Here is a 72,089-nt window from a genome sequence, read left to right as displayed (position 1 = left end):
AGTAAAGGAATTTGTTGAGAGATCACTATGATCATGAACACTTGTTATATCGCATAGTTAGTACAGAAGGTGGCCAGCCTTTAGTACTTGACAAGCAATTAAACAATAGCTGGTATCCTACTAGGCTTCTATCACACAGATAGATAGTCATTCGGCAATACCTCCCCTTCTGGAAGGGTTGTTCTTCTCAGCTTACACAAAATGAAAAGAAGAGCAAATAACGAATTGAAGAGAATTGTATATATGAAAAAAAAATATACTGCCACAAAATATCTGGCTTGGAACCTACCTCTGAATTATAGAGGTTTGTCATAGGAGAACAAATCATATACATATATATATCAACATCAAGTATTATCGCATCGCATTTAACATGCTTAAATATTCTTGCTATTCCGTCCATCATTCTATAGACCCATGCTCTTCCTCGAGCTTATACACAATCACCTTTGAAACTCCCTCGACATTGAAAATCGAATCTGGGATCTCATTCTAGACATCATCGTTACTAGAATTCTATGCTTGCATCGCAACCTTCCTCGTATAGTCATACGACCCTCAATTGATAAGGAGGAATAAATATTCAATAGGTAAATAATCTACTTAATTAGTCTATTCAATGATAACTTATACATCACCACGACCCGATTAGTGGTACTTAATCTCAACATCCATTCCAATACAACTCTCATGGTTGTAATCGACTCATTACTCACAGAATCATTGCTGCACTACTATGGTCCACCACTGACTTACTGTCGTCATTCATTTTCCATGAAATCTTAATATCTAACCATATGGAGTTCATATATGTCGTATAAAATTCTTCTAAGGAGGTAACCTAATCACCATTCATGATTCATGAAGAACACTCCTGATCCTGACATACATACATGACATGAAGTAGATAAAATTGTAGAAGAGTTTCAGTCAAAGCAACGATAGCAGGTGAATACCATTCTTAATCGTATGCCTTAAATAGAAGACTTAACTCAAGGTTCGTTTAGTCCTTTTTGAAATATGGTCCTGGATTATTCTCAAGATAGTACCTTCTGAGATAGATAGCCCGCTCATGGCGATTACACGAATTAAACCTTTACCAACCACTATTACGGTTGGGTATTGCACAGTCATCAGAAGGAATGTCAATCTTCCAAACCATAATACAACCTGCATAGCTTTAACCATCATCACTGTATTCCTTTGGCACAAGCGCCTATAATTATCCTCTTACCTTTAAAGTGTCGGCCACCTCTTTGGCCTTTCCTGATATTAAAATTTCCTTACAGTCAATGTCATTTTAACCACCTCCAAATAAATTTTCTACCTTATTTCAATCACAGCTTATGTGAAGGTGTTTTCCTTAAAATCTGATGAGTAAAAAAAAAATTACCATTTTTCCATAAGTTATTGCCTCAGTCTTTAGAGGTTAATCACTGTCACGACTGACTCTCAATCATACTTAAAATATCTTTAATCTTAGGTCCTAATTGCCTGGAACAAATTCGACCTTTACTGGTTCGATCCATACTTTCTCGTGGTTTAACACGTGCCCACCTGGCATTATTATAATTACGCCATATTTCCTTCATCAAAATTTCTATTCTTGAGAACTTTGAATATTACCTTTCTCCTTGTAAAACCTCTAAGGTTATCCTTCAATCGTTCCTCCTGTATTCCCTAGATACAGGGCATATCACAATACCATTTACTAATAGTAGAACCATTGTCTATATACTTCTGCAAAATTTCTCCACTGATTCTTAAAGGTTGTTGTTACCTTAACCCTTTCCCAATCATACTGTCAAAACTCATACTGTCCCTATTAAGGGTGAAATGCCAACCTTTATGCATTCCCCTAGGATTCATTTTAAGTTACCGATGTTCTATTCTTAATTCCACCTTTAAAAGGTACCTGCATCCTTCCATGGATAAATCAAGTCATATATCCCTGATAAGGGTGTCTTATTCAATCATTCCCACCTCGATAGTCTATACCTAACTTCATAATAGCATCCTTATTCAAATTGAGGTCAATCAATATGGCTTCCAAAAGATAACAATGGTCATCCGCTTTTCTTTCCTGATCTGGTAATGATAACATGGATGTTCTGGAAGATATTGGTCGTGTTCAACGTGAACTTCTTCTTAATAATTCCTTATTTACTTTTGTTGTTTATCTCAACAGTCACCTCAATGTTGGGATATCTTTCATACCTGGCGTCTCCCTTCCGGGGTATCAAGCCACCGGTCTTACACTTCACCTACTTGAAGGTCACTTCCTTCATCCAATTTTCTTAATTTCTTACTTCCTTGTCTCCTCAGTCTATTCGCGTCTCATTATTTATCCTTCGAATTATCTCAAGGTTTCCTCAAATCCTCCCAACTTACAGGGGATAAAATGTACATAACTCGTATGCCTTCAACCATCAACTTTAACTCATGGTGAATCGCCCTCATCCTGACGATCATATAATTTTCTATTTCTATTAATATGAGTCTTTTGGGTTTCCCCATACCCAACTCCCTTATCATTCCTCAAACTCTGTTGCCTTTATATTCCTTTCCACTTCAATTTCTTTTTATTTTCCTTTCTCTTATCATTATTTCATGAACCAACACAACATAAGCATTGATTTCAAACATCCCGTCATTCTGGATTCGTGTCCTCAGAACGAATCTTGACAACTTTTACATCTTAGATTCATAATTCATCATACTCTTCTGCCTTTGGTCTGGCTCTAAAACTTTTACACCATCTCCTTATCTTTGGGAATTACTTTCCCGAAAACAATTGACTGAACTTAAATCAGTTTATTATAATCTCTTACTCCGTGCCTTCCTTGGTCTTTCACCAGCGGGTGGTCTCTCTCTTAGGAGGGTAAGTGACAAAAATAGTCTTTTATAGTTCGTCAATCATTCAGAATCTCAAATGATTCCTCTATTTCCTTTAGCCAGGCTCTTGCCTCGACTAGGTCAACCTGTTCCTTGGAACTCTGAGAGCTTAGCGATTTAAAGGTTATGAAAGAATTTCACACCACATTGTTTCCTCAGGGTGGTGGTTGGGGATAATAGTCTAAGTTCTGTCTAGACTGGTCCATAAATTGTCGTATAGGAGTACCATCTCGGGTCTCCTTTCCTTACTCGACTTTCTGTTTCCTTAGTATGAAATGTTTCAACCTTCTCCCATAATCGGGGTTATCTTATACATTAAAAACCTTGTTTTCCACTCTGTTATGTTATGGGTTCTTTCTTTCTTGATGGCAACCTCCCTGACTATCACATTCAGGGTTTGCCCTAAATCCTATTCCTCAAACTATGGCTGTCATCTAAGTTCTCATCCTTACGCTCTTGAACTTTTGGAACCCAATTTCTGTAGGAATACCTCATTATTCCCTTATCATCTTTCTCTGGCACCGTATGCTCTTTTCCAAAAATTCGGTCTGTATTGCAATCTCAAACAGCTTTTCGGTACCGGCTCCGGTTACCTTCACTTCTATTTCCATTTTCTCAAAATCTCTTATAAACTATCCCAAAGACATTATCATCTTGGGTCTCTCCTTTTTACTAAGGGCATCAGCCACCACATTGGCTTTCCCCGAATGATAAAGAATCTCCCAATCATTATTCTTGATTAGCTCTAACTGCCTCCTCCGGCATATGTTGAGCTCTTTCTACGTGAAAATGTACTAGAGCACTTATGGCTTAGGTAATTCTCGCACTTCTCTCCATACAAGTAGTGCCTCCAATCTTTAGGGTAAAACTATTGCCACGAGTCTAAGCTCATGGGCGGGGATATCGAATTTCATATTACCTTAATTGTCTTGACATGTACGCGATTACCTTACCGTGCTGCATAAGCACGCACCCTAAGCCCTTGTGTGAAGCGTCACTACACTTCACAAAATCTCCTTTTCCATCCGGCAATGCCAGCATAGGGGCCATCACCAACCTCTGCTTCAGTTCTTGAAAGCTGTTCTCGCATTTCTCTGTCCATTCGAACTTCTCAGTCTTACGAGTAAGCCGCGTTAAAGGGGTTACTATCTTTACAAACTTGAACGAACCTCCGGTAGTGACCGGCCAATCCTACCTCTGGTAGTCGACCAAACCATGGTCATCAATTCATCAGTGGTCCTTTATCCAATCCTGTCAGGATCCTCCATGGGGTCCTCCTCAACAACTATCCCTACTAGGACAACATCCTCAATATCAACATCATCCGGTCCTGCATTAGGACACTCTATCGGATCCACAATCTGATCTCCAATTAGTAATAAACATCATCGCGCTGTTGCTCCTCAACCTCAGGGTTCGGAGTCCCGCTACCATATACGATAACGAACTACGCTCCTATCACGATATTTATAAGGGTTCCCATAAGGGTTTTAACTGTCAGTACTACGTTAGGTAGCCCGACTATGAACTTGGCAAGAGTTCTTATTATCTTTGTGAACTTATTATCTTAACGTCACATCATCTCTGAGGTTTATAACGCTTAGCTCTGATACCATTTCTGTAACACCCCCAGATCCGGGGTCGGGGATCCGGGTCGTCACGGTCTTTCTTTCCACAATATCACTTCACTTAATTAATAACAACTAACCTTATGCTGTGACCCCACACTAACACACACCACAACCCGTTATAGTCTCAGAGATGAAATTTAAATAAGTACAAGTCTTTGAATCCATAATTTAAAAGTTATTACAACCCAAAATGATTACTTGATAAATTTACAGTTAATTGCCATTATCTGCCACAAGTTATAATTATACATAATTGATTCTCAAAAGTAGATGGTCTGATCTACAATAGATCTACCTCTGCAGCTATAGCAGCTACAACATCAACGGGAAGACGCGGGATGCTTCCCACGCGCTTGCGCTGGGTCTGCTGGAGTCTGGCCATCTTTCCCAACTGTTGTTGTGTGATGAAGAAATAAAGCAAGGGTGAGCAGCAAGCCCACCAAAATAATATGTATAATGATTTACAATATATGAGCCTACTCATAATACTCATGAAAGTCTTGGTCAAAAGAAATGAACCAAGTTTGATATCTTAATGCGATGAAGTCGCAAAATATTCAGTATATATACATATATACTTTTCAAAATATTGGAAGTCCTCTTCCATGCATAATATACACAAAGTCCCAGTGTATAACTGTATATAAAAAAAATATCGTTGCAAGGTGATCTCATATATCTAACCTTGTCTCAACGTTTTTCTGAAAATCTTTGTCATTCATAAGACAATTATTAATTAAATATAAGTTTAAAAGATGAGGTTACCAAATACCCCAATATACTTATATCTTTCCCAATACTACTTGAACTACCACCTTTCAAGTTATAACCAGTTTCAAAAGTTCATCACATAGATGAGACTACAAGACAAGATTTGAATAGATTCAATCTTTGAAATATTATTGAATGAAATAAAGTTACGAGATACTTTATTTAGTCCCGATATGTATATATCCACATATATATATCTCTTAAACATTTCCCGGAACCTCTGTTATGTAAAGTATGAACAGAGTTTGAAACATCCAATGAATTTTGGAAAGGAAAAGAATTTTGGCATAAACCAGATATCTTGCTGATCAGGCAAAGATACCAATAAGTAACCTTTTCTACTAGTAGATGGATGAATCCCCCACCGGTCATCACCCTGGCCTCATAAGGACCTTGTGCTGGACCGCCACCCGGCCTCTTACGCGTTGATGGACTGCCACCCAGCCACTTACACATTAATAGACCGTACCCCGGCCTGTCGCTTATGCCGACTCAATTAGATGGGCTTACTTCCCGAACATTGGGCAAGTAATCAATTCATTTACCAAAACTGCAACCTTGTTGCGAATATAAAATACACCACAGAGCCGGATCCCTCAGGTTTTGAGCGAGTATTTAAATCCCCTTAAAAAGGAAGATCTTAAATATAAAAATGAGTTTTGGGATCCGCTCTAACTTTTAAAAATCATTTTGAAGACTCAAAAACACTTTAAAGAGTGTTTGGAGTAAAACTGATTTAATGAAGTAAATCAGTCCCCAGTATATTTAGAAAATGTCTGAATATTATTATTTAAATAATATTCCCACAAAGAATAATTTTTATAAAAATAATTGAAGTAGAAGTATTAAAACTTATACTTGAAACGAGTATTAAATAATCAAAGATATACTTATATGAAAGTATTATCTTTATTTGAATAATCGAAAATAAGTTTGATTATTGACACCTTATTCTTTAATAAAATAAAGAATATACCTCAGCAAATAATCGGAGTCATAGATCCTCAAATGAATATTCAAATAATATTCATTAAATAATATAAACTGAGTCATAAGCCCTCGAATGAATATTCAAATAATATTCAATAAATAATATAAAAGAGTCATAAGCCCTCGAATGAATATTCAAATAATATTCAGATAAATAAATAAAAGGAGTCATAAGTCCCCGAATGAATATTCAAAATAATATTCATTAATAAAGTAAAAGGAGTCATAAGTCCTCGAATGAATATTCAAAATAATATTCATTTAATATAAAGGAGTCATACGCCTTCGAATAATATTCAAAATAATATTCAATAATAAAATAAAGTTAAAGTTATCGAATAAACCTTATTCGATTAATAGTTTTGAAAACTATGACCATATATATATATAAGTATATATATATATATATATATATATTTATATCCATATATACAAAATCTACTCGGGATCCTCGACTCCCGGTTTTAGAAAATATTTTCACCTTTGGGTCCCTATACTAAGGGTATATGCAAATTACCGCTATCCTCTAGCATAGGTATTATCAACTGAATCAACAGATATATATGGAAAGAATACGAAACAGGCATGCATATATATATACCATAGCAGCATGCTTCAATATATTGCAATATTTGCTAATTAACCAACATGCATCTATCGCAAGATAATGCAAATACATATATACATCACAACAACAGTTATAACTGGTAGAAAACTTGCCTGAGCGACTTGGGGTGATAAAAGGCTTGGGACGAGTCTGGTAACCTATAAACAACAAGTAAGTTGGAATTAAACCAAAATCACTTGTAAATCTATACTTTAACTAACTTAGACTCTAACGCTTGTTTTGCGCTCACTGATTCGCTTAAGTCACTCGGGTACCCTCGGCTCCACCATTTTTAATAATTTAACCTTTACGAGTTTTAAAGCGATTCCTTCGCGAGTGTCTTACCAACTGCCTAACACACTTACCATACATGTTTCATACATTAATTAACCCTTTTTGGTCTTTAACCTATGTTTCAAAGTAAGGCGAGGGGAAAAGTTTTGTTCGCGAAACGCCGTTACTTGAAACGGTCGTTTCTCCTAAACCGTGCATCGGAATCGAACGAACTACATATCAAAACGAAGCTCGTAACATGAGCTATCTAAACATGGAAGTGGTCATAATCTAGCAGGGGGTTCTCGGGTCCTAATGCTATGCACAAAAACAGTCCAAAGAAAATCGGACGTTACGACGGCTATGTTTACGCGATTTCCAATATTTTAAACCATTCAAACCCATTCCAAATCAACCTCAAATCCAACCTCAAATCCATCATACAACAAACATCCATCCTTATCACATCATAACAACCCCAACCAATTCAATTTAATCATTCATACTTATGCCTAAACTTAACTTTAATCATACTTAAGTTCTTTTAATCAAAACCACAACATTTACCATTCCATTTCGCTACCATTTCAAATCCCAAACTCTAATCACAATAACAAGCTACCATAGCACCCTACTAATCAAAATCATCTTATATTATATAGGAATCTAGGGTTTGGAGATGGTATACCTTCCTTGAAGTGGTGGGAGGAGCTAGGAAGCCTTAAGAAGCTTTGAGAAGTCTTAAGAATGCTTGGATCTTCAAGATAAACAAGAAAAACTTCAAGTTAAAAACTTGAAAACACTATTCATAGTCTTCTTCTTTGATTAAATGAAGAAGATTGAGAAGGAATTAATGGCTTAAACTCATGATATAGTCCTAACTAAGCATGAAGATGATTATGGAATTATCTTACCAATTTAGGAGGCTTGGATCTTGAGTTTTGAAATTCTTGCCCATTTGCAATAGTAAAAGCCGAGAGCATGATGAACCATGCCTTGGTTTCTTTTTGATTTTGATGAAAATGATTTTGCTTGGCTTGGTTGGCTTGATTTTTGTGTTTGATTTAGTAAATTACCTAGTTGCCCTTGATTTTGTGTGGTTAAAAAGTCACCACATCTCCTTCCTTTTTTGTCATGCCTATGTCACCTTGCACATGTCATAATGCTCCCACTTGTCCACACCTTGTGGTTTGATGATGTCACAGTCCCTGGCTTCTTGTACAAGCTTGTCTCTTGGTCACTTATTTGTTTTACGGTTCGCTTATCTTTCGTTCTCGTTTATCGTTTGGGGGATCATACCCGGGATCTTATTACTTAGGTTCCCTTAACCTTTCTCAATATATTGTATTCCTTTTATGATCCTCTCTTATAACCCTTTAATTTAAATCCTTTTTATCCTGTTACCTTATACTCAATTCTCTCCGTATCTTGTGGATTTCCGGGAAAATCAAAGTGTTCGGAATTGGATTCTGACGATCTTTACATACACTTATATACCACATAGAGTACTAATAATATCCCATAAGATCAATAACAGAACCCCTACATAGCGTGGCATGAAAAGTTTTCTCGTTCAGCAAAAACACTATTCATAAGGGTTTCAAAATTTCTCAAAAATTGGGGTTATTACACCTTTGAGCTTATCATTGGTGATGTTTCTTCTAGAGTTCAAACAAGAAGAGCAACTCAGGAAGAATGTCTACACAGCGGCTTTCTGTCAAAGGAAGAACCAAATAAGGTAGAAGAAGCTTTGTTGGATCCTGATTGGATTTTAGCTATGCAGGAGGAGCTAAACCAATTTGAAAGGAATAATGTATGGAAGCTGGTACCAAAGCCTAAAGGAAAGAATCCAATAGACACCAAGTGGGTATTTAGAAACAAGATGGATGAAAATGGCATAGTAATCAGAAATAAAGCTAGATTGGTTGCTGAGGGTTATTATCAGCAATAATGAATAGATTTTGATGAAACTTTTGCTCCTGTTGCAAGACTTGAAGCCATCAGAATCTTCTTAGCCTATGCAGCCCATGTCAATTTCAAGGTCTATCAAATGGATGTCAAAAGTGCCTTTCTAAATGGAGATTTGGAGGAAGAAGTGTATGTTAGTCAACCTCCTGGTTTTGAAGATCCAAATTTTCCAGAATATGTCTATTATCTTCTGAAAGCACTTTATGGACTGAAGCAAGCACCTAGAGCCTGGTATGACACTTTATCAAAGTTCCTTTTGGAAAATCATTTCACAAGAGGTACTGTAGATAAAACTTTATTTTTCAGAAATGTTAATGGCTCTAGTATACTTGTTCAAATTTATGTAGATGATATTATTTTTGGCTCTACAGATGAGAAACTTTGCAAAAAGTTTGCCAAATTGATGCAAACTAAGTATGAAATGAGTATGATGGGGGAACTAACTTACTTTCTTGGTTTGCAAGTTAAGCAAGTTAGTGATGGAATATTCATTAGTCAAACTAAATATATTTTTGATCTTTTAAAGAAGTTTGATCTAATGGATTGCACATTTGCAAAAACTCCCATGGCCACTGCAACTAAGCTTGAACTAAATACTACTGAAAAGTCTGTGGATATTTTAAGTTATAGAGGCATGGTTGGCTCATTTCTGTACTTAACAGCTAGTAGACCAGATATAATGTTTGCTACATGTTTATGTGCTAGATTTCAGGCTGATCCTAGAGAATCTCACTTGATAGCTATTAAGAGAATTTTCAGATATCTCAAGGGAACGCCAAAACTTGGCATTTGGTACCCTAGAGATTCTGGTTTTGATCTAACTGGTTATTCAGATGCAGATTATGCAGGTTGTAGAATTGATAGAAAGAGCACAACAAGAACTTGTCAATTTCTAGGAAACAAGCTTGTGTCCTGGTTCTGTAAAAAGCAAATTTCAGTTTCTACTTCTACAGCTGAAGCTGAATATATTGCTGCTGGCAGTTGCTGTGCACAGATTTTATGGATGAAAAATCAATTGCTAGACTATGGTTTGCAAGTTGAGAGGATTCCTATTTTCTGTGATAACACAAGTGCAATTGCCATCACTGAAAATCCAGTGCAACATTCAAGGACAAAGCACATAGACATCAAGTACCATTTCATAAGGGAACATGTGATGAATGGTACTGTGGAATTACATTTTGTTCCAAGTGAAAAGCAACTTGCAGATATCTTTACCAAGCCACTGGATGAATCCACCTTTTCAAGGTTGGTAATTGAGTTAGGTATGCTTAATTACCCTTAAATTTATCTGAGTTATTTTGCAAGTTGTAATGTAGCCAGAAATTTAGTTGATTTTTAAGTCTTGGATGAAATTTTGGCTAAGTCAAAATTTGCATCTCGACGGATGACCCTTATCCATCGAGTTTAGTCATCCGTCGATATACTACTTGCTAATAAAAGTCAATTATTTTTCTGGAATACTTTATTTCTCGACGGATATCAGTTTATCCTCATCCATCGAATTGTCTAAATCTCAGCCGTTAATTCCCTGAACATTATCCATCGAGTATACTTACAGTTTGTAAGCATTACACGACGGATAATGGGTGGAATTTTTACAGTTTACTTTTAAACGGCTATTTTAGGCAATTTCTATTGGTTAATTTACTTTACTTTATTATTTTTATCAGTTATTTTTTAGATAGTATAAAAGCTTATTTCATAGCAATTGTTTTCTTTTATCATTCTCAAATTCAACTGCTTTTATTTCATTCTCTCTCAAGCAAATATTCTCTTTCTCTTCAAGCTTTCACTCTCTAACAATGGCACCTGTAGTAAAGATTATGTCTCAAACTGGGTTCATTTATGAGAAGAACAACTTCACTGCTTTGGTCAATAAGGGTATTCAGCAATCAGAGGACTATCACAAGATGATGGACTTTGTGAAGAATTGCAAGCTAAATTACACCATGCTGGAGTCACCCACAATCTCCTGTGAAGTTGTTCAAGAGATGTGGACCACTGCTATCTACAACTCTGCTGACAAGACCATCACTCTAACCATCAAAGGTAATGAGTTCTGTATCAATAGTGATGTAATAAAAGCATGTTTCAAAATTCCTGATAATAATATGACTTCACCACACAATGACACTGATATTATCAATATGCTTAATTCCATGCATTATGCACTTCCTACCACTAAATTAAGTGATATTAGGAGATTGGGTCTTAGGAAGGAGTGGAGTTTCTTGTGTGATGTAGTTACTAAAGTTTTCTCTGGAAAAGTCAGTAATTTTGATTCAGTGAATATTTCCATGCTTAACATGCTAGTTACAGATAAATTTTATAATTTTAGTGACCTTGTCTTGTTTGAGTTAGGTTTTAAACTAGGTGAGTTAGCTAAAAGAGGTAAGAATGTGTATTATGCTAGATTTTTCATGTTATTGGCTAACCACCTATGTCAAGAAATTGTGCTTGAGAATCCAAACAACAAACAGGCTTGTTGGGTTCAAGAGAGAAGACTCATTGCAGATTTGAACAGAGCCAACCATCACAGGGATGTGCCAATATTCTATTTTCCTGTAATGCAGGCACCTTAGGTAAGTGAGGTAAGTTCATCTATCCCTACAACTATTCTAACCTCCACTATTTCTTTGACTTCAGGAGTAGCTATGGCAACTGTGCCCATGACCAAACAGTTGCCTACCAAAGCCTCCAAACCCTCTACAATTTCCAAATCTAAATCAAAGAAAACCCCCTCTGGCATCTCTCAAAAGATGCCAGTTGAAAAATCCACAAAAGCAAAAGAGGGGAGTGTGAAGGAGGGAAAGTCAGGTGAGGGAAGGGGTGAACATCAAAGAAACCCCAAGAATAAGGTTGGAGAGTTGAGTGAATCCCAGCTTAGCCACACTGCAGTTTCCAAACAAACCGCAGTGCTTAAAAAGGATAAAAGCTCACTTCTAGCTGCATCCTCCCAAAAGGATGCAATTATTGAACAAAGCTCTCAGCCAAGAGCACAGGCCAAAAGGGTTAGGAACACAAGCTCACCCCAAACTTACACAAGAAAGAAGAAATCTAAAACCTCTGGGGATACACAGGGCACACACACAGTGCAAACTGGTGCTAAAGACACAGTCCCTGCACTCTCTCAAATTCAGTTTGATGTGGCTCCAATAAATGTGGAGTCACAACCAAAATCTCTATTTATAGAAGCATCTGATACACCATACTCACCAACAAACTCTCTGGAAGTGGATATGATAAACACTTCAATTCCTGATTCCCCTTCTTTAACTCTGTTGGGGAAGCCAAAATCTAGTGCAAGTGAGCATCATCTTTTAGATGATTTGTTGGCTCACTTGCCAATTCTTTCAGATACTATTGTGACATATGTGCCTCAAATATCTTCAATCAACACAGAGTCAACAATAGTTTCTCTTCCCACCTCATTCATTTCTACTCTCTCGATGGATATTGCTCATCCGTCGAATAATGATTGTATCCCGACGGATAAGCTTAACAGCAGTTATCCGTCGGATAGCATTACCACTCACTCGATGGATATCACTTATCCGTCGAGTATCTCTGCACAACTTCAAACTTCAATTATTTCAAGTGCAGAAGATTTAGTGGTTGTATAGTCACTCTTAGGACTGAGAGAGGAGAGTGTATTGAGTGAGAGGCTGGGTTGCTTCCAGGCAAAAGGAGAGGAAAAGAGTGAAAATCAGCAATCCATTTATTCAGGATTGGAAAAAGTGAGTGAGAGGAGTCTCACCTTAGTAGGTGAAGGTGAGGGTGTGAGGGTGGGGAGCCAGGGTGAGACCCTGATGCAACAAAAGAGAGATTATGAGAGAAAAGTAGGTACAGAAGTAATAAGGGTGGATACAACCATTGCTCATGAGTCAATGATTGTGGATGATGCTGAAAAGGAAAGACAATTTCAGCAACATTACAAGGTTGTAATTGATAACATTTCCTTGGATGCTGACACTTTTACTCATCATGTGTCAGACTATCAATTGTTGGCTGCTCAGGGCAATGAGGAGGCAGAAAAGACATTAAATTTGGTGCATACTTCAGAATCTCTAAAAAGGGATAAAGCTGTTGTTAATTTAATGCCTCCTACATCTGATGAGCCATCTGAAGAATTTGGAGTAAATTCTAATGATGATGACTCTATTTCATTTGATGGAAGCATGAACTTAGGGGGAGATGAAGGCCCAAATTCTATTCCTGATCTACCTGAATGGGCCTTGACTACGGAATCCACACCTGGACAATTCAATGTATCCTTGGTCAAACAAATCATGTCTATCCAAAAGGCCATTCAGAAGAGCTCAAATGCTGGTACCAAGGTTGTTCTTCAAGCTCACCTAGATTCTTTACATCTAATGAAGCTACAGCAAGTCAAACAGAATCTGAGTGTAGATGAAATCAAAAAGGATATAGCTGACTTGAAGACCTACAATTCTGAGAAGCTGGATTCAGTCATGCCATATGGTACCATGCAGGATCTATTACTGAGACTGAGGAGAGAATCAGATTCTGAAAAGAAGCTGGCCAAGCTGGAAGATAGAGTTCAAGTTATTGAGAATTATGTGGCCATCCTTCTTCAAAATCAACAGTCTCAGACAAATCTTCTCATGCAACTGGCTAAAGCACAAGGCCTAACTCCTCAACTTGATGATAACAAAAAAGGGGAGAGAGAACCAAGTAAGGGGGAGAAAGGACCAAGTGAGGGGGAGAAACTTCAAGTTCAAATCAACAAAGTAATTATACCTTCAATTACTGTCTCCAAGCCACCAGTTGCAGATGGGATAGATCTAATTAAAGCAGCAGCAGCAAACTTGAAAGTTTCTGAGAAAGGAAAGTTGAGTTTGATCAACTGGGATAAGATTGATGAGGAGATACAGAAAAAGTTTGAACTTGTCAAGGAGCCAGTTAAGTCAGCCATCCATCACTCTCAAGTCAAGCAACTCAGTGTGAATGAGATGAGCATGAATTATCTGGAAAGAGGACAATCTTCCTGCATCAAATCTCCAAAGGCTGGAATGATTCTTAAACCAAGGGTAAATTATTCAAAATCATCCTTAAAGAACCCCTTGGATACTGTGTTTGAAACACCCAAGCCTGATGAAAAGAAGCTTCTGTCAAGATCAATTGCTTTCTATATAGATCCAGTTGATTCAGCTTTAAAAAGAAGAATTGCTAATATTCAGAAATGGAAAGGAAATTTGTGTGATAGCTGGACATCCTCAATTTGCTCAAGCAAAGAGAGAAGAAAAGGCAAGATTAAAGCAGGAAAAGAAGCAAGCTGCTCTAGATGCAAAGAAGGCTAAACAAAAGAAAGAGCAGATTGCTATCTTAGCCAAGCTACAGGCTGTAAGTTCATCTCAACAAATTCCCTCTCAACCTTCTGAAGCCACTGAATCAAGGAAGCAAATTGAAGAACAGAAGAAATCCCCAAGGAAGAAAGAATTGGCCAGAAGAACAAAAAAGAAACTGGATATTGTTGACAAGGAATTGGAAGATCAATTTCCTAAGGTACCCACACCAGCTACAACTCAAGCATCAAAGCCCTCTGTGGTATTTGAAGATATAAAGGTGGTGGATCCCTACAGGAATATTCATGGTCAACCTATTGTGCCCAAGGATGAGCCAATAGAGTGGGATAACATACCAATTCCTGACTTCAGTTTACCAATCCTTAGCAAGCCAAAAAGGACAAAGTCAAGGGCAATCAAGAAAGTGAAGCTGTCACCTCTCAAATCCAAATCAGTAGTTAAAGCTCAACCCAAAGTCAACAAGGGAGACTACTTATACTTATGTGACATCAAAGAATTTTCAGATCTAAATCTCTATTTGGATGAACTGGATGAAGTGAGGGGAATTGATGCATACAGGAACCTACCTGAAAGGTTAGTGTTCAAGTACAAAGGAGGAAGAGAGGTTCAGTGGCCACTTCACAGGATTCTTCAAGAAAGCCAATCTGTACTGATTAAAGTTTATTCATCCTTCAAGAAGAACTTTGGGTTCAATGTAACTGCAAGAAGACTAGTATTGAAGAAGATTGAAGAACTAAGGAGTATTAGAGCTAAAGATGCACTCCCAAAGACTCTAATCATCCCATACACAGGGAGAAGAGTGCATCTAAGGCCCTACTGGCTGATGGAGTTCATGGATGACAAAGGTGTGAGAAGATTCTTCAGGTTAGAAGACCAATTGAGTATCTCTAGCAATGAGACTCTCTTGGAAATACAAGAAAAGCTAGATCTCTCAGAATCTGATGAACTGGAATTCCACAGGCAGCTTCAAAATCAGATTGATGTAAACAACAGAAAGCTTGGAAGAAGATCCAGACCTTCAAGAAACTAGAAAAATCTGCTCAGGCTAGAGGAGCATTATGAAATGATTGTGAGCCAAACTTTGTACATTTTGATTAATTGAAGCACTTTCAGTATTATCTACTTATCTTTAAAGCTGTATGTTTAGGATGTTTTGTTATCATCAAGTATCTCTTAATTTATGGCTACAATTCCAGTAGACATAAATTGGGGGAGATTGTTGTGCATATGTTGTGTACTTGATGATTTCATAAACAAAACATCTAAGTAGATTTTACTTAGTGAAATAATGTAGCACTCGACGAATAAGAATTATAGTCCCGACGGATAACTCATTATAGTCCTGACGGATGATGACTTATTATCCATCGAGTGAGTAGCTTATGTAATAATGAGTCTGTAGCACAGTTCTATATACATCTTTGTATAGATTCTGTAGTAACCTATAAGTCATGTTAACTTTAACTAGATATGCAGAATAGGTTGATTAATTGTATATAAATGATGTCTTGTAATTCTGCATAAATGAAATGAAGTCAAGTGCCAAAATAGCTACCGACGGATGATTAACAAAGCCATCGACGGATAATCAAATGACTATCAATGGATGTTTAATATAGCAGTCGACGGATGATCAATGAACGGATGTTCATAAAGTCGATGGATGATCATATATCCAACGGATGTTCATAAAGTCCAATGGATGATCATATAAAGAATTCAAACAGCAGTTGAACAGTGACAACAGGGCACATGCGTCGAGATGTATACAAATCTACCGTGGAAGCCCATTAACTGGGTAATAGAGGATGAAAAGTAGCAAAGCTTAAGACTGATAGTTTTTATATTTATTCAGTCTTTTTGACTTTGTAATCTTGGTAATATATAAACCAAGAACGTAGCAAATAGAAATAAGTGAGCTGAGATACACAAATAGAGAAATCTTTGTAAGCAGAATCATTAGCATTTCCCTGTATTCTCAGTAGTTCAATTTGTAAGCAGTTGTGAGCATTCTTGCACACAGAGTTCTCTCGATATATATAATATATATCTCTGGTGGAATTGTTTAAATCCACCAGAAAGTTTTTAAAGACTCTTGTTTTTAATTACTTATGTTTTGATTCAATTAAGTTTCTATTCCGCATTGTGCTAATCAAAACACTTATATCTATATTCAAGTTTGAACATTTTTATTTCGAGAAAAAGGTTCAAGAATTCCATTCAACCCCCCTTCTGTAATTCTTGCTATATTGTCAAGGGACTAACAAACTTAGACTCTTCAAGCATTGTCCTTGCAGCTTCAATAAGTGATATGTTCTTCCTTTCTACTACTCCATTTTGTTGTGGAGTTCTTGCTGCTGAAAATTCATGCAAAATCCCATTTTCTTCACAAAATGCTCTCATGACAGAATTCTTGAACTCAATTCCATTATCACTCCTGATTCTTCTAAGTTTGAAATCAGGATGATTATTGACTTGCCTCATCTTTAGACTTTAGTAAATATGATTGATGATGATTTCACTAACCTCATCTTTAGACTTTAGGAAATATGTCCAAGAGAACTTTGAGAAATAATCTACAATTACTAGGCAAAATCTTTCCCTTGAAATGGACAACACATTGACTGGTCCAAACAAATCCATGTGTAGCAGTTGCAAAGGTTCTTCAATTGTTGAATCAAGCTTCTTCCTGAATGATGCTTTGATCTGATTTCCTTTTTGGCAGGAATTACACAATCCATCCTTAGAAAACTCCACTTGAGGAATGCCTCTTACCAGTTCTTTCTTTACTAGTTCATTCATGGTCTTGAAGTTTAGATGGGATAGCTTCTTGTGCCATAACCAACTTTCATCCTGACTTGCTTTGCTAAGAAGACAAGTAACAAATTCTGTATTTGATGAGTTGAAGTCAGCTAGGTACACATTTCCTTTTTTCACTCCAGTGAGAATTACTTTGTTGCTTCTTTTGTTTGTCACAACACGGGCTTCTGAGTTGAAGGTTACTGAATTTCCTTTATCACAAAGATGGCTGATACTCAACAAATTGTGCTTGAGACCATCCACTAAGGCAACCTCTTCAATGATGACATTGTCTTTTGAAATCAAGCCATATCCCACAGTATAACCCTTGTTGTCATCTCCAAAAGTAATACTTGGGCCAGCTCTCTCCTTGAACTCTATGAGCAGGGTAGAATCACCAGTCATGTGTCTTGAATAACCACTATCCAAGTACCATAGATTCTTTTTGTTTCCCTGATTTCTTGAAGAAAGTGTCTTTGTTTTATCAGACTTGGCCATTAGGGCTAGATTGACATAGCTGACATCCTCATCCAGACCATCAGCTGCCCAGTCATTCTCTTGTGTAATGAAAGCCCTTTCCTTTTGTTTAAGCAACTCAAAGTATTTCTGTTTATAAACAACAGGCTCAAACTTCTTTTTGCTGGAATCTGACTTTCTACACTCACTGGCAAAGTGCCCTGCTAAGCCACATTTGAAATATTTGAATTTTGATTTATCCACCATGTTTCCATTTGGCTTAGCTGCTCCAAAGTTCTTCTTGAACTTGAGCTTGTCAAATCTTCTGGAAAGAAATGCTAGATGTTCATCAATATCTTCCATGTCATCTTTGCTCAAAGAATCTTCATTTTCTGCTACCAGCCCCTTGCCCTTATTTTCACAGACCTTTGAAGTTGATTCAATAACTTCCATCTTCATCTCCTTCTCTTTCTCTAACTCAGCAACTAGTGCAATGGATCCTCCTTTCTTCTTTCCTCTCTCCATCCTCTCATCTTGCTATATTTCAAGCTCATAAGTTTTTAGGATGCCATACAGTCTCTCCAAAGTAAATTCCTTATAATCTTGAGAGTTTCTCAATGAGACTGTCATAGGTTTCCATTCCTTTGGAAGAGATCTAAAGAATTTAAGATTGGAGTCTTTTGTCTGATAGACCCTTCCATGCAACTTCAGAGCATTTAGTAGTTTTTGAAACCTACTAAAGATGTCAGTAAGAGACTCACTTTCTTCACTATGAAAATGCTCATATTGCTGAATAAGTAGCTACATCTTGTTTTCCCTTACTTGCTCAGTGCGATTACAGATAATCTGTATAGTATCCCAAACTTCCTTGGCAGTTTTGCAATTGATGATGTTGTCAAACCATCAACTCCATTGAACAGAATATTCATGGCCTTCTTATCCTTCCTGACTTGTTCAATATCAGGATCAGACCATTCATGCCTTGGCTTGGGGACAGATGGCTCATTTCCAGTTGCAGCTCTCATTGGTACATGAGGGCCTCTTTCTATGCAATCTACATAGGCCTCATCTTGAGAAAGTAAATGAAGATGCATTTTTACCTTCCAGTGATGGTAATTATCTTTATCCAGAAAAGGAATCTTGACTCCAACATCCTTCTTGTTCATCTTGCTGTTTTGTTGTGATCTTTAAACTCTTTGTTTATCAAGAGCTTGCTCTGATACCAATTGTTAGTCCCTTAACAATGCAACAAGAATTACAGAAGGGGTTTGAATGAAATTCTTGAAACTTTTTCAAAAATAAAAAGTGTTTTAACTTAAATATATATATTAGTGTGAATTGATTTGCAGAGTGCGGAATAATAACTTGAAATGAATCAAAACACAAGTAATTAAAAACACAAGTCTTTAAAAACTTTGTGGTGGATTTGAATGTATCCACCATAGATATATAATATATCAAGAGAACTCTGTGTAGCAATTAGCTCACAGCTGCTTACAAACTTTTAACAACTAAGATTATAGAGAAATGCTAAGAATACAGCTTACAAATGTTTCTCTCTTGGTTGCTTAGTTAGTTGTTCTATTAGCTACTTCTTGGTTTATATAACACCAAGATTACAAAGTAATAAGACAGGATAATAAAACAAAAACTATCAAGTCTAATACTATGCTACTTCATTACTCTTTTCCAGCACTTTCGAATATCTTCATAATAGCATGGAAATGGTAATGCTTCTTTGTTCTCTAAAACCCAGTTAAATAGGCTTCCACATTCCATTTGCATACATTCGATGCATGTGACTGTGTTGTCACTGTCAACAGATATTTGAATTCTTTATCCATCGGGTTCATGATCATCCGTCGGGTTGTCTTGTTGATCATCCGTCGAATGGCATTGTTGTTTATCCGTCGGGTAGCTATCTGGTACTTGACTTTATTTCATTTATACAGAATTACAAGACATCATCTATGTACAATTAATCAACCTATTCTGCATATCTAGTTAAAGTCAACATGACTTGAGTACTACTACATAATTTAAACAATGTGTATGCAGAAATGTGCTACAGACTTATTGTTACACAAGCTACTCACTCGATGGATAATAAATCATCATCCGTCGGGACAATATTGAGTCATCCGTCGGGACTACAATCCTTATCCGTCGAGTGTTACATTTTTCACTTAGTAAAATCTACTAAGGTGTTTTGTTAATGAAATCATCAAGTTCACAACATATTTACAACAATATTTCAGTGTTCCGTGGGGTTATTATTCGATATATATAAACTACTCATAATTATTCGTCTAAACTTCAAAAGTATGATCTTACGCCAATTACTTGCACTTATATTATTTGGATCTTGGCTAAGAATCATAAAACTTATACAAGTGCTTGAAGTTAAAAGTATACTTTGACCACATAAGTATCAAAACATAAGTATACTAAAATCCTTAAGCCTACGAGCGTAGAGGATAAGATACAATTCCGAGATTGTAACTAAAGTATTCTTTGATTTATAAATACGTAATCGAAAGAAGAAGAATACTAAAGAAGTCATAAGCCATAAGTGCTTAACATAAATAGGGACTTCTCATATTACTCCATAACTTTAAAGGAGTAATTATAAATATACTTGACCATCTTGTATTATTCTTAAGTCAAGTATTGTTATCTAGTTTTAATATTCTTATTGGAATATTATACTACTTGTGGGCTATTACAGTAACATACTAGTTCAAACCATCTTTTCTATACTTGGTTTGTTTCGTGGATTGTCTTATTAGTTTTGTAGTGAGGTGAAGTGACGTGAGGTGATTCTCGTTCTAAGACCCAAGTCCTAGACGTACTAACGGGGAGTTAGTAGTCTTCGTACCGTGAAGAAGAGGAAAGACCCAAGACTGGATCACTAAGATTCAAGACCGTCAAAAGCTAAGAAAGCCAAGTCCACACAAAGGCTCTACAACAACTTTGAAGAAATAGCGGGGAGTTATTGTCTAAGATAAGTTGTGTAGGTAATACATTTATTTTGAGGTGGTGACCCTTATGTTATGCACCAAGACAAATACTTGTAAAGGGTGTAAAGGCTTCTCCGCCTACTAAAGGAGCGAGTTTATTATAAGAGAAAATCCCGAGTCCGGGAGAGGAGCTCGGGGACTGGAGTAGGGGTGAGCGAATCTATTAGAGGTTGCGCCATCGCGAACCAGGATAAAATCACCTTGTGGTATTTTCTTTCCTTGCACTTTATCTTCCGCACATATAAACTGCATAACCACTCGGTAAAGTTTTAAAAAGGGATAAAATATTTTTAAAATGCCACAACAAATTTTAAATTGGTAATTAAGCTATTTAACCCCCCTTCTAGCTTAAAATAGCCCTCTTACGGGACCATACAGAATTAGAGGGGATTTGGCTGGTTTACCGTCATGTGCACCAGCCTCAAACCCTTGTGCTTCTTGCAGAGCACTGTCACATAAATGTGATGTTCTTGCCTCTCCCATAACAATGTCATTGGAAATTTTACTCTTAGCTTCAATTGTGAGTGCAATTTCAGCTAGAGTTGTGAGGGGAGTTGTTCCTGTAACAGGAACCTCCAATTGAATTAGAGAGGATTTAGATAGCTCCCCCTCAGGAGTACTACCCTCAAACCTTACAGCCTGTGAAGGATGATTTGCACATAAAGGTGCATCTGTAACTACCATGAGGTCTTCAGTAAAAAGTGATGAATCCCCCATGTTTGTGATGGTGTCATCAAGGTCTACCCCGGCTAGTATCCTCTCACCAAGTCACTTGAGTAGGATTGCACTTGAGAATTACATTCAAGTGCTGTGTAGTAAGAAGAAATTTTAGAGATAAGAGTTTGTTGATCAGAAGTGAGTGTTAGCAGCCCCCCCTGAGTAGAAGAGTGAGCTTCCAGTGATGTTCTCTCCTTGTGTGTGCCATCCTTATATCTCCTTCCATACACCTGAATTATTTCAAGTGTTTGTGCAGACTCATTACAGGGTGCACTAGGGAGAGTGCTATTTTCAATAGAGACACCTTGTTGAGAGGATGCCCCTAGAGTCTGTTCTTGTCCATGTTTTACAACTACATCCTTTTGGGAGGACGCAGAGGTGTCTTGAGTGGTTAACTCTAAGTTTTTAGCCTTCTTTGGTTTATTCTTGACCAAGGGTGACTCAGTTTCTGTTTGTTCCTCACCACTCTCATTAATAATTGTCAGGTTTGCCTGCATTCTCTTCTTTTTACTCACTTCATCCTTTTGTGAGGATGAAGAGGTTTACTTTCTAGAAGCTATTGGTATAGAAGAAGGGGTCTCAGTATTGGAAGGTCCCTGTTGGTGTTCCTGTGTTTGAACTTCCACAGGTTCAGGGACCATTACTGCCCTAGGTTGACTTACATTAGAACTCATGTCAGGCATAGGATAGGGATAAGTCCTAAATTTCTCCAACATGAATGGAGTTAGTTTAAGACCCACATGCACCTTATTCTTTGTAATAAGTGATCCAAATAGAATTTTGGACACTTATTTATAGTTGTCTATTAATGATCTATCTACACCATCTAACATATATATGTCATTTACTTTATAATTTAAAGCAAACATAATGAATCTAGGAAGAAAAATCTCCTTATCTCTTGATGCTACATGCATTGTTAGCCTGGTGCTCAATTCCTCCAATATGTAATGTCCTACATTGATCTGTTTGTTGTGAGCCATTGAGTAAAGCAGCTTCTGGACAACACTTGAAATGTTGTCAAATCCTGACTTTTTGCAGGTGAAGGCCCTTATTACTGAATCAAAAAGAAAAGACCATTCTCTCCTCAGGTTCTTCTTGTTCATGCTTGTTGGATTAATCGTTTCAGAATAATTGATGAAGTCCATGAATTCATGAAGCTTCTCCTGAGTTGGAACCTCCACCAGTTTGTCAATAGGTATGCCTAATTCCATGTTGACATCACTCTCAGAAATCTCTACATGTTGGCTCTTGATTGTACAATTTATCACAATTGATGCAGCCTGATTCTCATGCACCACTGTTCTTGTTACTGCTATAGTCCAAAAATCCCTTAACACATCTAAATAGAGTACATGATTAGCAGTAAGAGCCCCTACAAAGTAAGTTTCAGAGAGAAACTTCACAAAGCTTTTGAAAGCTCAGGAGCTTGATTTGCATCTAGAAATGCAAGAAAGTTGGTTTCTTTGGGGATAAAGGGTACAACATTGTTTGAGGCCATTGATAAGAGTATGAAGTTTGGTGGGTAAAAGAAATTAGAGAGAAAGAGTTCAAAACAAGAGAGAAATTGGTTTGGATTTGAAAATTAGGTTTCTTTAGAGTTCTCGAGAGCGTAAAGAACTGTATGTAGAGATGTCTGGGTATTTATAGTAAAAGGAAATGACTTATCGATAACTAAAAAAATATTTGTAATATGCTTATCGAGAAGTAATATTTTTGAAATAAAATATATATCGATATGTCATATTTCTGAGTCTTATCGAGAACTAGAAAGAGACTTATCGAGATGTTAAATAAATACCCAGTTTGTCCAAAAATGGACTGAATTGTTTCCAATTATTATTTGAATAAATCAAAATAAAATCAGAATGATTTTGTCAAAAGTGTTTTAATAAAATAATTTATTAAATTAAATTATCTCAATTTTGAGTTATTTATAAGTCTAAAATTGTACTTGTAGATAACTCTGTAATTTAACACTTATAGAGAACTCTACAATGACTTATCGATAAGTCATAATGATGCTTATCGAGAACTCACTCGAGAAGTCTTAAAATGAAGTCAATTAGACCTATCAAGAACTCAGTTCTTTATACTTTTGATTACTTTGATTCTGCCTTGTGCTAATTTTACATATTAAAAATGCAAATCAACATTTAGACAGTTTTCTTAGAAATTAAAAAATTCCAAGCTAAATTTTGAATTTTGAAAAATAAATATGCATAGAATTTTGAAATATTTATAATTCATATTCCAGTTAATTTCCAATTAAATTCAATTAATTTTGATTAACTAGAAACTAATTTGTTGTAAAACATTAGCTGAGTTTTTGCCTTAGGATAAATAATTTAACATACCAATTTCACTTACAAGTCTAGTGAAAGTTGCTTCATCCAAAGGTTTAGTAAAAATGTCAGCTAATTGTTTTTCTGTTGGAACAAAAATGAGCTCAATGGTATCATTTGCAACATGTTCTCTAATAAAATGGTACCTTACATCAATGCGCTTTGTTCTAGAATGATTAACTAGATTAGCCACAATAGATATAGCACTAGTATTGTCATACATAATTGGAATTTTGTGTAACATTAGGCCATAATCAATTAGCTGATTTCTAATCCAAAGCACTTGAGCACAACAATTTCCAACAGCTATGTATTCAGCCTCAGCTGTGGAAGTTGACACATATTGTTGTTTCTTGCTATACCAAGATACAAGTCTTTGTCCAATAAACTGACAGCTTCCACTAGTGCTTTTTCTGTTAACCATGCATCCAGCAAAATCTGCATATGTGTATCCAACAGCTTTAAAACCAGTTCCCTTAGGATACCATAATCTCAAGTTTGGAGTCCCCTTTAAGTATCTGAAAATTCTCTTCACAACCATCAAATGTGATTCCTTTGGATTGCCTTGAAATCTTGCACATAGATATGTAGCAAACATGATGTCTGGCCTACTTGCAGTTAAGTATAGCAAAGATCCAATCATTCCTCTATAGCTTGAGATATCTACACTTTTGCCCTTTTTATCTTCATCCAACTTTGTAGCTGTAGACATAGGTGTAGATGCAGGTGAGAAATCAACCATGCCAAACTTTTTCAATAGATCTTTGACATACTTAGTTTGGCTGATGAAGATTCCATCACTTCTTTGACTGACTTGAAGTCCAAGAAAGTAGCTCAATTCCCCCATCATACTCATTTCATATTCACTCTTCATAAGCTTGAAAAATCTTTGACACAACTTTTCATTTGTAGAACCAAAGATAATATCATCCACATAAATCTGAACTAGGATCATATCATCACCATGCTTCTTGTAGAAGAGAGTCTTGTCTATTATTCCTCTAGTGAATCCATGTTTAATTAAAAATTCTGACAGTGTGTCATACCAAGCTCTAGGTGCTTGTTTTAGTCCATAGAGAGCCTTGAGTAACTTGTATACAAAATTTGGAAATTCCGGATCTTCAAAACCAGGTGGTTGTTGCACATAAACTTTTTTTCCAACTCACCATTAAGGAATACACTATTTACATCCGTTTGATACACCTTGAAGTTGGAGTGTGCAGCAAATGCAAGAAAGATCCTTATTACTTCAAGTCTTGCAACTGGAGCAAAGGTTTCATCATAATCAATTCCTTCCTCCTGTGAGTAGCCTTTTACAACCAACCTTGCTTTGTTTCTGGTAACAATTCCATTTTGTTCCTGAACACCCACTTTGTTCCAATTATACTTCTGTTCTTTGGTGTAGGAACCAATTTCCAAACTTTATTTCTTTCAAACTGATTTAGCTCTTCTTGGATATCAGATATCCAATCAGGATCAAGTAGAGCTTCTTTAATTTTATTTGGATCAACTTGTGAAAGAAAACATGCATGAATGCATTCATTTATAGTTGCACTTCTAGTCCTCACTCCCGCATTGGGATCACCAATAATTGCATCTGCATTGTGACTTCTATCCCATTTCCTTGTGTGAGTTTGCCGACTTGTGTTTTCTGCTTCTTCTTTATTATTGGTATAATTTCCAGAGTTTTCTTCTCTTTCTCCCCCTGCGTTTGTGCTATCAAATTCAGGTGTTTGAGATGAGCTTCCGTTCTCATGATTCACTTGATCAGTAGACTCTTCATCAATTATGTGGTTTGTGTTGACTTCAGCTTCATCATGGGAATCACTATCAGTGTTGAGATTTTCAAACTTTAGGGCTTCAACTTCATTTTCACTAAGGCATTCCAAGCCTGGACATTTTTCATCATTAAAAGTAACATATGTGATTTCCATAATCTTCTTCTGTATAATCACAGACTTTGTATGCAGTTCTCTCCAATGAATATCCTATAAAAATTGCTTCAAAAACTTTAGAGTCAAATTTTCCCATATATTCAGAGTTGTCCTTCAAAACATAGCACTTGGTTCCAAACACATGAATATGCTTCACAGTAGGCTTCCTTTTAGACAAGATTGAGTAGGGTGACTTGCCAAGATTCTTGTTAATTAGATATCTATTTTGAGTGTAGCATGCAGTGTTCACAGCTTCTTCCCAAAAACTTGTTGGCAATTTTGCATCTTGCAGCATTGTTCTAGCAGCCTCTACTAGTGTTCTATTCTTTCTCTCAACTACCCCATTTTGCTGAGGTGTTCTAGCAGCTGAGAATTCTTGAACAATGCCCTTGTCTTTGCAGAATTCAGTTAAGGTTACATTTCTGAATTCTGTTCCATTATCACTCCTCGATCTTTTCACACAATTCTAATCTTCAGCCTGCTTCTCATTCTTCTTGATGTGCTCAATTATGATGTGCAGAGTCTCATCTTTGGAGTGCATAAATTCTACCCATGTGTATCTTGAGTAGTCATCCACCATCACAAGTGCATATCTCTTTCTTGAAATTGACAGGACATTAACTAGTCCAAACAAGTCCATGTGAATAAGTTGCAAATATGCACTTATAGAATTCACAGTTTTACTATTGTGACTTGATCTTTTCATTTTTCCTTTTTGACAAGCATCACAGACTTCATCTTGAGTAAACTCCAGATTAGGCATGTCTCTCACTAACTCCTTTTTTACTAGAGTATTAATTACCATGCAATTCAAGTGAGATAGCTTTTTATGCCATAACTTGCTTTGCTCTACAGATGCCTTGGTGTAGAATCAACATATTCCATCCTCATTTGCTGAGTCCAAGTTTGCAACAAATAAGCTTCCTTTCCTTGCTCCTTTCAGATCACTTCACCAGTCTTTTTGCTGATAAAAATGCATTCTCCTTTATCAAATGAGACCTTGAATCCCTTGTCTGCAAATTGACTAACACTATAGAGATTCACTTCAAGACCAGCTACAAGTGCTACATCTTCAATGACAATATTTCCAGAAATCAATTTGCCATATCCCATTGCGAACCCTTTATTGTTGTATCCAAAAGTCACTAATGGGTCAGCCTTCTCCTCAAACTGTGATAGCAGGGCCATATCACCTGTCATGTCTTGAGCATCCACTGTCTATGATCCATATGACTTTCTTCTATTTGCCCTGCACACAATGAGGATTAAGTGTGTTTAGCAAGCCAAGCAGTGTTGGGTACTTTATTCTTGTTAACAGAATGAGCAGAACTAGAATGAGTTATTTCAGAAAGAATAGTGTTCATTGACTGTTGTGCATTTTCCCTTTTTGATGTAGACCCATTTTTACTTATTTGAGATTTATTCTCAGCTTGTAAAAACTTTTCATCACTTTCAAGTTGCAGGGGATGCAGTCAAACTTGTCACAGAATGAATAGGGATCATTTACATTTGCTTCATTGTACTTGCATGCTCCTTCTACTGGCTTGCTAAAGACCTTTTTACAAAGGTAAGTTAGATGATTCATAAAGCCACATCTTTGATATTGTTTCCTTGGAGCGTCTGCTACAAATGCAAAGTTGTTACTTTTGTTTATTCCAATCTTCCCATTTCTATTCTTCTTCTTCTTCTTCTTCTTCTTCTTTCTTGCATCTTTAGTTTTTACTTCCTTGAAAGGTGTCTTGGAATCTTGGTTGACCATGGGCTTCTTTTCAACTTTGGAAGATGGAGTTGTTTCTTCATTTTTCTTTTTATTGCCTTCATCAACAATTTATTGCTTTATGATTAACTTTTCTTCACTGAAATCTACTTCACATGCTTTGAACATGGGCGAACTAACATTTCTCAGCATAGCTGGGACATCTTCATTTTCAGTTGCTTTTCCTTTACCACCTACAGCTTTCTTGTTGCTATTCAAATTATCATAATCAAGACCAATAGTTATATTAGCATATGGCTTATTTTTCTCATGGTACTGACCAACCAACTCAGATGCATTCTTGAAAGACTTCAACTTTACTTCATTCTTTTTCAACTTCTCCCTCAACACAGCTTCAATTTCAGCAGCACACTTCAGCTTATTTTTTAGATATTCATTTTCTTGCTTGAATGACTCAAGCTCCACAAGCAGTAGATCTAGCTTTTGCTTCTCACTCTCAAGTTTCTCATTGGCTTTTGTTAGCCTACTTACTTTCTCAGTAGCTGCTACCAAGCTAGTGTGTATATGGAACATCTCCATACTCATCTTTTCCACAGTCTCCTTATATTGACTAGCATTTAAATCAATAGTGGTTAGAATTGGTACCTTTGATTTTGAAGTGGATGCTTCTCCATGCTCAAAAGCCATTAGTGCATAGTTTCCAACTTCTTCATCATCATTATCACTATCATTCCAACTCTTTCCGTCTGCAATATAGGCTTTACCAGACTGTTTCTTCAAGAGAGCTTCATACTAAGCTTTATCCTTCCTACCTTTTTAGGCTTTCTGCATTCAGTAGCAAAGTGACCAAACTCATCACAGTTGAAGCACCTTATCTTTGATATGTCCACAGATCCTGTTTTGTAGCCACCTTTGCTAGCTGAATTGTACTTAGCTTTTGGTTTCCAATTGTTGCTGTTGGAAGATTGTTCCTTGCCTTTGAAAAACCTTGGCTTCTTGACTCTTATGTTAGAAAATTTCAAGTAAGCCATGGATTGGTCCATTTCATCTAGCTCATCGAAGTAAGCCATGGATTGGTCCATTTTATCTAGCTCATCCAAGGTGTAATATTCATCTTCCTCAAGCTCCAATACAACTTGCTTCTGAGGTCCTTTGTTCGTTTGTTCCATAGTTTGAATAACTGGAACTTGATCTTCTTGCTCATCTTCACTTTCTTCTTTGTCATTCACAATCAAAGCACTGGAACCATCAACAACATGTCCATGATGTTCTTTCAATGACTTTCTTTGCAGCATCTCAAGTTCATAAGTTTTCAAGATTCCATATAGAACTTCCAAAGTCATTCTGCTTAAATCTCTTCCTACTCTAATAGCTGATATTTTCTATTCAAGATGGTCAGGAAGAGCTAGCAGGAACTTTAGGTTAATCTCCTCAACTTCATAATATTTATCATGTAGCTGCAAGTCATTTATCAATTTATTGAACCTCTCAAAACTTCAGTAATTCATTCTTTTGGTTTAGCCATAAACCTCTTATACTGAGAAACCAGAATCCTCCTTTTGTTTGACCTAACTTCCTCTGTTCCTTCACACATGATCTCTATCTTCTCCCAGATCTGTTTGGCTATGTCACAGTTGACAATGTTATTGTACATTACATTGTCAAGTGACTCTATTAAAATCAGCTGAAGCCACTATCCAGAGAGACTATTTTCTTTTCAGGTTCAGTGTATCCTGAAGGATCTTTAGGAGCATAATGTGCTGGAATGACCATGTCTCCATCTGTAGATTACTCAACTCTTACCATGAGAGTGAAAGGCCCATTATTGAGGATCTGAAGATATAGTGGGTTGGCCATCCTTATGAACATCATCATTTTCTTTTTCCATAACGTGTAGTTAGATCTGTCAAAAGTAGGGATTTTCATAATGCTGAGCTTTTGTGTATTCATTCTTTCAAGATATTTAATCTATTTGCTTTCATATTTTGCTCTGATACCACTTGTTAGGTAATGAATACAACATAGAGGGGGAGGGGGTGAATGTGTTTTTCTTGATTTTGAGCTTTTTTTGAATTATGTTTGGTTGGTGAACAAAGTAATCTGCTTTGTAGTGAATTGTGTTAACACAGAATTAATGAAATAAAAATAGTGAACACAAATCTTCAATACTCACTTAATTTTATATTAAAATCAAGTATGTCTTGCTACAAAATTCATGGGTTCTTTGTTGATAAAGAACTCAACTTCAACCTTGAGAGAGTATAAGAATTTTTGATCTGTTTGTTACTCCTTAAACAAAGCATCCAGTGTTTACTTTATAGAACAATAAACACATTTTTTTACACAGCATGCAATAACATGTACTAAACCCTACTTTAAGTTAACTAAAACTTTATATTTCTGACTTAGTGTATCTTTGCAAATCGTGCATATTCGTGACTTTACTTTGTCAGTTAATCTTCGCCTTTGATCTGGTACTCCTCAAGCTGCTTTTTGTAGATTTTTCAAGTCAGTGATTGATTTGTTTGTTAATTAATAATCTTGGATTTTTAACTGGTCTGCATTTTTTACTTTGAGTTTTACATCGAGATCTCCAGTTTGAACTATAGAGAAATGACATCTCAATAAGTATAATGACTTATCAAGATCTCTTAGTTCTCTACAAGTGTTTTGACTTATCGAGGTCTCTGAATTCTCGAATGTGAACTTGACTTGTCGAGATCTATGAGTTCTCGAATGAACTTGACTTGTCGAGATCTCCAAGTCTTTGCATGTAGAGTTAACTTGTCGATATCTCTAATCTTCATTTCTTTATTTTGGCTCATCGATATCTCTGAGTTCTCTAATGCAGAAATGACTTGTCGATATCTTCAATCTTCATATCTTCATTTTGACTTGTCGATATCTCTGAGACTTCTCTATACGCTATTTTTGACTTGTCGATAAGTCATTCTGGAGTTCTCGAATGACTTCTCTATATGACTTGATCTGTGACTCGTAGATTTCTTGACTTAGAATGTTTTTCTCAAAACATATTTATTCAATTCCAAACTTCTTCACAATGTCATTGTGGCATGATCTACATGATCTTCTTCCAGAGTTTATTCTTAGGCTTGAGACTGTTTACAGAAAAATACTCCAGTCTAATCTATTGACAATTTTACAGACTCAAGTAATACAATATAAAATACAAACTTAGATTATCATACAACTTACTTAACATTATCAATTTGACTTAGTCTTATTATAATACAGACATGTATTGCATAACAAATCATATAGAGTATTCACAACAAATTACATAGAATACAATATGCACTAACTCCACACAAAGTCTATACAACTTTTGTTTCATAATTCAACAAACCAAACCAAAGCAAGTATAAGTAGGGTTTTATACAAAATAAATTTTAAAGAATTAAAAAAACTTAAAAATTTACAAAATAAACTAATTAATATAACATATATTATAAAAAATATTTCAAAAACAAATATTAAACAAAAGCATGTAAATCAATATTTTATGAATTAAATAAAGCCATATATTCGGAAAGATAAAGAATTATTTGAAAATAAAAATACTCCATGTTTGATTTCTTACACACGTATTTAAAATATAAAATAAATAAGAAAATATGTATATAATAAATTACTTGACATGTTTAAAAAAATATATTCTATACAATTTAATAATAAAAAAAGATGTAAAAAATAGAAAATAATATTAACAAATATGTTATTATAATTTTTATTATAATATAACTTAGTAAAATAATAGAAACTAACAAAATTAATAATATATTATTTGATGGAGTGAAGGGAAAACAAAAAATAATAATTAAATAAATATGAAACTAAATATTCACAAAAAAATAATTTTAAATCATTGAGTATAAATCTAGTCAACTTCAAACACGATAAAAAAAATTACAAAATAAACCCCTACATTTATATGGAAAAGTTGACTAGATAATTAGAAAAAAAAATTATTTAAAAATTTCAATAATAATAAGTTAAAATTCAATATAAAATAATATTTACACGAATCAAAATTTAATAAAACATTAATAAAGTTGTGTTCTTAATTGACTTTGTAAGCCCATAATGTGAAGAAAAAAACAAATATTTCATTACCGACACGGAAAAGACTTTCCAGCAGCCCAAAACATATGACTCCTATATAAGTCTAACATACTTCCAGAAACAAAAACAGAGTCTTTACTTTACAGGGTTGTTGAATATCTATAGCTCTATTTTATACTTTGCTATATAATTCCTAATTTTTGATCCATAGTCTTTTATTCTTTTTCTCTAAATTTCAAGTTGAATTAATTAGTGATTGTATAGATTACAGCTATGGCCACCAGTGGGAACAAGAATATCAATGCTAAATTGGTTTGTCTTCTCATCTCTTCAATTCTTGATTTTTATGCTTTTTGCTTTGTTTATGTGATTTTTAATGATGTTTTTGATGTGGGGTTCTTGAATTTGTTGATCTTTGATGTGGGTTTTGTGTAAGTTGTTTCATTGACTTGTTAGTTGTTTTAGTTTGCAATTTTTGATCAAGAAAGATGCTTTTTTGACTTTAATGTTTGTATTTTTATCGTCTGTTGTTGCTGATTATTTTTCAATTTTGATGGCTGAGAGAGAGAGAATTTTGGTTATTTTATCATGTATTAGACCACTTGATTAAGAAAAGAAACCATCTGTGAGGCTCTATATTTGAAATTTTATGGTTTAAAGTATATAGGATGTGAGAATGGTGACTATCAAGTACCTGGAACTTGCATAACCTGGTGTTATGATTCCCCTTGTGTTTTCTAAAGTGCACATGTTAAAATGTCTGTTTGTAAACTAGTTATGTTTTCCCGATTTCCCTTATATAGAGATAATTCTGTTGTTAGTTCCCATGGGGTTGTGTGTTCATGTTGTGTTGTGCCGTATAACGATGTTGGCCTATATAAGTAGAAAATTTGATGAGAGAGGCCGATTTGAATTCATGTCTTTTTTTGTTTACTTTTAATATTTATGCATAGTCTCTATAAGAGGTATGATTTTATCAATTCGACGTGTCTTCAGGTGCTTCTAGGAGATGTTGGAACTGGAAAATCCAGCCTGGTTTTGCGTTTTGTAAAAGGGCAATTCATTGAGTTTCAGGTAATCCTATCATCTTAAGATGATTCTTATTGAGTTTTGCAAGTGATTAGCAATAGCATCTTGCTATAAATTTTGCTCTAATTATTTTTCTATTATATTTTAGGAATCTACAATAGGCGCTGCATTTTTCTCGCAAACAGTGGCTGTTAACGAGGCAACGGTAAAATTTGAAATATGGGATACTGCTGGTCAAGAGAGATATCATAGTTTAGCTCCAATGTACTATAGAGGAGCTGCTGCTGCAATTGTTGTGTATGATATAACAAACCAGGTAAGTCCTTTGTGCTAATATTGGCCTCTGCTAATACCTCTTGTTCAAATAGGTCTTTACATGATACGAAATTGTTATTATCATAATCAACATCACCAAATATTTGTAAGAAACACATATTTGAGATGCAAAATCATCACCTTTTTATTTTAGGAATCTTTGATGAAGTAGAAAAGAGAACTGCTAAAAGAGATTTGAAAATTGATATCTTTTTTCTTTTTGTATTTGTAACCATTGGATATATACATTGTAGGCCTCGTTTGATCGGGCAAAGAAATGGGTTCAAGAGCTTCTGTCTCAAGGTAATTTACGTTACTCTGTTCATCTAAATGTTTCTCCCCCTTTTACTTTCAATGTTATTTTTTGTTACTGTTGTACTGGCTGATAATAACAAATTCTTGTGTATATGTACTCTCCTGAACCCCACACAGACAGTGGCGGAGCCAGCCAAAAACTGTGGTGGGGGCCAAAAAAATTTCAAATTAAAACATTAGGAATCAGCAGATTTCATACCTTTTACTTGGAATTCTATCTTGTTGCTAAGTCATGTTTTGGCATAAAAGATTGCTAAACTATAAACACACCACGAAATCATTGTTGATGAACATCCGGACAGTGCTAAACAGAGTAGCAAACAAATGTATGTACAATTGATTTCCCATCACCAGCGGAAAATCAATAACCTGTTTTGCTTATGCTGCAAGAGTCAAGAGGTGGTGTTGCTTACCTAGGTTATAATCCTTAGGTTAATATATCTATAAATGTATTAGAAAATTATAAAGTCTAGTGGGGTCCGGTGCCCCCACCAGCCTCAAGCTGCCTCCGCCCCTGCACACAGATGACATCATTACTTTAACAAGTATGCTACAACACCTTAAGTCTATGAATGTGATAATCTCTGGTGGCATAAAAGCTCGCTCGTAACTTAATGATTGATTCAGATTCATTATGTTTCTGTATTAAAGTGGAAAATTATTTGGCTATTTAACAAAATTGTGAGATTGTGATGATTTAGGGGTGTGGTTCATATAATTGTATTTCTTTGTGTTATTGTCAAAATTACTTATGACTCTTCATATTTTTCTTGGGCTCAAGGCAACTCAGACATGGTTATGGCACTTGCTGGGAATAAAGCTGATTTGTTAGATGCAAAGGTGGTGGAAACAGAGGCAAGTGCATTTTTTTACTGTTAATATGCGGTTCTATCTGCATGTAACTGACTTCTCTTACTGTTACTAGATAGAGCGACTTGGTAGACCACAATAGTTGAATAAAGAATCTTTGAAAGAGCTTAAGTTCGTATTATCATTTTTATAATTGCAAGTAAGGTCGATTAATAACTCTACTAGTCGAGTAGACATAAACAATAAAATAAGTGTCAGAAAAATCATTCTAAAAAGAAATTATAGCTAAGTTTAAGCAGCATAATACCTTTTTTTCATACGTGATCACTAGCTTCATCTAACAAAGATGAGATTGAGGGTGAACAGTGAACTTTCCATGATAAATTTGCTTAAATTTTCAAATGTTTACTTGTACCTTGTTCCTTAAAGGGGTTTATTTGTAATATGTTTGTCATGTACGTTTTTTTGCACCACTAGGTGAAAAGATGAGTACTGCTCATTTTTATATACCGCAAGGATATGAGAGCAGGCATACCATCATGCTCCAGGTGCTATGCTAAAGAAATATGGGTGTCACTTAACGAATTCTTTTACTTTTACTTTTGTAGGAAGCACAAAGATATGCACAGGAAAACGGTCTTTTTTTCATGGAAACGTCTGCAAAAGCTGCTACTAATGTCAATGACATTTTTTATGAGATTGGTAAGTTTATTATTTTTGCACAACTTTAGCTTTGATAATTCCGTGGGTGTCACTATACAGAGAATAATAGCTCTACTCTAGGAGTCTAGTCTACTTTCAGCCTATTAATTGGTGTTATTGGTGGGAAAGTGTCAAAAACTAAAATGTCCATGCTATCTGTTATAAAAACCGCAGAACACAATCTTACCCTTGAACAATCTGTTGCTCTGGGAAGGTGTGACCACAATAATGAAAAGTCTATATATCTAGATATGTATATTTATGTGTGTCTGACTGTCTGTGTTTGTACTTGCTGAGCTTAATGCAATTGTTTGTAGCTAGACCTGGCAAATCGGATAACCGGTTCGGGTTCGGATCGGATCAATTTCGGATCGGATCTACTTTCGGATCATGATATATTTGAATACCATTCTGATCGGATGTGATTCGGTTCGGGTCTAATTCGGATTAAAATCGGATAAAATTAGGATTAAAATCGGACAAAATTCTGTTCGGATCATGGTTGTCACGGCGCTCGACTAGTCGCGACTAGTCGACGACTAGTCGAGTAGTCAAGAATGGCTAGTCGACTAGAGTAGTCGACTGGTGAAAATGAATATTTCGCCCGACTGGTCGACTGACTAGTCGACTGGGCGACTAGTCGGGTCGACTAGTCTTTTGGATCCTCGACTGGTTTTAAGTTTGACCCAAACCCGGTCAAAACCCGGCCCAGTTTACTTTTTAACTGTTTTCAGCTGTTTTTCTGCATTAGAACTGCATCTTTTTTACATTCTGCTATGTTTCTGCATTAGAACTGCACTCTTTTTACATTCTGCTCTTCTATGCAATCTGCAGTTTAATATTGACCATTCTACATTTGTTTGCCCTTGTAAGTTGCATCAAATAATCAAATTTTAATATAATTCTGACATTCTGTAGAATTCTGTATTTTAGGTTTACAATAACCATATAATCTACTAGTCAACTAAATTACATACTATATATATCTAAAATCTAATCTAATATATTATATATATAATTATATATTTATAATAATGTATTATTTTTTTAGCCGACTAGTCTACGACTAGTCGACTAGCCCGGGGTCCATCGACTCGCCTCGACTTACCGCCGTGACAACCATGGTTCGGATTAAATTTGGTTCGGATATTTTCGGATCCTAACTTATTTAATTTTTAAATTTTGAGATTTACAATATATCTTTTTATTTAATTTAGTATTTTTAATATAATATAATGTAATTTTACAAAAGAATATGATTAAATAAGTATGTTATCGTAAACATAAAATTATTTAAAGTATAAATTTTGCTATTTCGGGTCATATTCTGTTCGGGTAATATATTATTCTGTTTTAATCGGTTCCAAGTTTTAATCGGATCTTGTATTTCGGATCATTTTCGGTTAAATTCTCGGTTCGGGTATTTTCCGGACCGGTTTAAATAGGTTTTCGGATAATTATCGGATTGTATGATTCGGATCTCGGTTTCATGAATTTCGGTTCGGTTCTTCGGATCCATACCCATTTTACCAGGTCTATTTGTAGCTATATATAACTGTCATTCTCTCACAACTGCCAATTGTATGACCTTTCTATGTATTTATATTTTGGACTGATACTTTTTGTATAGTCTCCAATTTCTTGTACGGGTAATATTTTTGTCTGAATCTGTCTTGTTTGAGTTGACTTACATCAAGCTTAAAATTCTATTTGACATCTGCAAAATGGTTTGCGGAGATTTAGGTAACTAGGAGTAGAGGTGTAGGAATTATACTTGGAAACATTTGTGAATTCTCTTCATATTTTACTTACTATTGTTTTGTTCTTAGCTGAGTGTGATCTTACTATTAGCGATTATTCTTTTGGTAACAGCAAAGAGACTACCTCGTCTGCAGCCTGCGCCAAAGCCATCAGGAATGGTCCTTACTGATACACCTGCCGGGACAGCAGTTTCTACTTCTTGTTGCACTTAAAGTTATCCAGTTATCAATATTTGTTAATGTGCAAGATGCAACTGTATGTTCTCTTTGCCAATACACTCCCGCATCCTTGATTTGGAGCTTGTACATAAGTGTTGTTCAGCTTATTATTTTCCTTTCTTAAGCAGTGACATGTCTATTCATGTAATGAAATCGTGTTTTAATGATTGATGTCCCCCTTTTTTGTTGACTTAAATTAGTTTTTTAGAAATAGATTTTTTTTTCCGGAGTCTGTTGTCCTTCACATACGATTGCTACATGTGATGGATTGGCGAGTTGTCTTTGGACGAAGTGGATAGTTTGACATCTAAATGGTTCCGTCCTGTTCTCCAAAGTAGGATTTCTATTATGTTTACATTAATAAAGACTCGTCAAGCATAAAATAAAATTAGATTTTATATATAATCCGAAATTCACCCAAAAAGGACAATATAAAAAGTCAAACCATATCGGTTTAACCAATATTAAGCTTCAATATCATCCTCAAAAGGACGGGGTGTCTTCGGTCTGTTGTGTGTTGCTTATCTCTGTAAACAAATGAAGTCGAGTCTAAATAATAGTGAGCTTTAGATGGGCTAATATTGTGTCAGGAGTCCGATATAAACTGAAGAATGTGTTGGAGTTAGGTTTAAGTTCAAATTGATAGGAGCTTGACAATGGTGCATGTAATTAATTTTTCTAGTTTACCCCAAGTTTTAATCTTCAATTTGGGTTTCTCACGAGCTGAATCAGATTGAACTACTTCCAGTTTGAGTTCGACTTGCTTACAATATCTGATTGAAAAATCTGAGATTTGAGTTTGGTTACTTAATTTTTCTAGTTTATCCCAAGTTTTATGCTTCTATTTTGAAGTCTTGGTTAGGTTTGTGAAATGGCTTATTTGTGATTCGCTATTTGAGTTGCTCACGAGCTGAATCAGATCGAACTGCTTCTAGTTTGAGTTAGACTTTTCTTACAATCTCGATTGAAAATAATGAGATTGGAGTATAATTCACTTAACTTTCAAATTATCATGAATGAATTAACTAATAGCACACCAAGCTGCTTGAGTCTGGTCAACTTTCAAATCGTCATGAATGAACTAATAGCACAGCTGCCTGTGCGTTGCAAGTCGCAAACAGTTTGGCTCCTGTAGAGTACAACTTAATAGCCCCCCGATCCGATTTGTTCACGTTAACTTATCACGGTCCTTTCGTTCTGTAGGAACGAATTTTACCAGTGTTGGTCTTGTTCATGTGTTCGCAAAAACTGTACATTGTAGTAGCAGTCAGCTGATACGTAACTCATTTACCAGGCAAGGGATGCCGCAATTGTTAAGGTTACTCTTATAGTTTATACCTTATGCACGTGCTGCTGTATCTTGGACAGTTTAAGCCTACCTTGAAGAAGGTAATCTGAGCTTATGCTCTTTAATTAGCGAACACTTTTAGGAGAATATTCATCTGAATTCTTTAGGGTCACCTAGAACATATAGTTAAATTTCGTGCTGTCAAAGTTCATTTATGAAAAGCCAAATGCAGGCTGAAGCACAATGCAAAACACGAATAAATATAACCACACAACAGAACTGAATCCAAATTGAGAAAATCGCAAACATCAAGAACCACCTTGGTTGGTTATCATTGTTTATTAGTAAAAACCCCATTACGAGTGAACAAGGACTACCATTAGCTGCCATGCATAGTCTTATGTCTTATGAAGTCCGAGGGAAGCTGAAGTAGCTGCACAGTCCATTGGTTGAAATCCGATTCTTTCCTTTTCCAAGTCATATATAACCTCCACATTCTGCTGCTGGAAACTTCCGAAGATTCCAGCAGGCCCATCATCACCATCAGCCATGCTTTGAAACAGTAGGCATTTTACCATGGTTCCATTATGTGGTGCACCCATGGCATAGAAGTGATTTCCTTTGGGTAAAACTACACTTGCATTATTCAAGAAATGGAAAGTAATTGAGGGGAGATCATCTAATAAGTCGATTCTGTTACTCAAATTTGGAACTCTATAGCAAAGATCAAAGGTGCTCCGTGCTTCTACTTCCCTGGCTCGAGGGTAAGTAATGAGATATTGTAGCACCGAAAGAAGTTGAGAGTAGAATGGCTCTGGAAGGTGAGTGTAAGTAGTTCCAGAGTCAATCAACATGCCTCCATTACCTAAATAATCAAATTCTCTCAAGCTTGAGGGAACTTGAACTGCTAAACTCATGTTTCCCACAGTTATAGACTCTAGACCAATATAATAGTAGTTAGGGTACATAGGACATTTTAACATTGGGGTAAATTGCAAGCGGTCCTTGGAAGAGATGGAAAGATCTCCAATGACTAAGGGGCTTGAAATGTTTGGGTTATTTGCAAACTCAAATGCAAGAAAACAGTGAGAGAACCCCTTCTGAAGGAACCCTAGCTGCGAAGGGAGAGAAAGTGGTCCTTTTCCAAATCCCACAATACCAATAGGCTCTCGATAAGTAGATGAAACGCACCCAAAACAGTACTTACGAATCTCCCTAGTAACACCTTGGTTACCTCCATGGACTCTGAGGGTGTCCCTGGTTAATGCCCCGGTCACAACTCCCCCTCCATACGTATAAGCGAAGGAAGGGCATGGTCTTGTGCAAGTACCCTTGAGTAGAGTACTCAAGGAGCAACCAGCCATAGTGCAGGAGTCGTATGAGTTATCCGAGCTATGAACATCTAGACAGAAATGAGTAGCACAAGAATCTCTATAGGAAGAAGAAGAGAAGGAAGGAGAAAAACTAGCGATTAACCTATTGTTCCTATAGTCATCGCACTCAATGCAATCGAAAGAGAGATTTCCACAAGGAACCCAAGTAAGGTCACTCCCAGTGTCCATATATACTTGGATGATTTGTGGCGGTGTCCCTAAATTTAGGGATATTAGATATCCATCTCTAACTTCTCTCAGTGGCTCCATCATGTCTAAGCTTTCTAATGGTTTCTTTACAGAATCTACATTTTGTTGTGGATTTGGTGTGATGGCCCGAGAATGAGTTAAACCTAGGGTTAGTGAACGAGGTATCATCTCTCTTGCACGGGATTGACTGAAAGTGTATAATGCATTGATAAGAAAAAAGAAATAAAAGGTGGCGACAAAGCTGATTAAGAGTGATGCCATTGCTGATTAGATTTGTTAAGAAGAATGTGAGCTACTCGAGAATTTATAGAGAATGGTATGGCTGAATGATATCCCTTGAACAATGCAGCTTGTAAGCTAGGGTTCACGAGGTCTAGTTGGGACATCAACAGATGTTGCATGGAGACCCATGCATTTCTGCCTTTTAAGTTTATTTAATTCTTAATTTGTTTCGATAATTTTGTTTTATCTATACTAACTTTATTTGTTTAGTTATATTTTGTGTGAAAGAGGAGGGATTTACTGCATGTATTTTTCTGAGGTAGCAAAAGATTGCGTCTCCGTGAGAGGCACACATTCAAAATAAGATGCACAGTTAACTTATTAACTCGGCATAAGCCTAATTAAAGTGTATGATAGTAGAGGGGCTCAATCCAAATAGCTAGATATAACATTTCCCTCGAAAGTTCTTCTGTTCAAGTAAAAAAATTGAGGATATCGGAGTACCAGAATTCAAATTTTCTGTTGCCCGAATAAAATCAAAGTTACTACACACATCTTAAAAGTTCAAGGGGTTAGCAGAAAGTTCAATTGTATTTTATATATACATGCATCTGCTACCATAAGGTTAGCTTTAAGAGTGCTTAGCTTTGTTAATATTCAGTAAAGAGATCACAGCCATGTTTAGATTCATGGAAAGGGACTGCCCCTGGAATAACGTGACTCGAAATACTGGAAAGGAAGATGGATTGCACGTGTAAGTGCATGTGATTTACAGTTAGGATTTAGGAACCATATAAACTGTTTAACTGACTACATGATAAGTTTATTCTCTAATGAAAACTTAAAAAGAAAACTCAGCACCTATTATGCATATAGTCCTCCATTATATTCGAACAATTTCTTCTGTTAAACATATTATTGTGACCAGTGATTTGTATCATCACGCTTTATGTTTTAAGTCAGAATATATGTATGGCATTAAGAGTTTATAAGAAAACATGATTTATATGCTATTGAGAAGTTTACATTTCTCAGAATGTTCACTTTTCGACATCTTACATTTTTTTAGCGAATTCGAGCTATTCTAGAGTTCTGGTAGATGTACAATTATGAGTGAGATAGCTGAACTAATCTGTATTCTGGTAGAGTTAACAAGAAGCTGCATATAATATAATATTTGATAGACATACTTAGTGGCTTATGATTACATCAAATTGTGGTGTGCCCTCTCACTAAATTGAATAAACCAGGATTAACATGGATGATTAAGCCCTAATGGGACTTAATTACATTATATTAGTTGTGGTCTGAGTTTCTGATGTGGACATGATGCAGCATCCTCGAATCCCGGTTCTTCAGCAATTGGCGTGACATCGCAGAAAGGATTATTCTTATCGCAGTTTTTCTACTTCTGGCAATTCGTCCTATGATTGCATTGGCATTACGTATTTGATGATTTAAATAGTAAAGCACTTGCTAAGCAATTATGTATGTTCTTGCAAGCTAGTTTTATAATAATCCAGGAAGTGTACTTGATATGTTTTGTTTAAGTAGAAGGTGTTTGTTTAAAGAAGTGCTAAGATACTGCACACTGACCACTCATCCCAGTTTTTAAACTATAGCTTTCCAAGAATTAGTTGGTGAGATGTTTATAAAGTTGTTTGCCCGCACTTCTTCTTGTCCCTTTTTCTGTATGATTCAGGTAATGTATGGTTTATGTTATATGTACTTGACGAGAACCTTGTCTGCAAAGTTTATTCAAAAATATCTAATTATTTTATGTTGAGATTTCCCACAATCATTTTCAAAATCGTTTCAAATTATCATTAGTTATTATTTCGTAAATGAAATAGACTCATTGTGTATACGTAGAAATCCCATTTCAAACATATATCCATTTTTATAATAACTTTTTAGGCCCAATGTATCAAGCAAATATTAGCACTTGTATAGAATTCAAATATTATTTGTAATTTATACATAAAAGTTTCATCAAAGCACATATCAAAATTTATTCGAAAATGTCTAATTTTTTTGTGTTGAGAACGGTTAGATTTCCCAAAATCATTTCAAATCGTTCCCAAATTCGGAACTGTAACGATATAATTGATTATTCCCTATCCTCATCGTATCACCTCCCTCGATTATAAGGAAACGTGCATAAAAAGTTCAACATTAAGCCCCATCACAAAAACAGAAGGCATATTTCTAACAATATCAATCCAGTAACAATTTAGATGCCACTCGCTGTTCTGTCTCCAGTTGAAAATTTGCTGCTCAGTTGTAATTCAGCTGCAGCATTGTCCCCTAAATAAATTTTCAGCTTTCTGATATTTATGTTTAGTGCTTTAGAAAAACCGGGATCAGAAATTTAATGAACACCTATATTACCAAAATTTTAACCGAAAGAATCTCAAGACAACCATATATGTATATATAAGCATTTACAGCAGTTGGATTTCCATCTTGTCATAACAAGCTGCCCTCATCTTCCTCACCTAATTTTATACAAGCAGACTACTGGGATCAGTTCCTGAGAAAACGAAACTATCAGGAGTTAGCACTGTGACTAGTCTTGATATTCTTTTCTAATGTTGACTTCAATCCCTTGACAATCTTCCCAAACCACATTAAATTCATGATAGCAAGTGCTGCTGGCACAACAAATATCAAAAGACGTCCAACAATGTGCATCTGCATGACCTGCCAATTATTCACAGATTTCTTAGATCCAAATATACACATAAAATCCATAAAATGGAAATTTGGAGAACACAACTTTGGATGTAAGAAAAAAAATCTTTCGACTTTTCTTCGATTTTTGAAAGAATGAACTTAACTTAATCTTTACAATAAGCAAATTGAAGTATTTAAGGGTACCAATATGGCAACTTTAACTTATATAGAAAAACTAAGCACATGCTACGGATATAAATATCACATCATGCGGCAGTCATCATTTACATTGTAGGCAATAATCAACTAGATGACTTGGATAGTTATGGTTCAGGAGGCAAAGTACCTGATCATAATGCAAATATACATGGTTAAACAAGTAGACAAACAGCAAAATTCTTGCAACCTGCATCACAAAATCTAATCAGCAAAATGTATCGAACTGACAAACAAATTTGCAATAAATAATTACTTAGTTTTGTATTTGTTTTTGGTTCCAACATAAAAAAAAAAGACAAACTCACCAGCCAAGCAAAAAATATCACCACACCATTAATTACATATGCATTAGACTTCTTCAAACCAGCAGTATCTAGGAACCTGCATGAAGCCAGAGTATATATTAAATTGCACATGCATTAATTAAATCACAATGATTTCTCGACTCTTCAGAACATACCATCTCATGTTTATTTCTGGAGTTGTCACCTCAGAAATGAGGACCATAAATGTATACAGCTGACCCTCCCCAGTTAACAAGGAATATGCTACAGCAATTGCAGAAAGAGAGTGATGAATAACCTGAATGCAAATACATTAATTTCATCAGATTAGCATGTCGGCGTTAGGGTCAAATACATGTCTTTTATGGTATCCAAAAAGATTAATTTCTGTACCTCTAGGAACAAGAATTGAAACAGCCTATTGCCAAATTTGATAGCACAAAGTTTACTCCTTTTATTTTGTTTTGATAAAGTCTAGGCTGTAACTGGTTGTGGTGTAAACCATGCAGAAAACTCTCGCCACATCATCATTAATTTATAATATCACTTTTAATACCGGTGGAATGAGGCTTTGACCTAAATGCTATCAAAATTGGTACGGAAACGCTCACTGGTGCTTTTAATTTCATTACTAGTTGGAAGCAAATTTAATAAAACTGATAATTTTAACTGTAGGTAGACATTAAAAAGCACAATTCTAATTTCTAGGTGCAGCCCCAGCATGAAAAGAAACTATAATTTCTACTGTGTTTCAATAAAATATTTTAAATAATGCAGAATATCTGCAGTATTATTAAATATACTTACATACTCCATTCCACCCAAAGCAGGATATAACCAGCAGATCATCACGAGGTCTGAAATGAAGTAGCCAACAGAAAGCTGCCACAATCACATGTAAAACTGTTAAGTCCTTTTCACAAAATACACCAGACAATCAAACAAGAAAATTCTTAGATTACTCTGGTAAACAGAAGTTGTTTACAGTGTATTGTTTTGTTAATGTACGCTGACATGGTTCTCATTTACTATGCTATTCGGCCTCCGGTATGCGGTATGGGTGTCGGACACATGTGCGGATCCAAGTGTCAGATTCTTAGTTATAAAACATTTAGGATTTGTTGATAAGGATGCGAGATTGGGCACAGGCGCGGAAATTTGGCATATAACCATGACATGAGTGAAATTATACATATTATATAGTTGACTATTTAAAAAAATAGTATCTTCTACCAACAAAACAAACAAATAATTATACGTCAAATTCTTAATTTTTTAGCCTAAATCAAAAGGATAACATAGAAATAGTCATCTATGGACATCACTCTTTAGAAACAATTAGTTAGTGAGTTATTTTAAACTAAATTGCTTTAAGGGGAAGTGTCTGGTTTTTACATGAAGGATCTCATTTAACAGACACACACACACTACTCAATCACTGGACTGAAAACATAAGCAACCCCTAGTTTGTATATGATTGACAATGCAGCATTAAGAAACAATAAAAGGATGCTGAAGAATGAGGCCCTTCTCCAACTGTTACTGCCCGACCCAAAGCGAAAAAAGTTGGATCAAACATTCAATGAAACAGATGAGACCCCAGTAATTAGTAAGAAAAAAACAAAGGATGCATTCACCACTGGATATATTTTATTCCAACCAAATTTGCCAAATCACTATGTTAATATATGCATTACAACTTGATGATGATAGATAGATGCATCAGTAGTCTCAAGTAATGTCATCAATGAGCTTTAGCTCAGATGGAGGATCAATCTTTGAAGAAGATAATAGAAAATCCTTGTGGCAAGGATTAATATTTGTATTACTCTGATTCACATATGTGACAACTTTTCCAATAGTCTGTGTAAATTTCAGTTCTAAAATTATTCTACACGTATATAGTGGAAAGAATGATAAGAAAATGTGTATATTTGCAGTTTAGCACTATCAATTAGTTTTTTTGATAGAAAGTAAAATTCTGAAATATTACAATCATGGATTATATACCAGAAAAGTAAAATCCGAGTAAGATTTTTCAATAATATTTTTTCTTTGAACTTTTCAAAACCAATCCCTTTATTCCCTCCATAATTTTTACTTCTCCATTGTACTTTCATCCCTTTGCTCTTGTTTATGGGATTGTGGCATAGGCATTCCATGTCTACATCTATGTTCAGGTAATTAATATGAGGGTGTTTGGTTTACCTCATTTGAATAAATTAGTACCATCTCCCAAGATTTACAGGTACTTTTCTAGGAGATAAGTACTTGTTTTTTTTCAAAATTAGCTAACTAAATATCCCCATAACTAAAAAGTGAGAACTTTATACAAACTTTGCACTAATTTTTATACTCTAGACTTCTGACGTCAATCCCTCTATTATTTCCCTAATTGTTACTTCGCTGTTGTATTTTATCCTAATACTTTTGTTCCGTCAGCATACCCACTCCCTCTGTGTGGCTGTGCCTCCCTGTTATTGTAGTGATACATAGTTGAATAGGGCTAGTAGTTTGCTCCCATGCTACAGATGTTGGTGGGTCTTTCCAGTCTCAAGGATTTGGGACTTTTTGGTCTCAATCTCCTCAGGTCAAGATTGGGGTAGAGGCTGCCTAAGTTTTACACTCCTGTCTATGTCCCACGTATACCCCCCCCCCCCCAGTCAAGATTGGGGTAGCGGCTGCCTAATTTTACCCTCTCCTGTCTCTGTCCCACATATACCCTCTCCCTATCCTCGAGTGAAGATTGGGGTAGAGGCTGCCTAAATTTTACCTTCTCTCGCTCCTCTCTTCCCACATATATACATATTTATTCACACATAATTATCAACCCACTTTCCTTTATGGCCTTCACAGCTACATAGACAAAAAGAATCAGGAAAACAGAAAAATCTCAGAGTCGCTATCAAGGTCTGAAAATATGTTTCGGTCAGTATTGCAAGCTGAACAAGTATAGTAACGAAGTGCATGTGTTTATTCAAGGATATTTTCTTGTAATATCATTAGCAAATGCTCATCTCAATTGACTTTGGTTCCTATTCTTAAGTTTGCTGATTAATGCTCAACATTACCATATTATTAAATCTACGGACAATCTAAGATGACTAAATGCAATGACATGTATTGTAATTATGCACCTCTTAGGGGTTCATTGCACCTAGAAGGCTAGAAGGCTAAAATCAGTACAGAAAAAACATAGTAGTGTTTGAGGTTTGCAGTAATGTGTGTTTATTTATAAATGGATATTGAAAGGAAAAATAAAAGGAATCTGTAAGAAGATTACATAAAACTGAACAAGAGACCCAATTGATACTTACTCCCAATGCAAAAGACGAGAGATGTGAACTCCGGAAGGTGATAGCTCCAGCTACAAGTTGATCAGAATAAAGATCTGACCAGAACACGAAATACAAAGACATCGTTGAGATGAATATGGCATGGGCGGTAGACATACCACTGCACAAGCATATCATGCTATATGAGAAGAAACCCATAAAAAGCATACTGCAACAACTATGTGTTCTATGCCAAACTAATCGGTGAGATGCAGAAGGCATGGCTAGGAAAATAAGACAATTTTAAAGAAAAATAAAGTTGAGTCGAAAAATAAAATTACAGTATAAGATCAAATGGGATAACATAGATGTATTCAGTTTACCGGTTATTCCATTCAATTCGCTGAATTTTTGTAAGGCCGGCATATGTCCGGAAGTAAGAAGTGCTAATCAAGTGAGACAAATCATAGACCTGCAAAGGGAAACCATTTTTGAAATGAACAAGGCAACAACAAGGTAAGTTTGTTTACAAATTTGGTAGATAGCTATGAAGACCAAAACTGTGAACCACTCATATATGAGGTATATACACAATACAACTACAATGAGTAAAAATGCAAGCATATCCAACAAATGATATCTCAAAATTAGTTTAACTTTTATCAAGCCCAATAAGTATATTAAAAAAAAAGTACGCAGGACCAGAACTTGCCATTTTGCTCGCAAATATACCACTAAGGACTGATGTGTACGATAAGTAAGGATCTGAAAGCAAGTAACTCTTGACCAGTTCAGCCTGATTCTGAACAGATTTAAACTTCATCGCCTTCCTTTTAGAAACTGCCATGTAGAAGGATCTATTGAATCATAGAGTAATTGGATTGCCTTTTCTGAGAAATGCTAATATCTTTAACAACTTGGATTTAGTCCACCCAGCATCCTGTAAGATGAAACAGAGAAGATATAATGACATTAAAAAAAAATCCACCAAGTTCTGTTTCAGAAAGGAGTGCTCTAATCTTGCATCATCCTAATTATATCATCACGTAAACCATGGCGACAAAATTATTAAATTCAAATATGCGTCAATAATTGCTATTAATTTATGATTATTATCCATTAATAGTCCTTATGAATTGGATCGATGTCACACAATTATGTTGATCCTAAATTGACATATTTGACAGTCCTTTCATGAACTATATAAGAAAATGAAGACAAACAATTTATAACATTGTATGAATAATATAAAGCACAGAAAACTCATTCTTGATCATTGTCCTTGTTCGAAATCATTTATGGCTTTTAGCTGAACCCACTGCAAGAAACTAAATTTAAATAACAAGTAGACCAGTTTTAATTTTAAGCTGCTTACGGGAATAGTATCCACAAGACTATTACTTAAAAAGGATAACAGTGAATTTATGACCAGACTAACTACTGTGTATGCAATTTCATACTAGAAAACTAGATATAGACAAATATAGCATAACAGTAAGGACACTAGAGGGCATATTTGAAGCAGGTTACCTAAAGAGAAGGTGACTGAAAAGCTAGAAAGGTTAACCAACAAATGTTGCCATTATGCTAATGACATATAAGGACTTCTGTCTCCATCCTAAAAAAGCATGTCCATTCTAGTCCTAAAATACATATCTGTTGCTATATTATGCACACAAAAAGTGGTTTTTGGTTCAAAACTAGAACTTGAATTCCAATGCATAGTTTTAAAATGACACTAAATAGAAAAAATTTAACTAGTTTCTCAACCACCTTCCCTTTAAAAGCACAAATACATTTACCATCATTACTTTAATGCAAGCCTATCCGGAAATTATAGCAATATCTATACTTGGCTCTAGATTTAGCACCACGTATAACATTTTTCTATTTTGCATCCATGTTCAGTATTGTATTGGAGTGAGGTGTTTTCTTTTCTATGCCAAATAATAAAAGCAAGTCCAATGATGGTGCTAAAAGGGATGTTATATTCATAGAATATCACCCATGAAAACTAACTCACTCCAATGGAGTGCTAACACGGATGTAAAATAGCAAAATGCTATAATTTGGTGCTAAAATATAGAACCAAGTATAGATGTTGCTATAATTTCCACCTAAGCATGCAAGTGGGAAAATGGATAATTAAAGTAATAGTGATAAATATAAATAATATAATTGTGCACTTGAAGATTAGGTAGTTAAAAGATAGCTTTATTAAGATATGTTTGATGTCAATATAAAACTATACATTGGAGCACAAGTTCTGTTTTAACATCAAAAATCACTTTTTGATTTCAAAATATACCAATAGCTATACGTGTACTTTAGCACCACCACTGGAATTGCTCTAACATCACTTATAACAATGCCAATTTACCAACTGATAAAAGATAAAACATGTTCTCCGGAAGATCTATCGGTATTTGTTTTGTATCATTAATATGTCTGATATGTAAAATATTCCAAACAAATAAAAGCTGGCCAATTGTTGTGAGAATGAACAAGTTATGTTTCTATCACCTAAATGGATCTGCATTACATTCCTTCCCTGATTATGTAAAGACTATATATTCAATACCATCTACAGATACTCTCCTGCCTCATTTTATAACACATAAAATAAACCAAATAAGCTACAACTACTAAGCAGATATTGCATATATACTAATAATAAACTCAGAAACACACATTCATTCATTGACCAAAGCCAAATCACAATAGGCAAGCATAACATAGTAAATATAAAAAAAAATACATTCAAATCATATAATACAAAAACAATATAAACAACATAGCTCCACAGAGATCCAAGAAAAACCCCAACAATAAATTCAACAAAATTACAACAATCACACACATAAGGCCCAATAGATGAGATCACAATCTCAAGACCCAACTATCATAAAGTTCCAAACTTTAAAATAGCCAGATGCTAATTAACAATCAGATTAAACAAAAAACAACCCTTTTACCTGAATCAACCAAGAACACAATCTTTAAACATAAAACAAACACAATGATCCAACAGCTGATCGCCAATAGATTTCAAAACAAAACCAACAAAAGGGTATTCAAGAAACACAGAAAATAAGTGTATGTATCAATTATAGATACAGAAAAATGGGAATGACACGAGGTTTAATGAATGTGGGTTGTGTGTTTGTATAGATTGGAGTAACAAACAAAGCCCAGTAATGTAGAATGGTCAGTCATGAGAAATAAGTTAAAAGGATGGGGACTAAATTGGAATTTGACAGAAAATGCTTGTATGTATGTTCTGTATGGAAGCTATGTTTAGGCTTACGTGTGAAGTTATGTTTGGATGTTCTGTTTTTGTTTGCATAGTGGATTACATGGACGTGGTGGGCATTCATGATAAAGACTGATAAGAAAAAATTGGTTTTCAAAAAAAAAATTGAATTACAAAATGTAACATGATAGGCTATAAAATTTTATAGCCCAATTACATGGCTAAGGCCCAAAATATAGGCATCCGGACCCAACCTAATTCGCAAACATCCAAACCTGACAATGGTCCAATGGCAAGACTGGCCTCTCGACACCATGACACGCGGCTGAATTATGACTGTACAGGCGATAAAGATCCCAGAAAGCTCCAACAGTCAAGATTAAAAGGTACAAGCCCTAAACCCTTGCCTATTTAAGACTCATATCTAACAGGGTTTAGGGGTTACACAGATACACACACCACCATATACATTTTTACGTAATCTTCATCTTCTTCCTTCTCTGCTGTAAACCTTGCTCATTCTTAAGCCGGAGGTGTCGCGGGTACGCTACCCCCTTCTAATTCTGTTTTGCAAAAACCCCCGGCAGCCACACCTCAAAACCTCCCATTTCTACGAAGAACAAAACTAGAGCCCGAGGAAGAGAGCAGTGGAGTCCGGGAAGATATAGGATTATCATTGGCGTTAGAAGGAGGGGACGAACCTCCAACTAGTGGTGGTGTTTCCAGTAACAAAATTCCATCCAGGAGACTAGGGTCTTGCCTCTCAGTAAAATTGTTCTTTCGCTTTTGTGAGATCTACTTAGTCCTTTTATTCGTGAAAGTTTTAGTAGATCTAGATTAGAAGTAGTTATTTGACTCTTTGAGATAAAAGGCGTGGTTATTAGTTCGATTTGAAATTGTTTTTGATTGGTATTGAGTCAAATGACCATGAGGAAGAACAAGTTCGCCATTCCCGGAATTGCTCCGGCCATTCCCCTCCCAATAGGGACGGTGTTGTTGAAGAGACCGAAGAGGGGCTCCCCACAACCCACACTTCGTCTCAAACTCTCCAACCAGGAGATCAAAGGCTGACCATTGAGAAAGCAGCACACAAGCATGCTGAAACCTCGGGAAATCCCTGGGGAGATATGACTTTAGAGCAGATTCAGGCAGCCATGAACCTGTGGAAAGAAAAAAACTTACTGGATCCGGAAACACGACTCGGAGACCAAGAGGAACACTCCGGCAAAACTCGGGTATCAGCTCTAGACCGAATTACCAAGAACTTGAAGAATCCCACTGAAGATGTCTGGGAAGATATTAAAAGGGCGAACCTCCGGGAAAAAATCCGGAGAGAAGATGAGTCCAAAGCAAAAGCGGCCAATGAGAGAAGGATCCAGGAAGAAGAAGTTAAACTGAAGAAGAAAGCTCAGAAAATTCATATCCCTTCCTCAGACTCCGTACCAGAAAAAGAATCAAAGCAAGAGCAGATGGCCCGGGCTTTTAATGACTTGAAGAGAAAAGTAGAGGGATACATTGAGGTGGGGGCAGTCGCTACCCCATTTACCAAAAGGCTTGAATCCACACCCCGGGAAGTAGGTCTTAAACACTTCAATTTTGATCCTTTTGATGGGTTGGCCGATCCGGAGGAACATCTCAATTACTTTGAACAAATCTCAAATATTTATGAATACAGAGATCTTACAAGATTACACTTATTCGCTTCGATATTGAAAGGCGGTGCTAAAAAATGGTTCAGCAGAATTGAGTCCCGGAGTGTCGATTCCTGGAAAGATTTCCAGAAGATCTTCCTAATGAGGTTTTGGGCCAACCGCAGGAACGAACTCCAGATGTGCCATCTGGAAACAATCCAACAAAGAAGCAAAGATTCTCTCCGAATTCATCAAAAGGTTCCAGGAAATCGTTAACAGACCATCCAATTTGGAAGAGAAGGAAGATGTGAACATCTTTCAGAGAAATCTACACCCCGTATCCTGTGACGGATATGTCAAAGACTTAATTCATAGAAAGCCCTAGAGCCTCGCATCAGCCCATACCCTTGCATCAAAATTCATCAAAGAAAATGACTTCCTCAAATCTATGAAAATGAACTGAAGAATCAATGATAACGTTGAATCCCTGGAGCTTAGGTTTTTTATAAAAAGGACAAACGATTCGGGATCGATAGATAAGCTAACTACATTCAACGCTCCTAGGGAACCCCACCCCGGAGCAAATATGCTGAACTTAAGAAAAGTGAAAGAAAACCAAAGCCCAAGAGAGAACCCAAACCTGAATTGGAATGGACCCCGCTCAATAGAAACTAGACCAATATCCTAAAGGAGGTCAAGGGAAAACCCTTTTATTACCCACCCAAACCTCTGGTCGTGCCCCGAGAAAATCGTGTCAGAGATAAACACTGCGGCTACCATGAAGGTCATGGGCATACAAAGGAGAATTATTTCTCCTTAAAAATGTTCATTATAGATCAAATCAAGAAGGGGAACATGACTCAATATGTTTAGATAAAGCAAAATGATAGGGACAAAGCCCCAAATTTCGGGAAATAAGTGGTTAATGTTGCTCTCGGAGGCAAGAGGTCCCCACATTGGAGCCCAGACTTAGACGGAGACGTCATGATGACACAACTATAAAATGATGAGCCGATCTATTTCACCTACTCAGACTATGAGGGGATTGACTCCGACCATAATAAAGCGCTGGTAGTCACTCTTGATGTGGCAGAAAATGAAGTAAAAGGCAACGGCTCTTCTGCAAATATAATCTACAAACACACCCTCAACCGGATGAAGCTCGGACATATCCGAATGGATGCTTTCCTAGAAGACCCCCTTTATGGTTTCAGTAACTCCATGATTCCTCTCCGGGGAGTTATCAACCTTCCCGTCACTTTCGGAACCCCTCCACAACAGGTTTCCCATATCATAAAGTTTTACGTTGTAAGCACTGTGATAGGGATAAATAAATCCTGATTGTGTAATTAAATATCGCAATAATTATATATGATTTGGGCTGCTAGGCCCAATAAGAAGATGTATGACATTCAGACCAAAAAGGTTAACACATTGATCAAGCCCGATGGACCAGATCAGGCCTGATGGAACAAAGAAGGCCCAGAAACCCTGAATATTAATTAATTTCGTAATTAATTAATAAGGGAAAAATCAGCTATTGAGAAGAGTCCCGATAAGGACATAAATCCTTGCAGATTAGCCTCAAAGGGACCTAGAAGGATAAGAAATCAGTTTCCTACTATTTAGGACTCTAAAGTCCATTCTAATTCTGAGACTTGGCTACCAAGTCTCCTATACCAAGTCCAATTCAAGGACCACCAACATATATACAAGGGGTCTCACCCCATAAATCAGAACTACGGTTTTTGGCTTGATTCTCTAATTCACAGAGATACGTAGGCATCTCGTAAAGGCAGAGTTAAGCTACGAAACACGAGAGCAGCCATTAAAGGCCTTGAGCTCCCGAACCTTAGCAATAAATACAGCAAAGAGGAGGAACACCAACAGGGACAACCCAAATGATTTCTTCAACTGTGGAGGTACCTCCTCACTCAACCTATGCAACCACACAAGGAGAAGCCCAGATAGGGGCAACTGAACCTCAGCCACAAGGGACGATTCCCTCGGCTACTCAAGGTACGAATCCTCAAGTTCAACAAGTACATGCACCTGTGAATTCTCGACGCATCGGGTACGAATATTCAACTATTGTTACTACTAACTCCCCTTATGGGATGCCCCTTTACCCCGAGGTTGGAAGAAGTGGACACGCTGGACGTAGTGAAGCACGAGGGCGTTCGCCCCCATACATACGAGGTTTGGCTCATATCCCTGAGGATCAAGAATTTTATGGTCCTTATACTGAGAGAGACTCTGAATCTTCGGATGATGAAGTAGCCCCAAGAAGGAGACGTGCTGGCAAAGAGCTGATGGTTGATGGTAGCCAACGCCCTCAAAGCACCCAAGGGATGAATCCCCAAGAAGTGCAGGAAAGAATCAGGGCTCACGAGGCTGAGATTCAAAGGCTGAGGCGCGACTTGAAGGCGCACCAAACCACCAGACCCCCAGTACCTCCTAGGGGGAGAAATCCTCCTCCTATCATAGACCTGGATGGTCCAGTGCAGAGAAGGGCTGTTGTCCCAAGGGCTGATCCAAGCAATCTTCTACCCCTTGGAGATCCTGATGATCCTACTCCGCCCTTCACTGAAGATATAATGAATTTCCATATCTCAAGGAAGTTCAAGATGCCAACTATAAAAGCTTATGACGGCACGGGAGATCCCGCTAATCATGTTAGAACATTCTTTAATGTACTGCTGTTGCAGCCCGTGAATGATGCTATTAAGTGTCGGGCATTTCCTCAAACCCTGTCGGGTATGGCTCAAAGGTGGTATAGTCATTTACCCCCAAACTCTATTGGGTCGTTCAGAGAGTTAAGTCAAGCTTTTATTAAACAGTTCATCAGTGGGAGAGTGCATGAGAAAAGTTCAGCATCCCTCATGAGCATTGTGCAGGGAGCAAAGGAATCCTTGAGAGACTACCTGAATCGTTTCACAAAGGAAGCTTTAAAAGTCCCAGACGTTGATGATAAGGTCGCAATGATAACATTGCAACAAGGAATCATGGATGATTTTTTCAAGATGTCCTTGGCCAAACACCCCCCTGAAAGCATGTTGCAGCTCCAGGATAGGGCAAGGAAGTACATAAAGGTGGAAGAAAGCATGAGGAAGACCGTAGTAAGTAATGAGGCCACTGGAGGCAAGAAGCGGAAAACTGACCTGGAGTATATTGCTAAGGACAGGTATCCTAGAACCGAGCAAAACACTGATTCAAACCCCAAGAAGGGAGGACCTGGGCAAAAGTTCACTGAATACGCTAAGTTGAATACTCCTAGAAGCCAAATCTTGATGGAAATCGAGATAGATAGAGATATTCGTTGGCCTAAGCCCTTGAAGGCTGATCCTGCAAAGCTAGATAAAAGCAAGTATTGCAGATTTCACAAAGATGTTGGTCATGACACCGATGAGTGTAGACAGCTGAAAGATGAAATTGAGTTTCTCATTCGAAAAGGAAGATTGAACAAATACACTGGAGATGGAGGGGATAGGAGTAACAATGGAAGAAAGAACTTTAAAGATCGTAAGAGGGACCAGGATGATCAGGGGCGGAATCCCCAGCCTAGGGGACCAGTGATAAATACAATCTTCGGAGGGCCACGACCTCGAGGGCCTGTGATAAACACAATCTTTGGAGGACCAACTGCTGCTGGGTTATCCAAGAACTCCAGGAAAGCGTATGCCCGAGAAGTTATGCATATTGTTGGGAAAGACCCGAAGAGGGCCAGGATAGGAGTAACAATGTCTTTTGATTATTCTGATCTTGAGGGTGTGAAATTTCCCCATGACGACCCGTTGGTTATAACCCCGATAATAGGGAACAGCCCAGTGAGAAGGGTCCTTGTGGATAATGGTGCTTCAGTGGATATCTTTCTCCATGACACCTTTTTGAGGATGGGATATAATGACTCCCAATTGACCCCAACCGATATGCCAATATATGGGTTCGCGGGAGTGGAGTGCCCCGTAGAGGGGATAATCAAGTTGCCAACAACCATAGGACATGAACCAAGGCAAGCCACTCAGATGTTGGACTTCGTGGTGGTGAAGGCTAGTTCGACTTATAATGCTATAATGGGAAGAACAGGGATACACGCCTTTAAGGCAGTCCCTTCTTTCTACCATTCAGTTATGAAGTTTCCAACCCCGGATGGGATCGGAGAAGAGAGAGGAGACCAAAAAATGGCTAGAAGCTGTTATGTAGCCTCTTTGAGGGCAGATGGAGTTGGGGGCAGGTTCTTCCTATTGAAGATCTAGATATCCGAGAGAATGATGAGAAAAGAGAAAAGCCAGCAGAAGACTTGGTTTCAATTCCTTTAGCCCCCGAAGATCCTGAGAAGGTGACTTTTATTGGAGCAACGCTCGAGGAGCCCCTTAGAGGGAAGTTGGTGAAATTTTTGCAAGAAAATAGACGTATTTGCATGGTCAGCAGCTGATATGCCATGCATAGACCCGGAACTGATTACTCACAAGCTGAATGTGGACCCAAATCGGAAGACAGTGAAACAAAAGAAAAGAAGTTTTGCTCCAGAAAGGCAAGAAGCTATAAAACAGGAAGTGGAGAAGCTCTTAGAGGCTGGTTTCATTGAGGAGATTCAATTTCCAGAATGGTTAGCAAACCCTGTAATGGTGAAAAAGGCCAATGGAAAATGGAGGATATGTGTGGACTTCACTGATCTAAATGATGCCTGTCCTAAGGTTAACAAGGATCGATACTTTGATAGACGCCACTGCTGGGCATGAAATGCTGAGCTTCATGGATGGATTTAGTTGATACAATCTGATCTTCTAAGATGTTAATGGGTAAAAGGATTGAGGTTGGTTGAATATATTTTAAATAGGTAAAAACCCCTCCCCAAACCGTGCTTGCATTTTTCATCAGGAGCCACCTATCAAAGGTTGGTAAATAAAATTTTTAAGGATCTTATTGGAAAGACTATGAAAGTTTATGTTGATGACATGTTAGTCAAGAGTCTAGTAAAGACTGATCATATAACCCATTTGAGGGAAGCTTTTGAGGTCCTGAGGTACCACAAGATGATGTTAAATCCTATAAAGTGTGCTTTCGGAGTAGGATCTGGAAATTTTTTGGGATTGATGGTCTCCAAGAGAGGGATCGAGGCCAACCCTGATAAAATAATGGAACCACCAAAAACTGTCAAGGATGTTCAGAAGCTCACATGAAGGGTTGTTGCGCTGGGATGATTCATCTCCAAGTCAGGAGACAAGTGCTTGTCATTCTTCAAGTCACTAAAAAACATTAAGGACTTTGTATGGAGTGAGGAAAACCAGAAGGTTTTCGAGGAGTTAAAGAAATATATGGCCCAGGCCCCGTTGTTGGCCAAACCAGCTTTGAATGAAGTTTTATACTTGTACTTGGCCGTTTCAGAGAGTGCTTTGAGCGCTATGTTGGTTAAGGAGGAACTGAAAATCCAGAAACCCATATACTATGTCAGCAAAATTCTGCATGGTGCTGAGTTGAATTATTCAACTATTGAGAAATTTGCTCTAGCCTTGGGAATGGCTTCAAGAAAATTATGTCCTTACTTTCAGGCTCATCAAATTAAGATACTAACAAATCAGCCCCTGAGAAATATCATTCATAGTCCTAAGGCTAGTGGGAGGTTGATCAAATGGGCAATAGAGCTGGGAGAGTTCGACATCAAGTATAAGCCACGGACGGCAATAAAAGCCCAGGAATTAGCTGACTTCGTGGTGGATTGTACCATACCCAACCAAGAAGTCGGGGGCAGGAAGATAACATACCTCAAGACAAAGAAGATAAGGGGATAAAGAGACGGTTAATAAGGAAAAAGAATACCGGGTCCTCTTTTTTGATGGAACATCAAAAATGAATTCAAGTGGAGCAGGTTTGGTTTTACAAAGCCCTGATGGGTTCTTAATTGAGTATGCCATGAAGTTAGACTTCCCAACCACAAATAATGAGGCAGAATATGAAGCTCTGATAGCTGGTCTTGGCTTAGCAGGGACACTTAGAGTCAAGAACTTAAAAGTCTGTGGAGACTCGAAGTTGGTCATATCCCAGGTGAAGGGAGAGTTTGAGGCAAGGGATGATACGATGGCTAAGTATGTCCGCCTAGTAAGGGCCGTGATGACCCAATTTGATGAATGCCATGTTGAGCACATTCCAAGGGAGGAAAATGCTATGGCAGATGCATTGTCAAAGTTTGCTTCATCTGAGATGGAAGAAAGTTCTGGAAGTGTATACTATTGCGTTTTGAAAACACGGAGCATTGATGTTAAGCTTGTGGCTCCTATAGGTCTGGGGATATCATGGAATGATCCCATTAAGGCGCATATTCAAACCGGCTGGTTACCAAATGATGCTACTGAAGCACGAAAATTGGTTGTTCGAACACTAAGATACTCTTTGATAGATGGAATTCTGTATAAAAGATCTTTCGTGGTTCCCTACTTAAGATGTCTCAGGCCCGATGAGGCTCGCTTGGCTCTTGAAGAAGTACATGAAGGCATATATGGGAAACACTTGGGGGGTAGGGCCTTGGCTCATAAGATAACCCATTTAGGCTTCTATTGGCCAGAAATGATGGTTGATGCCAAAGAATATGTGAAAAAATTGACCGCTGTCAGAAGTACGCACCAGTTGTTAGGCAACCCCCCGAGATGCTGACCTCTATCAACTCGCCCATCCCCTTTTCTATGTGGGGAATGAATATACTAGGGCCTTTCCCCATGACCACGACACAAATGAAGTTTCTGATTGTAGCCATTGATTATATCACCAAGTGGATTGAAGCCAAACCCTTGGCCAAGATCACAACTAAGCAGGTTGCACAATTCCTGTGGGAAAGTATTATGTGCCGGTATGGAATTCCCCGCATCCTAGTCACTGACAATGGAACACAGTTCAACAACGAGGAATTCAAGAAGTATTGTGAGGAAAATGAAATTGAGTTACGATTCACATCTGTGGCTCACCCGCAAGCCAATGGGCAAGCGGAAGTGGCAAATCGAATAATCCTGGATGGACTAAAAAAGAGGATCGAGAAGTCAAGGAATAACTGGGTGGATGAAATACTCCCATACTATGGGCCTATAGGACTACCTCTAGAGTCACGACTGGGAGCAACTCCCTTCATGTTAGCATATGGTGCAGAAGCAGTTGTTCCTGTAGAGATATCACATTCCTCCCCCAGGATTCAAGCTTTCAATGTTGAGGAAAATAAAGAAGGGCAAAGGTTAACCCTGGATCTAATTGATGAAGTACGAGATGAGGCACATGCGAAGATAGTGGAATATCAGAAAAAAGCGTCGTTCTACTACAACCTAAGGGTTAAAGAAAGGTTCTTTAAACAAGGTGACTTAGTCTTGAGGAAAGTGGAAGCTTCTGGTGTAGGACAGAAAGGGAAACTTGCCCCAAATTGGGAAGGGCCGTACAAAGTCAAGAGCGTTCAGGGTAGAGGAACCTACAAGCTGGAGACTATGGATGGTTTTGAAGTCCCGAGAACTTGGTATGCGCAAAACCTGAAGGTTTACTATGTGTAAAACAGTTGAAGCACGATTCTCACTTGTCAGAATGACAAGTAGGTTTAAAAGCACCTTGAAGCTTTGCTTGCTTAGTATTTTTCTATATAAAAGATATGTTTAGATTTTATCAGGGTTGAACCCAATTCATGTAAGGTATCAAGAATACCAAGTTATAATATAAAGCCTTCGACTTAATCTTAGCCTATTAGATTGATGCATTGTGAAAGATAAAACCAAGTTATAAACTTGAGTTTGAAAAATCGAAAGAAAAATACGACGATACTTGGGCAAAATATGACTGAAAACAATAAAAGTCAATTACAAAGTTCAATATTGTCTAAGAAAGAAGAAATACATAAAAAACTTAGGCCTTGGAATACTGGGATTCTTCGGAACCACTATCTGAAGTCTCCTCGGATGTCTTGAAAGGCATATGTCATAGCCTATTTGTATATTCGAGGATTTAACTCAACTCAAATAAGAATGTAACAAGTAAATAGTGGATCTACTGTAAAAAAGATCTCACAAAGTAACATCTGTCAGAGGATTCAGAAACAAGGTTCATGTTAGATATATTTGATAATGTCATGGCTAATATGATTTATGTTTAGTTTTCAGATCTTACTTAAACAGGATAAATCAGTACTTACTGGAAGTCAGGACTTAAGGATATCAGTATTTATATTATCAGGAGATAATCATCAGAAGATGGATATCAGAACTTAAGTACTAAAGGACGATCAGATAAGGACAACAGCTGATTAAAGGAAAGAAGATCGAGACAAACATAAGAAAAGATATGCATGAAGAAGGAATTCTATGAAGAATAGAATACTTGGAAGAAAAGATATCTGATTGATATATTTTAGGAAGCAGAATTATATTCCATATCAATTAGCGATTATCTTGTAACTGTGTAGTATATAAACACAAACATAGGGTTTACACTATAAGTGTTATCATATTCGAGAAGATTATTCATTGTAACCCTAGCAGCTCTCATGATATTTGTTCATCACTGAGAGGTAACAGTTCCATACTATAACAGAGTTTATTGTTTCAATAAAGTTTGTTTTCTGTTATTGGAGTTATTAAAGTTCGATTTGATTGTACTTTACACTGTATTCACCCCCTCTACAGTGTGTGTGTGTGACCTAACAAGTGGTATCAGAGCCTATCTGTTAACGCACAAACAGTTTAAGATCCAAACACAATCATGTCTGACACAGAAACTCCAACTAAGCCCACCAAAATTGAAGAACCTCCAAAGACACAAATTCAAAGTCGGTATGAAACCATCAGAGTTCCCATATTGAGACCATCTGAATATGCCATATGGAAGGTGAGGATGACCATGTTTCTGGAAGCTACAGATCCAAAATATCTTGATAGAATCAAGGAAGGACCTCACAAACCAACCAAACTCGTTGTTGCAGTTGCAGGTGAAGCATCAAAGACTGTACCAAAGGAGAAGAGTGATTACACTGCTGAAGATATCGCATCAATTGCTAAGGATGCTAAAGTACGACACTTACTGCATAGTGCCATTGATAATGTAATGTCAAACAGGGTAATTAACTGCAAGACTGCAAAGGAGATATGGGATGCTCTGGAAACTAGGTGTCAGGGAACTGATACAATTAAGAAGAACAGGAAGACAATACTCACTCAAGAGTATGAATACTTTGACTCAAAGGCTAATGAATCATTGACTGATTTATATGATAGATTTGTCAAACTCTTGAATGATTTGTCACTGGTTAATAAGGAGTATGATCTCAAAGATTCAAACCTTAAATTCCTGTTAGCTCTTCCTGAATGCTGGGATTTGAAGGCTACAACAATAAGAGACAACTACAATCTTGATGAAACAACTCTTGATGAAATTTATGGAATGCTCAAGACTCATGAACTTGAGATGGAACAAAGAAGCAAGAGGAAAGTCAAGGACAGTTGCTCTTAAGGCTGAAGAAGAATCCCCCAAGGCAGCTACCTTAAGGAAAGATAAGAGTAAAGCTCTTTTCACAAAGTCTGATACTGAGTCATCTAGTTCTGAAAGTGATGATGACTCAGAATCTGAAAGCTTGCCTAAGACTGATGTTGATGAGGAGATGATGAAGCTATGTGCTCTTATGGTGAAAGGGATCACAAAGATTGCATACAGGAAGTTCAGGAAGGGAAAGAAGTTTTCCAGGAAAGGCACGAGTTCTGATAAGAAGAATTTCAGAAGATCTGAGGGCAGAGGAGGAAAGTCTGGCAGAGGAGATTATAACAATGTCAAATGCTATAACTGTGGTGAGAAAGGCCACATATCTCCTGATTGCAAGAAAGTGAAGAGTGACAAAGGCAAGGCTCTTGTCACAAAGAAGAAAAGCTGGACAGATACCTCAGACTCTGAAAGTGAGGAGAATTATGCTTTGATGGCAAATGCTGATAAAGCAAGTGCTGAAAGCAGTTCTGAAGCTGCTGAATCAAAGGTACCTCAGACTACTTATGCTTTTCATACTGATGATATTAATGAGTTGAGAAGATATCTTAAAACCATGTTTGTTATTTATAGAGATCAAACTTTAACATGTGAAAGATTAACTTCTGAAAATCTTGCTTTTAAGAAAAGAAATGATTTCTTAGAAAAAGAGTTAGTTATGTTCCATCAAACTCAGAAAGATAGAGATGATGCTTTTTATGTTAGGGATGAAGTGCTAAAAATGAATGAATCTCTAAAAACTGAGTTAGAAAAGGAAAGAGAGGTTATCAGGACTTGGACTAACTCTGGCAGAACAACTCAAAATTTGCTAAGTAGTGAAAACTGGAAAGAGGGCTTAGGTTATGGAGAGGATAAGAATGATAAAGGAACTGTAGAAATTAAGCCTGTTGTTGTTAAGCAAAAGCCAAAGTTAAAACTTGTTAAGTTTGTAACTGTAAAGTCTGATAATGAGAAATCAGAAGTTCAAAAGGGATTAACTTCTGACAAACTAAAACAGGAAAAGACAGCTGAAGTAAACATATTCTTAATGACTAAGAAGCAGCTTAAGCATAAGCTGAAAGATGTTAAGAACGCAAACAAGGTAAAATCACCTAGGAAAAATAGGAATGGAAAGGAAGGTGTGAATAAAAGCAATGATTATAAACCTGTTCCTAAAGCTCCTAGGAAAATATGTCATAACTGTGGAAGTTCTAACCATCTGGCTTATTTTTGCAGGAAGAATAAGAACATAAACTCCTTACCTTCAAAGTCAGGAGTTAAGAGTCAGTCTGTTAGATATAAGCCTCAAAATCCTTATTTTCATTGTGGTAGTTTATGGCATTCCATTTATACTTGTAAGGAATATCATAGTTTGTACTATGATTATTATCAAATAAAACCTTCTTTAAAGAAAGTTTCCATTGTTCCTTCTAGTGTAAATTCTGATTCAAAGTCTGATTGTGTAAGTTCTGATAAGAAAAATGTTAACATAAACTCTGATGCTAAATCCACTGCAAATGTTAACAAACTTGATAAGGCCAAATGATCCAAGCAAGTTTGGGTCCTTAAAACTAATCATTAGTGGTCTTTGTGATTGCAGGGCAACAGGAAAAATATCCTAGTTCTGGACAGTGGATGTTCAGGACATATGACTGGAAATAAAGCCCTGCTATCAGACTTTGTGGAGAAAGATGGCCCAAGTTTTTCTTATGAAGATGGCAACATTGGAAAAACATTGGGATATGGCAATATCAATCTTGGGAATGTCATCATTAAAGAAGTAGCTCTGGTCTCAGGACTTAAACACAATCTGCTGAGTATAAGTCAAATCTGTGACAGAGGTTATCATGTTGATTTCTTTGAAGAACACTGTGAAGTTGTGAGTAAATCTACAGGCAAAGTTATTTTGAAAGGATACAGGCCTGGTAACATTTATGAAGCTAAGCTTTCAACAAGTACTGATGGTTCTGCAATCTTTCTGATGAGTAGAGCATCAATTGAAGAAAGCTGGAATTGGCACAAGAAACTCTCTCATTTAAATTTCAACAATATAAATGAGTTGGTCAAGAAAGATCTTGTGAGAGGACTGCCAAAGTCAGTATTTGCTCCTGATGGCCTTTGTGATTCTTGTCAGAAGGCCAAACAAAGAAAATCCTCATTCAAGAGCAAGACCGAATCATCAATTCTTGAGCCTTATCACCTACTACATGTTGATATATTTGGTCCAGTGAATGTCATGTCTATTGCAAAGAAGAAATATGCCTTGGTCATAGTAGATGAGTTCACCAGATACACATGGGTGTATTTCTTGCACACAAAAAGTGAAACTGCATCTATCTTGATTGATCATGTCAAACAACTGGATAAATTGGTCAAAGATTCTGTGAAGACAATAAGGAGTGATAATGGCACGGAGTTCAAGAATTTGATAATGGAAGAGTTCTGCAAAAACCATGGAATCAAGCAGGAATTCTCTGCTCCTAGAACTCCACAGCAAAATGGAGTTGTTGAAAGGAAGAATAGAACTCTCATTGAAGCTGCACGTACAATGCTTGAAGAAGCAAAGCTTCCAACCTATTTCTGGGCTGAAGCTGTGCAGACTACTTATTTTACTCAAAATGCTACACTCATTAACAAGCAAGGAAAGACACCATATGAGATGGTGAAGAAAAAGAAGCCAAATCTGAAGTATTTTCATGTATTTGGATGCAAGTGTTTTGTTCTTAAGACTCATCCTGAACAGCTATCCAAATTTGATCTAAAAGCCGATGAAGGAATCTTTGTTGGATATCCACTTTCCACAAAAGCCTTCAGAGTCTATAACTTGAGAACAAGAGTGGTCATGGAGTCTATCAATGTCTCTTTTGATGACAAGAAGATTACTGGACTTGAAGACTTTATTGATCATGATCAGCTGAGATTTGAAAATGAAGACTCAAATTCTGATACTGATAATCCTGACAATCTAAGTCCTGATACTGCAAACTCTGATGGATTAAACTCTGATGTTATTGAAACTGTGGTGAATACGCCAAAGAAAGATGCACCTATGCAGGGGGAGCATACTCAAGATCCTACCATATCTCAAGAAGCATCAGAACATACATCTGGCTCTTCAAGTTCTTATTCGTCAAGTTCTGATAAGCCAAGTTCTGATAGTTCTGAAAATCTAAATTCTGAAGAATCCAACTCAGAGAGCATAGTTTCAGGGGGAGCATCAGAAAATGAAAATGAAGACAGCATGGATCATGGGGGAGCATCCAGTTCTAGAGAAAACCTTCCATCTGCAAGGAAGTGGACTAAATCACATACACCTGATTTGATAATTGGAAATCCTGATGCAGGTGTCAGAATTAGAACAGGTACTTCAAATGAATGTCTTTACAATTCTTTTCTTTCTGAGACTGAGCCAAAGAAAGTGGAAGAAGCTCTTTAAGATGCTGATTGGGTGCAAGCAATGCAGGAAGAGTTAAATGAATTTGAAAGAAATAAAGTCTGGATCCTAGTGCCAAGACCAAAGAATTGATCTTTTGTTGGTACAAAGTGGGTATTCAGAAACAAAACTGACAGTGATGGCATAATTACAAGGAATAAGGCAAGGTTGGTTGCAAAAGGATATTCTCAACATGAGGGAATTGATTATGATGAAACATTTGCACCAATTGCTAGGTTAGAAGCCATAAGGATATTTTTGGCTTATGCTGCTCACAAAAAGTTTATTGTCTTTTAAATGGATGTGAAGAGTGCTTTTCTCAATGGAGAATTGGAGGAAGAAGTATATGTTGAACAACCTCCAAGATTTGTAGATTCCACATATCCAGATTATGTCTGCAGGCTTGATAAAGCACTTTATGGACTTAAAAAAGCTCCTAGAGCATGGTATGAGACTTTAGCTCAGTTTCTTCTGGAAAGTGGATTTAACAGAGGAACTATAGACAAAACACTGTTCTACCTCAACCATGGAAAGAACTTACTTCTGGTCCAGATTTTTGTTGATGATATCATTTTTGGGTCTACAAATGACAGACTTTGCAAAAAGTTTGCCAAACTGATGCAGTCAAGGTATCAGATGAGTATGATGGGGGAACTTAGCTATTTTCTGGGCCTTCAAGTCAAGCAGAATGAAGAAGGCACTTTTATTTGTCAAACTAAGTATACCAGAAACTTGCTAAAGAAATTTGGAATGCAAGATTGTTCAAGTGCATCCACTCTCATGGCCACTATAATAAAACTAAACAAGGATACTGGTAAATCAGTAGATATTACTGATTATAGAGGTATGATTGGCTCTCTACTCTATCTAACTGCTAGTAGACCTGATATCATGTATGCTACCTGTCTTTGTGCAAGATTTCAATCAGATCCAAGAGAACCTCACTTAACAACTGTGAAAAGAATTTTCAAGTATCTTAAGGGAACAGCTGATCTGGGATTGTGGTATCCCAGAGAATCAGATTTTAAACTAATAGGTTACTCAGATGCAGATTTTGCAGGTTGCAAAATTGACAGGAAAAGCACAAGTGGAAGCTGCCAATTTCTTGGAGGCAGATTGGTTTCTTGGTTTAGCAAGAAATAAAAGTCAATTTCCACATCAACTGCAGAAGCAGAGTACATTGCTACAGGAAGCTGTTGTGCACAGATTCTTTGGATGAAGAATCAGTTACTGGATTATGGGTTAACATATTTCAAAATCCCTATTTATTGTGATAATCAAAGTGCTATTGCGATGACAGGTAATCCAGTTCAACACTCTATGACAAAGCACATCAGCATCAGGTACCACTTCAGAAGGGAACATGTGGATGAAGGTACAGTGGAATTGCACTTTGTTCCAACAGATCAACAACTAGCAGATATCTTCACAAAACCACTGTGTGAAGCTAATTTTACAAGATTGGTAAATGAACTTGGAATGGTTTCAGGTTCTTTCTCTAAATCTGCTTAGTTTTGTTCTGATGCATCAGATTTTATGATCAGTATTTACATAATTTACTCTCTTTGTGTATTCTGTGCTTAATTGAAAATTTTCTTAAGTACTGACTGTTGCTGATGTAAGTTTCTAAACTCTGAAAATGATATGTCTGTTTATGTAACTATTCAATCCTATGAGGATACCTGTGCTAGATGCTGACCTAGTAGTCTTCAATTAACTAGGGATCCCATGTAAGAAGTAATTATTTCTGTGGAAATCTATTGACACAAGCAAATTATGATATTGAGCTTAGTTGAGTTTACTTTGTCTATCTTATTACTAAGTCACAAACTAGAATATTGCTTCTCATTTGTTAATTTCTGATGCTAGTAAATCTGTTTGGATGTACTAAGTGCTGATAAACCTCACTTATCAAAAGAAAAAGAAAAAGAATCAAGGATTAACATTCAGGTACTCCTTTGAGATCTAGAGTACAAATGTGGAAGGAACGACCCAAATGCATTGCTGGTATTAAGTAAATATGCATCAGAAAAGCAAAATATTTTCTTGGTGACTTTTCACACTCTATGATTACTGGAGAAATACTCTAATAATAGCATAAATTCTGATAAGCAGTCGTGACTCACTTACACTGAGAAGCCACTGTAAAATGGAATTTAAAAAGATGCACAAAATTAGCACAAAATAGTTGAGGTGGACTCAAGCATGAACTCATTCAATAGTAGGTTTCAGAATAATGACAGGTTTTTGGTAAAGTTTTAGTTATGCCTTATTTCTAAGATATACTGAAGTGAATCAGACTTTACTCTTTGTCTGATATTTAGCTTAATGCACACACTAAACACTCCATATGAATGATGAAAATAACTGTGGTGATCTATGTTATTTTAGATGAATAGTTTCTGTGTCACATTGCACAAATTCTGAGGACAAGTTCTGATTGCATGTTCTGATGATTAAGTTCTGAAGAATCTATATCAGAATTTGTGTGAGGACTTACTAAGATAGGCATTCATTTTTCGAGTTAAGAAATTTTGTTCTGATAACTGTTAAGTTCTGATATAAGTCTAAGTTCTGATATTCAATTCTGATTTTTTACTTGACTTATTTGTGGATAAAATCTAAAAACAGTTTCATTTTAAATCAGACCATGTTTGGGTAGAATATTAACAATCAATATCATTAGGGAAAGTGGTTCACGACATGTACAGTAATTTTTACTTGTTACTTGTGCGCATTAACCCTGACTTACACTTCCAATGACTGTTTTTCGTCTTCCCAGTCTAGGGAGATGAGGTAGAATTAATTCTACCTGTCAGCATTGAATTTCCTTGCGTCTCCTGGCATTCTTTTGCCTATATAAACAACCACTTCACATCAGCCTTAACATCAACTCTTTTATCACAAAACTCATCTCCAATTTCTTCATATCAAAAACACCATGGTCAATTACAATATGTTTTTGAACTATGAAACATTCAACATGGAGCTGAGCTGTGAAGCCTGGCAGCAGGAATGGCACGTCACTGTCATTCCTGATGAGATATGAGACTCAGTTCCCCAGGAGGTACTCACCCACCTTCTGTTCTTCTATATGGATTACCATCGCCATCTGGAGCGATTGGAAGAGGAAAGGCTGGAAGCTCTCCGCCAGCAAGAGCGAATCATCCGATTCGCTATTCTGTTTGTCGAGAGTAGGAAGAAGAAATGATTTATTTTCTTCTTCCTGTTTTTCTTCATCGTCAGCCTTGCCCTGCTTCTTGAGCTAGAACTAAGGCTGTTGATGTTAGGTTTAGCAGCTTAGGACAATCTTGTAAAAGTTCTGATGTAATTTAAATTTCATGAATGTATTCTCTTAATATATTAATGAAATTTCTTTTTTTGCAAGTTCTTGTCTCTGAGATGTTCTGAAATGCATTGATAAATCCTGATAAATATTCATATTCTGACGACCATATCAATTTTAATTTAAATTAAGTTCTGATTTTACATTATCAGTACTTGTTCCCTTGATTTATTTTGGTCATTCTCACTCGATTTTTTTTCAGAATATTGGTGTTGCAGTGAAAAATAATTGAATAAGTGGAAATAGTTTCAATTTTGAATTAAAATTGATTTACCTTGTTTAATGGAATTACTGGGTAAATTGAACGGTTTTTCCTTGAAAAACTGCAAGTGGGTAAGTAATGATTACTGTTTTCCCGTGCCCATTAACTATTCATTATTACTGCATGTCTGACAGGTGTCCAACGGTTAAATTTTTTTTTCAAAGTATAAGTAAGACAGAGAGAGGATTTCTTAATCTTTTATTCACTTTTATACTTTATCTCTCTATTTGCTTTTACTCTCTTTCTTCTCCTAACGTTGGTTTTTCATACATACATTTTATCAAACACCTAACAGGCATTCTTAAATCTCGATTATTTTCATGGCACCTAAGGATTTAATAATTGATGGAGCTAAATTTGTTCCAAATAACTATGCTGCAATTTTTGATCATGCTGAAGCTCCGTCTGAGTTGTATTTTGTGCAAGATCTTCTTGCACACAGTGAAATTGGGTATGCATTGACCCAATCTTCAGTCTTTTCAAGCCAATAAGTTCTGACATTTTGGCAGACTGGGCACTTTGATAATGGTGGTACACATGGTACTCCCAGTATTGTTTTCGAAGTGGATGATTCTACACATGTGGTAACTCCTGGTACAATTCGAAAGACTCTCCATTTACCAGAAGGATGTACTTTTTCAACCCCAGAGGAATCAGCTCTTCAGGAGTTAATGACCAGTTTGGGGGTATGAGCAGAGTTTGGCTAAGCTTGGGCAGTTGAAACGGGCTCATATCAGAAAGGAATGGAGCTTCTTTTTCGACTGCATCACTAAAGCTTTTGGGAATAAGTGTTCCAACTTTGATGCAATCCCTATAATGAGTCAGCACATCGGGTATGCAATCATTAACCAAACTCATTTCGATTTTGCAAATGCTGTGATAGGTTTCATGGGGGATAGGATAACAGAAGATAGAAATGTAGGTTGCTTTGCTAGATTCTGTCAGCTTATATATAACTTTTGCTGCACTAATCCTCCTCCATTAGCCAGTACCTTAAATTCACCATTCAAAATTGCTAAACGAGCTTTTAATGACCTAGTAAATGCTGATCTTAAGAAAAGGGTGGTTAGACCTTTACAGATTCCTCAGTCTGTAAAACAGATCTTGGTAAATGCTGATCCTGATACCTACAGATCTGTTTATCCTGAAGTCCAGCCAACAACCACCTCCCAAACACCACAGCAACCATCAGAATATACGACTCATACTACTCAACCTACCCTCAGACAATATCTCAAATCATATCTCTCCACTTCACAGACAGTTCAACCTTCATCCTCAGCACCTACTATGAAGCCTTCATCTTCCAAGGCCAAGAGGACAAAGACTGTTTCTCAAATACCTCAGAAGAGAAGGAGGATTATTTTGAGAGATGAATCTAATAGTGAGGAACATGTTTCTACTTCAGACCCTGTTAATAAAGAAACTGAGAAAGTTCCTTCTCAGAAGGATTCTGCAATTGGGGGATCTAGGCTTCTCAAAAGGCTTAGAAGAATGACTGTTGATGAAACTCCCAAGGAATCCATATCTTCAAAGAGATACAAGAAACAGAGGGCAAAAAGGCCAGTTTCAGAAGATGAGGAAGCAGCAGCTAAGGAAGGGGATCAGGAATCTCTGATTTCACAAGAACCAGAATCTGCTAAAGCTACTGCTTCGCCATTACCTCCAACTAAGGAAGCTACTACTGATAAGGCCAACACACCATCTGTGTCTCCTAATACTGTATCTCCTGTTAATTCAGGCACAAGTGCTGATATTGATATCCAGAACTTGGTTGTGCCTGAAGTACTTTACTTAGAAGCTCCAACAGCAACTAATCCATCAACAACACCTGTTACTGATGCTGCTTAAACTCCAGAGTTATCTCCTACACCTTCTCTGTATCTAGATGCTGATGATCAGAATATAGGTGAGCATCAGGATATAGCTGTTGATCAGAACTTGGAACCAGATCAGTAATTAGAGGATGATCCTGCCATTGCTACTCATACTGTTGTTTTATCAGAAGATACTGCTTCTGTAAGTTCTGATGCTGCAAATGCTGGAGATACTGGTGATGCTGCTCCAAATGAAGATGCTGATGAAGCAGGTCCTTCAGGACATGCTTCTCAATAAACTGTTCTTAAATCTGAACTTGTGAAGAAGTTTGTTACAAGAGAAGCACCAGTGCCTTGGAGTGAAACTCCTGCAGGACAGGAGTGGACTAAGGAATGGAACTCAGTTTCCTGTGTTCTAAATGCAAAGCATCTTGCTGAGCACTTGACTAAAGCTGATGAGATGTTAATTACTGATGATTTCAAAACACAGCTTAGAGTTACTGCATTGAGTACTAAACATCTACACGGTCTTCATTCAACTACTCATGCAGAGTTACATAAGATTCGGGAAGAATTCATTAAGCAAGAACAAGTTCAGAAAATTGACAAGAAAAAAATTCTTCCAACCTACCTTTGACAGAGTTGCTTATATTGAGAAGACTCAAGAGAAATAACAAGCTCAAATTAATGATATTCTGAAAAATCAAGCTTCTCAGCAATCTCAACTTAATGAAATCCCAGCCTCAATGGAATTGCTTGTCTCTCTTCTCTCACCTGCTGATGCCAAAAAGGGGGAGAAAGTAATAAAGTCCAAATGCAAAACTGATAAGACACTGAAGGGGAAGGATGATGAAAAGGATGACCAAGGAAACTCTGGAATGGGTAGAGGTCATAGTCAAGGTAGAGGTTTCTCATCAAGAAAAGCTGAAATCACAAGTCACAGGATAAGTTCTGCTACTGGTAAAAGGATAAGTTCTGATGAACTTTTAGATCTTGATGAAGAAATGTCAAGACAGTTATTTCTTCAGGAAAATCCAAGAATGGACTTGGAGAGTTTAATGGAAGAAGAAGCCAGACTTAAATCAGAAAAAGCCACATCTAAATTTGAAGCTTCTGGTAAAAAGATACTTCCAAAACTTAAAGGCATTGTGATAAAAGAAAGGACAAATACTGAAGCAACATTGGCTAAATCACAACCGCAGATAGATCCAAGATCCAAGGGTAAAGAAAAAGTTAATGAACCTATCAAGTTTTATGTGCCTCCTGAGAATGAAGAAATCACTGATGAAAAGGATGATCTTGCTCTGACTTCAAGAAAAGTTTTTAAGACAACCTCTGACATGGCTCAAGTTGTTCAGAGTCAAGAGACAGTAAGTTTTGATATTTCGAAGAAGCAAGTAACCTCTGACATAGCTCAAGTTAACTTGATATTAGAAGATAAATCAAAGACACTCCTACCAGGATTCACTAAAGCAAAACAGACTCAACCTTTGAAGACCGATGCAAGTGGTTTTGAAGCAAGAGTAGTTACTGGAAAGGAAGCAAGAGATAAAACTGGATTGGGAAGTGCTGATTAAAGAAGAATACAAAACACTACCAATGATCCAACTTCCTTAAGTGAACCAGGTATTGGAGCAACTCCTGAGATATTGAATCAACTAGAATCTGTACAAATGGTTTACCATACCTACTTGAAAGAACACATCTTGTTGTACTTCATGACAGATGGTAGGGTTTATCATATAAGGCAAAATGCCATTCCATTGAAGTATTTTGAAGAACTGGAGCATGTACTATTCTTACTTCAAGTGAATGATAAATTAACAGAAAGTGCTGCAAACTATTTGAAGGATCAGATTCAGAGACAGAAAAGGCTTTATTCTGTTAAGTCTGACAACACATATTTTCCAAAGTACAGAGATCACAAGGGTGATATAGTTGAAATGAAGCCCAACACTGCTAAGATTATAACTACCTTTCTGGGTTACAGGGCTGTGGAATTCAATCTTGAGTCTGATAAGGCATATTTGATCAGAATGGATCAGGATATAAGAAAAGCTAAGATTAATGATCTCAGAGCTGCAATCTTTCAAATTGGTGAAGATACCGCAGAGCTTAAAGATGCTAAAAGGAGGATGATTGATGAACTCAGATATGCTGAGAGATGTTTGTTGAAGAACTATCTCAGAACAACTCCTGACATCAGAGAGATCAGAAGATGAAGCCAAGTCAAGATCTACAACTGCTTAAATTCTGATATTTGTACAGACTGAAGTTGTTATCAAAAGTTAAAGATTGGTAAAACATTAAGGACTGTAAGTTGTAGTTATCTAGTCTAAATCTCATGCATTTGTACTTAATGTTTTTGACATTATCAAATATCTGTTAAACTTGTATATTATGCTAATTTACAAGTTGTGGGAGATTGTTAGATATATTTGATAATGTCATGGCTAATATGATTTATGTTTAGTTTTCAGATCTTACTTAAACAGGATAAATCAGTACTTACTGGAAGTCAGGACTTAAGGATATCAGTACTTATATTATCAGGAGATAATCATCAGAAGATGGATATCAGAACTTGTACTGAAGGACGATCAGATAAGGACAGCAGCTGATTAAAGGAAACAAGATCGA

General features: G+C 36.7%; 3 protein-coding genes across 3 annotated transcripts; 1 reads left to right on the top strand and 2 right to left on the bottom strand.

Moving 5' to 3' along the window:
• The first annotated feature begins 31,658 nt into the window (after positions 1-31,658).
• Positions 31,659-36,882, top strand: LOC141671837 (ras-related protein RABF2a-like). The gene is made up of 7 exons (XM_074478222.1): positions 31,659-31,848; positions 32,533-32,610; positions 32,714-32,881; positions 33,135-33,183; positions 33,977-34,050; positions 34,614-34,707; positions 36,580-36,882. The coding sequence occupies exons 1-7, from the start codon at positions 31,810-31,812 to the stop codon at positions 36,678-36,680; spliced, it is 603 nt and encodes a 200-aa protein (XP_074334323.1). The 5' UTR covers positions 31,659-31,809; the 3' UTR covers positions 36,681-36,882.
• A 1,245-nt stretch (positions 36,883-38,127) lies between these two features.
• LOC141670844 (putative aspartyl protease At4g16563) lies at positions 38,128-39,749 on the bottom strand. Its single transcript, XM_074476871.1, has one exon. The coding sequence runs from the start codon at positions 39,723-39,725 to the stop codon at positions 38,373-38,375; it is 1,353 nt and encodes a 450-aa protein (XP_074332972.1). The 5' UTR covers positions 39,726-39,749; the 3' UTR covers positions 38,128-38,372.
• A 2,393-nt stretch (positions 39,750-42,142) lies between these two features.
• Positions 42,143-49,531, bottom strand: LOC141672869 (uncharacterized). Its single transcript, XM_074479557.1, has 9 exons — positions 49,209-49,531; positions 46,946-47,173; positions 46,617-46,705; positions 46,276-46,414; positions 43,766-43,840; positions 43,135-43,256; positions 42,980-43,055; positions 42,802-42,861; positions 42,143-42,482 (listed from the first exon to the last, which is right to left on the bottom strand). The coding sequence occupies exons 2-9, from the start codon at positions 47,078-47,080 to the stop codon at positions 42,330-42,332; spliced, it is 849 nt and encodes a 282-aa protein (XP_074335658.1). The 5' UTR covers positions 47,081-47,173; positions 49,209-49,531; the 3' UTR covers positions 42,143-42,329.
• Between the last annotated feature and the right edge of the window lie 22,558 nt (positions 49,532-72,089).

This window comes from Apium graveolens, chromosome 7 (assembly GCF_009905375.1).
Source record: "Apium graveolens cultivar Ventura chromosome 7, ASM990537v1, whole genome shotgun sequence".
NCBI lineage: Eukaryota > Viridiplantae > Streptophyta > Magnoliopsida > Apiales > Apiaceae > Apium > Apium graveolens.
The sequence above is the reverse complement of the archived record's forward strand: the minus strand, read 5'-3'. Positions and strand labels throughout refer to the sequence as shown.

Excerpts from the sequence above, each read along its gene's own strand:
- LOC141672869 (XM_074479557.1), bottom strand. The coding sequence starts at position 47,080 with ATGGCAGTTTCTAAAAGGAAGGCGATGAAGTTTAAATCTGTTCAGAAT. Across the intron at positions 46,706-46,945 it reads GTATATTTGCGAGCAAAATG|GTCTATGATTTGTCTCACTT; the intron begins GCAAGTTCTGGT and ends TTCCCTTTGCAG. Across the intron at positions 42,862-42,979 it reads TGATATTTTTTGCTTGGCTG|GTTGCAAGAATTTTGCTGTT; the intron begins GTGAGTTTGTCT and ends TTTGTGATGCAG.
- LOC141671837 (XM_074478222.1), top strand. The coding sequence starts at position 31,810 with ATGGCCACCAGTGGGAACAAGAATATCAATGCTAAATTG. Across the intron at positions 31,849-32,532 it reads AGAATATCAATGCTAAATTG|GTGCTTCTAGGAGATGTTGG; the intron begins GTTTGTCTTCTC and ends ACGTGTCTTCAG. Across the intron at positions 33,184-33,976 it reads TCAAGAGCTTCTGTCTCAAG|GCAACTCAGACATGGTTATG; the intron begins GTAATTTACGTT and ends CTTGGGCTCAAG.
- LOC141670844 (XM_074476871.1), bottom strand. The coding sequence starts at position 39,725 with ATGATACCTCGTTCACTAACCCTAGGTTTAACTCATTCTCGGGCCATC.